Source organism: Topomyia yanbarensis, chromosome 2, assembly GCF_030247195.1.
Source record: "Topomyia yanbarensis strain Yona2022 chromosome 2, ASM3024719v1, whole genome shotgun sequence".
Classification (NCBI taxonomy): domain Eukaryota; kingdom Metazoa; phylum Arthropoda; class Insecta; order Diptera; family Culicidae; genus Topomyia; species Topomyia yanbarensis.
In genome coordinates, this window is record NC_080671.1 from 94,804,700 (window position 1) to 94,876,788 (window position 72,089).

Below are 72,089 nucleotides of genomic sequence, written 5' to 3' on the forward strand. Positions count from 1 at the left end.
TATAAAAAAATTATAAAATATATTATAAAAGAGGAAATGACAAGATATTGGTAGTTGTTTCAGTAGACTGTAGCACTGTAGACAAACAATTGTCCTTTATACTAAGGATCGGATGCGAACTTTGTCGAAATAGAAAATTGAGTATTGTAGTGTTGAAATGTTGCACATATGTAGCAGCAGTAGGGTGTGGTGATTGCTCTTTCATAGCATCTCTTTCTTCTACTCACGAGTTTTTTGCAGTTAACTCGGAGCATCACTTGATCCATGAAATTGCTCGACCTTTAAGCAATTTAACTCTTCTTATGCTTCGTCATTATTGCTATACATGAGACCGTTTAGATCTTCTGCATACTTGAACCGTTTGGCTCCGAAATCTATACAGGTTTTTTCTGGCAATAAATTTCCGTAAGCCATTTAATTCCCAGCGTGGTCACAATCTACTCGGACAGTCCCCGCTGGTGAATCCGTCCTACTCCGACTGAGAGTTCCCAAGCGGCAGAATTTCTCCCGATAGCGTGAAGCATTCAATGTTAACTTTGGAGGTTTACTTTTGGAGGTTTTCTCAAACATTTTAACAAAGTACAGCGCATCTGTTGATAAAATCATTTTGGTGATTTATTCCTCTAGAAGTTATTTTGTAGTAGTAGGAACTTCGTGGCTTCAGTTAAGTTGTTAGGAATTATATTAGAAACAGCTTTGAAGAAGACATGAGAGCTCTATCCTTCTTCACCTCGTCGCCAGCTGTGAAGTTCTTCGGTATGGTGAACCGAATGAGTGGATCCGACCATTGCAATGTAGACTCAGGAACTACTGCTCAAAAAACCGTTACCTCTATGTACCGGAATGAAAAATTTTGACATAGGACTACGTCTTTGTTTTGGAACTGAGGAAGCAAATTACAAATGCAACAAAAATAGAATATAACGAAAAGTGGGTAGGTGCTTATAATTCAGACATTTCACGATACGTTTTCGAAATTGTTGAACATATATTTTTTTCGAGAATTGTCTTACTAGAGCTGTAGAGCTCTAGTCACAATCACATACTGCAATTTGCAGACGAGACAGGCAATGTCGCCCACTAAAACACTGCTTTAGGCCAATTGTAGCGGGCCGTGATTCTGAATGTGATATTCATTGTACGGTTCAGGTATGTGCGGGCGTAGAGACTCGCGATCGCGTGTATCATCGCGAAGAGCTCGAGTATTTGTACGTTAAAGTGTTCGATCGCGTGTGCAATTGTATGTCGCGTGAGCTAACATGTATGTAACTTCGCGTGAATAAATCATATTTTATAACCGTGTGCCTTTCGCATATTCGCGTGTTCTTGGATAATCGCGCGCGGGCAGTGAATCTAATATTTTATTTTTGGTGTACGGCTCAGATGCTAGAAGAGAGTGAGATCTTCCATATCACTAGAGTTCCCGGTGATGTCGCCATGGAACGTGTTGTCTAGTGGATATGAGGTTTATTTCTTGATTGGTCCTACTGAATGTATGGACCTAAGTTATTAGGACAGAGAATAACGGTTTCCTGACATGACCGATTCATGAGCACGCGAAAACGGACGTCTGTAGGTTCGCGTTTGAGACTGCGTTTGAAACTTCGTAAGTGCTAAAACGTTCTCCTTATTATCGGGTGTTATTAAGTTTGCGCGATCGCGAACGTAGGTGTGCGTTGTTAATCGCGAAGGGCTTAAGCGTTCGTATGTTAACGTGTTTGTCACGTGTGCTCGCGTTCATGTGACTTCGCGTGTACAAGACTGGATTTTGTAACCGTGTGGCCATTCATATATACGCGTGCGTTCTTGGATCTGATAGTTAGTTTTCGGTGTACAATTCACATTCTGACAGGGAGTAAGTTACCCCATATCACTAGAGTCCTCGGTCATGTCGCCGTGTAACGTGGTGTCCAGTGGATATGAGAGCATTCTTTTTTAAATTGATCCAATTGAAGGCATGGACCTAGTCTGCTGATATCAAGGATAGAAACATCCGGAAGTTACCGATTCATGATCGTGCGACCGCGGGAGTTTTTAGGTTCACGCTTGAGACCGCGTTTGAAAATTTATAGGATCTGAGACATTCATTTTATCACCGGGATGTTATCATGTTTACGAGATCGCGGGTGTAGGTGCCGAGGATGGTCGCGAAGGGCTCAAGCATTTGTATATTAACGTGTTTGTTACGTGTATGTTACTTTGCGTGTATAATTTTGATTTTATAATCATGTTGCGTGTATTTTTTAATTATCGCGCGCAGACCGTTAATCTAATGGTTAATTTTTAGTGTGTGGTACAGATGGTAGAAGAGAATCAGTTTCCCCATATCACTAGCGTTCCAGGTCATGTCGCCATGGAACGTGTTGTCTAGTGAACATGAGCGTCATTTTTGGTTGGTTCAACTGGAGGCATTAGTCTAGGCTGCTGCGACCGCGGTTGGACTTCCGGACGTGGCCATTTCAAGATCGCGCGAGTGGTGGGTCAATATTTGAGACCGCGTTTGTAAGTTTATAGGTGTTACGTTTACTTAACTACCGGGGTGTTCTTATTGTTGGCAAAATCGCGGCCGTATGTGTAGAGATTGCAATTGTATGGTCGCGTTTGTGACCAGGTTTGTGTTATCGCGAAGGACACGAGCGTTTGTACGGTTGTTCCTATATGAATATATAGAGTATAGTATAGTATAGAGTATACTAACAAAAGGTATCATAACATGCCGAATAAAGAAAAAAAATATGCTAAGAGTATAAATAAGAAAACGAAAGGTTTTGACAAATAAAGAAGATGAACCGATGCTAATTCAAATTGACGACATAATGACGAGGTTTTTGATAAAAATAGTAAAATTACATACGCGAACGTTTTGTCGGGTGCTATTGGGACGAATAAAATTCAAACTAGAAGTCAAACGAAACGTAAGGCTAGCCCGATCATTGTAATTAAACCGGTTGAGTCGTTACAATCGAGTGACGATACAAGAAAGGAATTGAAGAATAAATTGGATCCAAAGACGCACAAAATTAGAAACTTTAAAAACGGTAAAGATGGCTGGATTATTGTGGAGTGTGCAGCTGGGGATAACATTGAATCGGTGAATGAAAACATTGTAAGCAATTTGGGTGAAAAGTCTAATGCTGTTATACCGAAACTCGTTAAACCGAAATTGAAAATAATGGGGATGAGTGATCGATACTCTGAGGAAGTCTTCATTGACTTATTAAAGAATCAGAATGAGGGCATTTCGGTCGATTATGCAATGCCTGGCATAGGTACAACACTAGAAACGCGTCGGATGCAAGAACACCTAACTTTTTATTTAGTAGATCACAGAACTCCTTGTTGTACAAAGGAATAAGTTTTTTCAATTCGATGCCTAGACATATTAAACATGCAGCAACATTGGCGGAGCTCAAAACACTATGTATTTCATACGTAAAATCTGCTTTGTAGACAGATTTTTTGGATTTTTATATTTTGGAGTTATTTGAATAACTATGTAATACCACGAAGATTGTATTTTTTTTCACTTCTAATATTTGCATTTAGTCACACTAAGTTATTATATTCGCTATGATGATGATGGATTTTTGTTACTTGTTTATTAAAGTTATTAAAAAAATAATGAGATGTCTACAAAAATCTGAGCCACGCGCGCCCTAAGCAGATAGAGACTAACTTGAAATCGAACATGGTGACCAGCACTAAAAGCTTATCGGGTTGAATCGAAGCTTTTAGACTTTTGTTGTGATCAGGGTCTGATTTGATGATGGAGTTGTGTTGACTTTGCTGGACAATAGAGTTAATCTCGGTTATTGCTGCGATAGTGGTAATAACGGAGTTAGCTCGTTGAGTATGGGGCTTGATGACTCCTTCTTATAACTAACTAGATATCGGGTTCAATTCCTGATCAATCAAGGATGTTCTCGGATAGGAAGATCCCTTGATTGCCTTGGGTTAATGGCAGGAAACTTTCAATAAAGAGGTCTGATGTGGATGATATAACTCGACCGGAATCTGCACTGCCACTAGGCTCGTCACTGCTCACCTTAGCAGGTGGTAGTACCGATGTCTTGGTCAGGCGGGAGGAGTCTTACAGAGAATTATCGGAAATGGAAGCTATTGGGTTCAATTCCCGATACTATCAAGTATCTTCCCGGAATGGAAATTTTCTTGATGGACCCTGGTTGTTGATGGAATATGCGAAATATATCTGGTTACGTTCTTTTGAAGGATAGGCTATGTCTGCAAATCGAACAAGTCCGTTAACTTAAGTTAAGTTTTGTTAACTGGTTTTGTTATGGATCAAAATATTAATTATCTTTTGAATAAATCGTTCAGCTCACACCTTTGTGGGGGTATGAGGTGGGACCATCATTATCAACGGTTGTACCTACGGTATAACGTTCATTTTTTTTTTCAATTTGTTTATTTGATAAGGCTAACGTTCATTTGGTTGTATTGTGCGATCGCTGTTTTGGCTCGCTTCCAATGACTGTGCGATCGATCATGCTGTTCGGATTACATACCTTATTCATAGGGTGGTTCATTATTTTAGCTCGGGGTTAGTGAAGGTTGATTTTCACTGGCTTTAGGTTCATAGGATTAATGAGTTAACAAGCGTTTTTACTGGAAAGGCACGAAAGTGAGTCGTGAGTCCCACACAGTGCAGGCCAGGATTTAAACCTTACTATAAAACACATACATATACATATACATATACAGACATTTTCCGATCTCGCCCTCCGCGCTGTGCCTAAAAAATTCCTAGCGATTGCACAACCTTTCTATATGATAAATGCAAAAAAACAAATGGTAAGGGTTTTTAAATTTTCTATTCAACTTGTTCTACAAATACACCGTGGAAAAATGACAATTTAAGTTAAATTCTGCATGTATACCTTCAAACCGCGCTATTCATGCAAGTTTTATATTATTTAGTGTTTTTCTTGTCAACATTAATATTTGAAGCATATTATAATATGTCGCAAATATTAAAACAGCCAGGCCTACTGTGCAGAGTTTGGTTTGAAGATGTTTTAATATTATATGGCAATTGAATTATTCATTTAATGAACAATTCTCGACAAACATATGTTTGCGGCTTAAAAGCCAACTGTCAAAATTCTCTTTGAAAGGAAATTCCGGATAAACCGCTACTGTTCGAACACAGTTCACAGCAGTTAATGAAAGAGAAAACTTTTCTCTTTTGTATACTACCAACATCTGTGATTGGCGAGTAACGGTTTGTTCGGAATTTCCATTCAAAGAGAATTTTGACAGTTGGCTTTTAAGCCGCAAACATATGTTTGTCGATAATTTAACCAACGAATCGTTTTGAACCTTGAAGCTTAGTATGCACCTCTTGCGAAATGAGGTCGCGAAATATTTTTCCTTCTTCCGTGCGGAATTTTGACATTTGCTCACGAAAACTAGTCTATGCCTTTGCCGTTAGATGTCGCTTTAGACAGCTGAAAAGCGCTATCAGCTGTTGTTTGTTTATTTCTTCTCCATGTTTTTGCTATCATTTCCGAATGTTTTGAATGAATCTTTTGGCGAGATGGGCCATCCCTGGCCTTAGCCTGTCACGTTACAGTGACGAAAGTAAAAGAAAAAAATGAATCTTTTTTCTTCATTTGTCGCTGATGACCAAGTTAATTACCCCCGTGTAACTGTTGGTAACTCGTAAAAACTCAGGAATATCTATACCTATAAGCTTTGAAGATCACTAGAAGAGTAATGACGTGTTTACGAATTTTATTAACGTGTGACATTAGAAGGAGGATCCGATAGATAGTCAACCAAATACAGAAGCATTGCCGGAGCTCTTGCATATTTCACTGATGTTGCGATGTCGGACTTTGCAAATATGACTGCAGAAGATGAATCTTTTTGTCATGCAGAATGCGCAACCGAATGCTCCCAAATAATTCGGTTGCAATGCTTCAGTTTTATTCAGATTCCATATACACTCAGACACAAGCAGACGCTTATCTGTGGTGCAAAATACCAATATCAAATAGGTTTCTTTTTGCTCATTACCCTTATTTTATTCCGGCATAGCAGACGGGATGAAACATAAAATAATTTAATTCTATTTGAATATCGTTTAAGTATTCAGGAATCTACTTTATGAATTTTATCTCGCTTTTTGATTAACTACAACAATCTACAAGTGCTACAACACTAATTGCATTGCTCAATCGACTTTATCTCTAGAATTAACTTGTCGGCTCGTTTAACATTTGTAATACCTCACGTAGCTGTTAAAAATAGCCCTATGTTGAAATGAATTGATACACTGTTCCAACATGGTACAAAGAATGTGAAATATTGAATATTAAATATTAACTATAAAATATACACGAATTATTGATTTCGCGTATTTGTTTCAAATTCTGTTTTTGCTGAACATCCAAGTTCACTATTTCGATTTTCAACTGCAACCAGAATATATTATATTACATATTCGCATCAAGGAAACAAAATGAATAGCATTGTTAGTTACGACATAATGAAAAATTTTCCCAGAAATAAAAAAAATAATGAAGGAACAAATAAATTGTTATTGTTATTTATTATTTATCAGGATGCGATTGCACAGGCTGTCTCAACAACCAGTTTCTGCAACCTATGTGCATTAACTGCGTACACCTACCGTTGCACTTGACAGTGTGTGCAGTGCTTTATGGTTACACCTATGACCGCGCACCCGGTGTCCCATGAGCCTTTTGGCGGCTCAGAGGCTGTCCTTCCATGTTGCTCAGGGATACATTGCTCCTATACACATCCATACATACAAACTTAGATTCATACAGACACAAGTTGAAAGCGGTTAACGTCGCGTCATCTAGTCTCTGTAATCCTATGGAAAATCATCTCACCATCGCCTTGGGGTCTACGTCATATTGGCAAATTTCACATTGAATCCGATTCTGTCTCTTCCTAATCTCCTTTTTGTCTCCTAGGTCCGAAGCGGATCAATCGACTATTATTTGAATCGGTAAATATACTAGCAGTATTAGTCCTTATTCGCGAATACTTTTTCCTACAACTGTGCTATTTCATCTCTATCTTATAACAGAATTCGATTATCCCTGTTCTAGTCAATATACGTATACGTATTCATTACATTATGGACCAGGCAAATCCTCAATTTTTTCTATTATCATTATGCTGAGTAGCTAGACGAGATAAGGTATTTTAGGGTTTCACAAAAAGAATCTCTGCCCATAAAGGACAAGAAATATTTGTCCACTAGTCCCAATAAAGTATGCTCGAACCGAATATCCACCTGGTTCGACTCGAACAGACCACACCGACCCGAAAGGGCTGCTTATCATTTCTGAGAGCCGGTGTGCTTGATCGAGTTAAATAATCATAAGAACAAGTCCTGAATAATTAAGTATCCCTTAGGTGCCATTCATGCACTCCTTCCCTGAACAAGCCTCATACCCAAGGTCAAAAGAATCGACAACCAATGAGAATGGACCATACCAGTCGAAGGTCACAGGCCCAGCATCTCGTGCAATTCATGAAATTAGATGTTTGTTAGTGCTACTAACAGATTTCATTTCAATGGTGGTAATTAAGTGTCTCATTCCCATCTTGAATAACTAGTTTACCGCTGCTCATCTCTTGCGGCATTTCGACACCGTCGGACGACTGTCTCATAGAAGAGATCTATTTCATCCTCAATTTCCGTCGGAGCTCATATATGGTACGCCCAAATGGTTCTACAAGCTCGAATATCAACTATCTGAAGCAAAAAAAAGACGTTAAACATAAATTTATAAATATACCCTAATCCTATAATCAACTAAGGCTATCTGTCGATTCTAAGGCAGGAACGCTAATGATGTGACCATCAAGAATACGTCAGATAAGCTTAATTGACCCCCTTCGACACCAGTTTCGCTTTACCAAGCCGTTACGCGGGTGGCGGCGTGAAAACTGCCGTATAGGAGTTGAGAACGGCTTGAAAAACATCTGATGTTGCTCCAAATGTGTGTGATATCCAGGACTGGCAAGGTTCCATCAAGCCTAGTTTGCATTCCTTACATAACTAGACTCACTGTTCTCCATTCACCCACAACAATGAAAGAACAAATGTAAAAATATACAAATTAGTAAATGAATAACTAAATAAATAGCAAATGGGCACATAACCATGCGCCTGAGGGGTAAGTCGTTTTAAATTTACACGTGAGAAAAATAATTAGGGTTGAATTTTTTCACGCAGGACGACTGCGAAAATAAAACCATCATTGAAGGTTAGATGTTGGACGCAAAAACAAGCCGAACAGATTGCTTACAAACTGATTCCGGGCAAGCGGGGTCAGCTGTTTGTCGTGCACAGTTGCTACCGGTACCCATCGGATCGGTTGATCAGCGAGGGCGAATTGCATGGAAGTGCACCAAGTGTAAAGTGTTTGTTGTCATCGCCGGTCGTTTCGATACACTCGAGGATCGTGGAAAGGAGCATGAGCAGGAACAGGATAAGAGTGATTCGTTCTTGGGCTATCAAAAGGAGATGACACAGGACGATCTATCGCAATTGGTGGAACTCGATGTTAAGAAGGAACAACTTACTGAGGATGACGACGACGGAAACGGCGCCAACGATGAAAATCGCTTCGAAGCATATATAATTTCTTTTAGATTTTTTTGCTGTTTTATAGCTGTCTGTTCTATCTTCTTGAAATATTTATTTACATGGTATTGAACAAAATATTTTTCATCTTCTTCTTCAAGGTGTTTTGGAAAAATTCTTGCCACTTTACTCTACTGGCCGTCCAACGACAAAATAAAAAAACAAAGTCGTTTTCTTCAAGAGTTTACCCACAGATAACAGACGTTTAGGCTAGAACAAAATTTCTTCAAAAACCTGTGTAAACTTTCAAATTGATAAACGTTGGAAATCCGTGTTTCACTATTGCCATCTGCGCAACTGTTTGCTACACGTGTTTAACAGCTGCACTCTAACTGCATTGTATTGATCACTGCGTCATCTGCAAACGTTTGCCAAACGTGTTTCAGACGTCTAATTTATTCGGAATTTCAGTAGCGGGCTTTTATACACGATTCAAATCGAGCTTAAACGTCTGTTATCTGTGGTTCACTTAACTCCAAGTTATAACAATTAAACATGCACTTCACAATCCTCGCGTTACCGATCCTTGAATTAAATCCTAAGGAAATCAACTGATAGAGCTAAATAAAGTTATAGATTCACAATCGGAACAATAATGAACCAAAAAAGCTCCAGCGCCTTTCACCAGTAGCTGGTCGAAAACACTACGATCCGATCTTTTCAATAACGTCCGAATTCTCCGCGTCTAGCAGCTGAATCTTTTTCTGGAAGTGTTTTTCGAATGATCTGCAAATCATCATGCTTCGATCACTGCCCACCAGGTTGATGGCGATGCCTGTTAAAGAAGAGGGAAGAAATACAATCTATAGAATCACAAGAATGAGTCGCACTTACAGAATTTACCGGTGCGTCCAATTCGATGCAGATACGTTTCGCAATCGGCTCGTCTCTACTGATCCATCGACAGGATGAAGTTTACAATGGTCACCTGTTCGACATCGATACCTAGAGCGAAAAAATCTCTCCGTAACCTGGTGCTGCAGACAGAATCAAGTGATGGAACTTACCCCAAGACAAAACGTTCGTTGTAATCAATACCTTCTTTAGTCCGGCTCGGAATCGATTCAGACCGGCAAACCATTGCTCCACCGTTAAATCACCGGACAGTACCGCTACCGAATGACCATCCTATCGGCCGTTTTGCGTGTCTGTTTCCATCGATTAACAATGCCAATCACAACTGTCCTATACTCACACGACAGAAAATGATCGCATATCCGATGGTAATCACGCCAAAGATGATCGAAATTGCTTGATATTTCTCGTCCTGGTTGCGGTACTTATTGTAGTGCTGTTTGATGTTATCTAGTGATTCTTGCTCCCGCGCTAGCTGAATCACGATCGGATCGGGTAAGATGTACTCGGCGAACTCCATTACCTCCCGCTCGTACGTGGCCAAGAACAGCGATCATAACGCCCGCTTCGTTTAGTACACAAACGGCAATTTCTCAAGGTCGAACGCCTGAATTTTATATTCCAGTCCATCAGCTTACCGGGTGTTTCGATGATGATATGATTAATCAGCTTCGCCCCTTTGACAATCTCCTCGCCGCGGATGAGGTAACTAAATTTGATTTCCGGACATAACTTTGTAATTTTGGCAGCTGCTACCCCCTTCTGATTTGCCAGTTCATACGTAAGGGAAAGGCAAATCACCTGCGGATAGTTTTTTTAACGGATCGACTCGACTGAGCATTGTCAGCGCGAAAGCAGCGGTTTTTCTTGTTTCTGACTGACTGGGCGATCATGTGCTGGGCGGATCGGCCAACAGAGTAGGTAGAGCCGTTTCCTGAATCTTGGAAGGGGCGTTGGAATCCATAGCATAGACTCCCTGAAGCAGTTCCGGCTTCATGTGCAAAGCTTCGAAAGTTTTTTTGCATCCTCCGGGCTAAAAGATGAATCATGGATATTTTAAAGCTGATACTAGATATTTCTGGAGAAAATTTAGGATAGGATGTAAGCTACAATGAGATTTTCTTTGGGGTCTTTTTCTGTTAATTACTCGGTCGTTTTAGTATTTAGTACTCAACTCTTTGCATAATATTCTAGTAAAAAGCATCGGCTTTCGATATGTACTGGAAAATTTGTACAATGTTATAGTGACGTCGTAATTAACGAAAGAGAAAGTAAACAAAGATAATCTCTCAATGTTAATTATGTCCTAATAAAAAATTTCTCGATTTCGACTTACTTGAATGCATCTGCATCTTCCGTGTAGGAAGCTGTTTTTCTATTTCCACTAGCAGCTTGTCTTTCTTCAGGAGCAGCCAGTCAGAATTTCCATAATTAACGAACTCAAAACTGCAGGTTCAGCCGTTTCTACGGGAGCAACCGTCGCTGGTTCTACTGCCGATGGACTAGGTTTTTCCGCATCCTCTTTTTCCGGACTGCCAACCGCCGGCTCCGGTTTCTTATCCTTGGTGATACTCGGATCGCTACCTTTTGTATTGAAAAGAAAAATACAAATCCTATGAAACAATGATCGCTCCAAAAACAGGTTAGGCACTTACGAGAGCATAAATTTCCTGATCCTCTGCCTTTTTGACTCAGTTATCAGCAGCACTTGCCATCGTTTCGACCGATTGCATCGCAAAAGCAAATTCTATACATGTTGACAGCTTGTGATGAAAAAATACAAAAAATTCACAAATCTTGTTTTTTTTTGTATTTTTTTATCGCATTCTGTCAAAATTTCGCAAGCCTCCGAGCGGAATAATACCACTGATCATTATTTCGCAAGGAAAAAGCTTGCCGTAGTGACAGCGCATAGAAAGCAGCGCAATCTCGCGGAAGTAATATGAAACTTATCGTTTGTCGAACCGTGTCTCGGCTAATTGGAAATTTCGGTATCGTTTTCGCGAGAGCTGCGTACCGCTTACGAAATGGAAATGAAAAATTTTTTCGCGAGCATTTCGCGACGTTTTTTATGCATAGGTTTTGTATAGGAAATTTCATTTCGCAAGAGGTGCATACTTAGCTTTAGGGAGAAACGAGAAAAACAAACCAATCCTCGTGTCAGCGGTTGTTCATAAATTCTTAAGAGTTATTAACATGCAAAGACGTAATGATGCTGTCTTGGTTAGTCTTCTGCTTTGGGTCAAAATAAATTGAGGGAGAATTCCATTTCCGAATGGTACTTTCGAAGTAACTTATTTGCACTACAGTTACTATATTACATGCAAGTAAAAGATTCGAGCTTCTGTTGACAATTTTATAACTCCTTAGTATAGCTCATGCCTTTCATAAGAGCAATTATTTTAAAGAGGTGTAAATATAGACATTACAAAACCTGAATACGTGCAATAATCTACGATAAAACTTTCTTATAACTTAATTTCTTGTTGTATGTTAGTTTTATTCCAGTTTTAACAAAGTATATAGAACCGTTTCACAATCACTATATAAACTTGTAACCTAAAGCTTTATCGTGGAAGTCATAACATAGTTTTATAGTGAAATTCAAGAACAAATGAAATAACAGCTGCATAAAACCATAATAAAATCACCGGTTTCAAGGATTCCTTCATAAAACCAGAATACAACAATGATAAATCCCCGAGGCATTTTGTTACTTGGGTAATGTCAATTTTATTATTTAATTTTTGGATCATATGAAACTGGATTGACAATATTTTTCGTATTTGTATTATACAACATAATTTTCCTCGTTTTGCATAATTTAAACTATTTTGCGAAACGAGGAACATACTAATTCGAAAAATAAATTGTTGTAGCATTACAAGAAAGCCTCTAGGTACATCAAATGTATTTTTTTTAAATACTGTACGATACTGCTTATTTTAAATATTTATTTTTGAGATTAGTTTTATTTGATCAGTATCTGAAAAAATCCTGAAGTTCACGAACTTCAACCACTCTGTGTTACCCCAACGAGAAAACAAATGGGTTGGCAATTTACATTGAAATTTATTTTCATTCCTGTTTTTTAATTTTCATCCCATGCAAAATTTCAATAAGAAAAACAAAACAAACAACACTGTTACATGCATCCCGCACAGCAAGCGTTGTAGCCACAGACAGCCGGAGCGCAAGGGGATGTGTAACATGCATTGGCCATTTGACAATTGTATCCCATCGACATAGGTTGGCAGCAGTATGGAGCCGGCGTGGGCGTACAGTATCTACTCGTATCACAAATCGGTTCCGGTCGGCATGGTCTGCAAATATTAGAATATTTCCATTGTTACATTTGATTCGAGCACACGATGAAACTGACTGGTCTATTTAAAATATAAGAAATGTAAAAAAGTTCTAGCATATCAGCGTTATGGAACAAATCAGGCATGTATTCTGCTATAAAGGACATTATGTAACAAAATATAAATAAAAAAATATTCACTTGAGTGCGGCTCCTACTGCTGCAACTGGTATTCCTGCGAATTTTCCGATTGCTCCGCCAGTTCCTTTAACGGAAGTTTTACCGCCATTTGCTTTCTTGTCACCCTTCGCGTCGCCCTTGTCTAATCCTCGGCCAAGATTAACCCTTCCATCAGCTGCTTTCGAGTCATGCAGATCTGCTCGACCGACTGGTGTACTCACTTTTCCGACTGCCTTCGTGTTACGTGGATCTGCTCGACCGACTGGATTACTCACTTTCCCGGCTACCTTCGTTTCACGCGGATCTACTCGACCGACTGATTTACCCATCTTTCCGGCCACCTTCATGTCACGCGGATCTACTCGACCGACTGATTTACCCATCTTTCCGGCGACCCTCATGTCACGTGGATCTATTCGACCTGGTTTACTTTTAAGCTTATCCGCTGGAGTCTGTACTTTATAATCCGCTTCGTAGTACTGCGTTTCCGTACATACCACATCTGGTTTTCGGACACCCGAGTTCAGCATGGCAGATGGAGGTGTAAATTCGAGATCCAACTCGGACTCACTTTCAACTGGCACTTCTTTTATTTCCGTGTTGCGTGGAAGTCCCAACCGTTTCGATTGCCTACGAAGTTCTTGTGTAATGAGTTTTTTCTCCTTATCGCTTCTATGGGTACAGGAACCTAGCTCGGCACAGCCACACAATGTGAATCCCTTGACTTTAAGAGCATTTCGCAGTTGATACAATTTACCCATATTTGGTTCTTTTGCCAGCTTGAACCGTATTGGTGGACAGGATAGATATGGGTCTTGGGCCGATTTAAGTGTTTTCGAATCTTTCAGTGGCTTCATGACGATGACATATTCTCCATTTCGTTTTTCTATCTGCAAGGTTGGCTCTTGCTTAGCAGGATCTGCATCGTTCTCGGGCACATTCAGCTTCCGGGTTCCCTTCCTGCTTACCGGTATATTGTCCAGCGGATAACTAACCAAAAAGTGTCGCATTAATTCCTTGATGGGTTTTCGTACTGCACCTGGGCGCCAACCTTTCCGGATGCGTCCGATTCCCGGTGTACTCACGTTCCATTGCCAACCCATATGGGGAGGAACAGGATTCCCTCGATGCACGCATTCACGGTGGCCCACTACAATGCCAGGGTAGCGGTTTCCGTAGAGATAAGAGTATTTTCCTTGATTTTGCTTTCTGATGCGACGTAGTAAAACGCGTTGATTTTTGCGAATCTGGGTTGCGCTGATAACCGAACAACCTTTGTCCAAAGTATCGCTCGTAGAATTCTTCGATTTCGATCCAACTTTGCGCAGTTCTACACTCTGAACACCATCGGAAACAACATTTCTCTTGTGGGCATCAGCTTTCTTCAATATTTCCTCAACGTTCAGTGAAACTACGGAGCTACGCGTTGATCTACGACTAGATTTACCCCGTTTAGGGGCTGTTTCCTCCCCGTACACTTTCTTAAGATCAGCCATTCGTGCTGATTTAGTAATCTTCGTCGGCATCCCGCTGAATCGATCCCTGAGTGATTGTCTGGTTTTGGGTCTATCGTACGCTTTTCGGTTAAGAATTTCCGAGTCGGAAGTAGACGATTGAGTGGTGGAATTTTGGGCTATGTTGTCTTGTTGAGACATCGATTTACGTCTCTCACAGTCAGGACACCGGCCGCCGCGAAGTCGGCAAAGCGGACAAGGTCTCTCCTCGAGTGATACCGACCGGCCGGTAGCCACCATCGAGGAATGTCTTCGTTGAATTTCGCCAAACTCGAAACTTCCTAGCCATGAGTTCATTGCACTGGGTGTGAGTTCGTCCGCCGTGGGTCGCGGGCTTACCGGACGTTCCGGTTGACATTTGAAGCCACACTTCGGACAGTGAGCATGCAATGGCAACCAGTCCAGGTTGAGTCCGCAACGTTGGCAGTGGCTGAAAGCGGGTGAGTATGGTTTAATGTTGAGAATAAACAAGGTGAAACGTTTAATAAATATTTACCGAATGCCTACAGATGTTGGGCACATTTTGTTTTCCTGCTTCTGTATGGTGTTGAAATTGTAGTTATCCGCTCCTGTTGGATTATTTCTGGAAGGAAGATAAACTGGTATAAGTCAGAGCTAAAAAAGTTGTTTCAATGAGGAACGCTTGTTGGCCTCGTTCGAGAAATTTCTCGCATTTTTTGCCAAAGTGCAAGTCATCGCCATTCAGTAGCCTGCTAACCCGAGCAAACGGAAAGCCCATAATATCCCCATGTTCATGGGGTTTGACATGTGTGTTTGAAATGGGTTCAACCCATGAAAACACCATCACCATGGTCCGGAAGATCCCATATAAAATACCATATGTTGGTATATTTATGGGTTATTGAAACCATTTTATGGTGTCTTGATGGTTGTGTATTTTGGCACGGACCATGTTTAAGGTCTTTTCAAGGGGCTATGTGGTGTTTGAACCCATGAGTATTTGCTCGGGAAGCCAAGTTCTTACGCCAATGTCAAAGTTATCTTTGATGCAAGACTTTTTATTAGAGAAAACTAAATTTATCAAAAGACGGATTCGAATCAGCGGCTATGGTAAACTCAGATAGGATTCTGTATGAGGTAAAGCTTCGCATCGGGATTTCCATAGTACGCAGATTGTTTACAATATTGACACGTGAGAGACTGATTGTTATAAGTAGACAGCGTGGTCTAAGAGTAGGAAGATCAAGGTTACGAAGTTACGAAAGAAGGATCAGGCAGTGATGACAGATTTATCTAGAAAGGTATAGAGAGCAGCATAAAATAATTAAAAATTGAAAACTTATTAAATAGCCAGCAAATAGGGGAGACTGAGGAGACTTGATCCCCGGGGAGACTTGATCTCATCATCGTAATTCAAAGGCGGATATCCAATTTTTCAATATTACACTTGTCCTAAATAGAAATCACAGGGAAACGTTCGGGAGAAATAATTAAAACGGTCTCACTTCGTTGATGGTAGGTATAAGAATGTTGCTTCGACAGCAACCGTTATATTTTTCACTTTCTGTCTCTAATGCATTTGATACTTTTAGTTGGTATTTCTATTAATTGACAACCGTGTTCTACTGTGGTTGTTTACAGTAGAGGTTTATATACATCAGTTCTTCCCTTTTTAGGAAGTTTTTGAATCAAATATATACAAAGACTATTTACATTTAATCTAGTTCTAATTCATATTATTATTCGAAACAAAAAACAGCTTATTATTAAATCTAAACAATTCAAATTATTCGACAGAATATACATCTCAAAACTAAAAATCTTTCAATGAATTAAATTTTTACTGATATCGAAATTATCAGTGATAGATAAACACTGGGTCTTCCACCCATTTTCGAAGACGTTTTGAACGTCTCGGATTGCCCCCCGGCAAGTTCGCCGTTGAAGCTTTTCTTTTCGATTTTTCTCTGACCTTTGCCAGATCGTGTTCCGGGAATCCCCGAAACATCTCCTCCTCCGAGCCGCTTCCAGCTCCCATCAAAAGTTCTTCTCCTTCCAAATCGCCTGCGCTTCCCCCGCCTGTATCCGACATCATAACAATATTCGGCCGTGTCTCCGGGTCTCGCTCGTAGTAACGCCTAATCTGATTTCGATGCGCCATTATTGCCACGTTTCCAAGCAACACCTGGAAGGTATTTAATGAAAATTGTTTAAGAAAAGTTGTCTTTACCCATCTATTTGGTTGATGATGATGGTGATTCTTATACCAAACAGTATCCCCTTCCATCAGATCACTCAAATTGTCATTTGACTTCTTGGTGATTGATTTTCGAATCTCTACTCTAATTTCATCATCTGGGGTCTGTGGTACTGATAAATTATTTTTATAATGCTTCTTTGGATTTAAAAGATCAAGCATTGTTTTTGGTTTGTAAAGAAATACTTTTTCTGAAGGTAATTGCCCGTCATTTGTCACAATATTATTCCTATAATTCATTAGGAATAGGTTAATTTGATCCTCCAGATCAACGTCTATCAATTCTGGTTCTAATAAAAACTTTTTTAAAACTTCTTTTGTCGTCCTCACCAGCCTTTCGGCTTGGCCGTTGCTTGAAGGGTTATAAGGAGGACTTTTCATCACCTTAATTCCTTGCTTTTCAAGGAAGGCAACAAAGGAGAACGAATTGAAAGGAGGACCACCGTCTGATACCAGAACATCTGGTAACCCAAATCTCGCAAAATAAGCTACCAATTTCTTCACCACTTTCGCACAATCCGTGCCTTTTTTCATCCATTCTACCTCCAACCACTTTGAGAATGAATCAACAATCAATAAAAAAGTGTGGTGAGAAAAATGAAAAAAATCGATATGAATTCGACTAAAAGGTCTTGTAGTAGGTGTCCAATGAGACAAAACCTTTGTCTTTGGCACTACTAGCATGCTACCGCACACTTCACATGTCGTAACATAATTTTCAATATCTTTGTTAATCCCAAACCAGTAAACTTGTTTTCTTGCCAATTGTTTCATTTTAACCATTCCCGCGTGATTGGCGTGCAAAAGCTTAAGTATTCCGCTTTGCATTCGTTGTGGAATTACCACCCTGTTTTGATACAATACGCATCCATCGATTATTTCCAAATCATTTTGATTGGCAAAAACGTCCAAAAAGCGTTTATCTAATTTTTGTGGCCAACCATCACGCAGAAATGTCATAATTTGTTTTAAAAATTTGTCGTCCTTTGACGCATTGGCAATCATAACAAAATCAATTGGGAATTCTCTACTAAAGTTTATACTCCTTACAAACTCTTGATCAATTTCAATGGGAACCGACTGTTCCAAGGGGAATCGCGAACAGAAATCCGCATTGCCCATTTTAGCAGAAGGTCTGTACTGGATTTCGAAATCATAAATGGATAATTCAAGTATATATCTTTGGAGTCTTGTTACAAATATTGAATTTTTGCCTTCTTTGCCGAATATTCCTATCAATGGCTTGTGGTCAGTGTAAGCCATGAACCTTTGCCCATATAAATATTTATGAAATTTTTTAATTGTGCAAACTAAGGCCAAAGCTTCTAAATGAAGAATCGGGTATCTTTTTTGTGCGTCATTTAACGTAAAAGAAGTAAAACAAATTGGCTTTTCAATGCCATCAATTACATGTGCAATCACACCACCCAGACCATAGCCTGAAGCATCTGTTACAACTATAACTTCCTTTCTCGGATCATAAAACTCTAAAATGTTAGCCGAAATCAATGCGTGCTTACTATCTTGGAAGGCCTTGTCACAATTTTTATTCCAAATAAATTTTACATCCTTTCTCAACAAATTGTACAAGTAATACAACTTGGAAGACATATGGGGTACAAACTTATTATAATAATTTATTAACCCCAAATAAGATTTCAATTCATTAACATTTTTCGGAACTTTTGCTCTCTGAATTGTCGATATTTTATCTGGGTTAGGCAATAACCCGTTTTCCCCTATAATGTGTCCTAAATAATCTAATTCTGAAACAAAGAATTGACATTTTTCTAGGTTTACTTTTATATTTGCATTTGCAAGTCTTGTTAGAACTAAATTTAGTTTATTATGACAGTCGTTCAGGTCTTTACCTGCAATCAGGACGTCGTCAAGATAACAAAACACTCCATCAATTCCGTCTAATATTTGATCCATAATCTGTTGAAATATCGATGCACTAGAAGATGCACCTTGAGGTAAGCGATTGTACACAAATAGACCTTTAATCGTATTGATGACCATAAATTTCTTAGACCGTTCTGTTAAAGCAAGTTGTGTATAAGCGCCTTGCAGGTCTAAGGAACAAAAAACTTTACAGTTTGCCAATTTAGCGAATAAATCACCTGCCGAAGGCAAAGGGTAAGTATTTGGTATTAAAACTTTGTTTATCGAAACCTTACAATCAATAACAAGCCTAATTTGATCATCTTTTTTCATAACTACTATCACAGGTGATGCCCACTCGCTGGTCTTTACCGGAGTTATCACATTTTCTTTTTCTAAATTATTTAAATAAATTAAAACTTTGTCCCTTAATCTGAAGGGAACGTCATATGCTTTTTTAAAAATAGGAACCTCACTTTTCAAAATTAAATCTGCCTCAAATCATTTGATGGGCGTCGAAAAATCTTTTTTAAATACATCTGAAAATTTATTTTTAATTTCTGCTATCATATTATCACCATTTGGCGTAATCATTTTGTTTACTTGTTCGTTATTAACCCTTTCATTTGAAAAGAATTGCCTCCATTGAGGAAAGAAAACATCCAACCAGTTTCTACCAATCAATGGAAAGAATTTAAAATCAGTATCTAATATCAAAATTTTTAAATGACTTTCAAACCCATTTAGTTGAACCAAAACATTTGTTTCGCCTTTAATTTTCAGCTTAGAGCCGTTTACAACTAATAGTTGCTTGTCGCATTTGCTTAATGGTTTGTCAAAAAGGTTTGTATACTGGTTTTTACCCATAACTGTTACTGTTGACCCACAGTCAACCTCCATTCTTATCAATCTATTCTCAATTGAGACATTTATCATGCAAGGCTCACTTATATTGTTTAAGGACTCCACACACATGCATTGTAAATCACCTGGGTTCCAATCTCTAAATTCTTCCTCGCTATCAGTGTCGCCCTGGTGTGTTGTCGTCATCCTACCCATTAAAGTTGTCAGCTGTTTCTCTGCACTGGTCCCTGGCTTAGCTGCATCTATAAATTTTACTGCATCCCTTTTCAAATTCTTTAATTTAAAACATTTTCTTTTCAAATGTCCCTTAACCCCGCAATGATCGCATATCATCTCAGCATAATTTGGCTTGAACCTCACATTTCCGCGATAATTACTGTTATGACTAACATCCCTATTTCTGTTATCGTTATAGTAATTATTTCTATGGTATCTAACTGTTCGCTCTGTATGTTGCTTGTTTTGTAAATAATAATTTTTGTTGGGTCTATCGTTATTATCCTGTGCTCGTGAATCATCTCTATGTTTATACTTATGACCAAGCCTTTCGTGTACTGGACGCCTTATATAGTTCACGTGTCCAGGTGGGCCGTATGGGCTATGAGAGGGATATTGGTCAAGACCGGACGCAGAAAAAAAATGGTTTGATTTCAATGTACGCGCATTGTCCTTTGCCATGCACCATGTGGTGATGAACTTATCCATGGACTCTACCGTCAGTTTTTCTTCATTTAGAAGTAGTTGTTTTAAATGTTCATCCCTAAGCCCCGCTAAAACCCTGTCCTGGATTGCCAAATCCTTGAACTCGCCAAAACCGCAGAATTCCGCCTGCAGTTTAACTGCCTGCACGAAATCCTCGGCTGACTCGTCGGGTTGTTGGACCCTATGGCTAAAACGAAAACGCTGAACCAAATCCGGCTCCGTTTTATCGAACTTTTGTTTCAATTTAGATATTATTTCGTTATAGCACACTGCATCCAATGCGTCTTTCTTATAGATCAATTTAAGCTGAGCGTAAACAAAGGGACCACAAAGGTTCATGAAATGAGATTTACGTTTAGCTGCTGGGACCTCGTTAGCTTCGAAAGTGTACGCTAAACGATCTGCCCAATCCCCAAAGGAAGTTCCCTTGCGATATGGCTCAATCGTAGATGCCATTCCCACTAGACTCATTTTTAATAAATTTCCACTTTTGTTAGGGGCAAATATTTTTTTAAAAAAGATCAAAAAATAAAAAGAAAAAAAAAACACCAAAAAAAACACACAATTATTTTCTTTCTCCAGGGACAAAAAAAAGAATAAAATGACTCACCAGAAAGTATGTCCGGCCCTTGCCAGCAGAAAATATAATCGCAGGTAACTTAACCTCTTTATTTTTCCTTCGTATGATTTCCCGGCTTTTCCTTACCGTCGACACAATCTCGGAACGGTGCTTGATTTGCCTAGATAAAATATTGAAAGAGACACTCTTATTATATTGTTAAAATAAATCGTTTGTACTCATTATGCACTTGAACAAAAGCTGTTGTCTATCCAACAATGGTTTTCTATAGCCTTGAAAAGAATAAAATTTATCCGCACAATGCGAAAACAAAAAAAATTTCACTCAATCACCAATCTTGCAACACAATTTTTTTTTATTAAAACCTCCAACTTTTGTCTTACCGAAACTCCGTCGATGATTGTCCGGTGCCTATTCAGGTGGAAAGAAAGGATTTGCCGAATTCCCTTAGCCGTCCGCTACTCGTATTGTATGATGAAAATGGCGGTCTCGCACCAACCACGTTTTATATCGCCTCGTGCCGGGAGAATTCGGCCTTTGTCCGTAACTGTATCACCTTCTTTTTCGGCAAAAACACAAACCAGCAATCCTCAGCTACCGTGCACTAAATTTCGTGTTAAAAAAGAAATCTGCTGCACACAATTTTTTCGCTCGTCGCCACTTTTCAATATTACACTTGTCCGAAATAGAAATCACAGGGAAACGTTCGGGAGAAATAATTAAAACGGTCTCACTTCGTTGATGGTAGGTATAAGAATGTTGCTTCGACAGCAACCGTTATATTTTTCACTTTCTGTCTCTAATGCATTTGATACTTTTAGTTGGTATTTCTATTAATTGACAACCGTGTTCTACTGTGGTTGTTTACAGTAGAGGTTTATATACATCACCAATAATCGACTATACTAGAAAGTTGCGTAGTTTTATCTGAAAATAAATTTCTTTAATGCCAAAAAAATGGGCATGTGTAACCGTATTTTAACCGATTTAAAACAAAAAGTCTCAGAATAACTGAAGTAGATTTATTTTCTAAATTTTCAAACTTTTATACAATTGATAAAATCACCCACTACATACTATACTTTTGTATACAAAATTACAGGAGAATGTCAATTATATGAATACTTTATAATTGAGCTGATTTTTGTTGTTCAACTATATTTTTATTAAAGTTTGCTGAAATAGATGTTAAGGGTTTACTTGATCCCTTCAAATTCGTGGAAATTTGATCCCCTTCGCCATGCTTCATACACACCGCATAACCAAACCAAATTCAAACCAGAAGAATTGAAGTCATTGTTGCCAGACAATAACAAAAATAATTTGTTAAAAATGAACGCTTCATCATACAGAAACTTAACTGCAATTGTTTACTACAGTTATCGTAGCAACTATGCATCCCACATTTGACGTTCCTCGACCATAACAAAGACAGCTTTCAAATAATTGCGCGGAGATTTTGGGAATTCGTACAAACATTCAGGTGAGAGATGCGTAATATACAGTAACAAAAATAACAATATCTAATCACAACAATCAATAACGCAATCCATTTATAACATTGAATAGGGTAAGTTACCTATTTTTACCCTTTTAGGGAGGGTACCACATTATTTCATTATTTATTAATTTTATTATTTCAGCTTTTTTGCTTTGTTATCAAGAGCCAATATAATAACAAAAATATCTTGAGAATGGTGAAATTCTTCTGTCTAAGCGCAGCAAAAACTCTAATCGAGTACCCCAATTGTCACAATACCATTTTAGCCAATGCTTTGAGCAAATATAAAAGTCGCTGCTCTAACCAAAGGCTTCACATGGTTAGGGTGGTAATAGAAACATGGCAAAAACGGCTTTTTACCCTACATACTCTTTTAAACACGCTTTCAAAGAGGAATCAAGTGTCCCCAAATTAGGGATCGAGTCTCCACTAATCTAAGAATTTTCCATTTTTTGTTGTTTTCCAGAAATGCTCATAGCTCAGGTCCAGTGTAATATTTCCATGCATTTTTTTAGAATTAGCAGTCATCCCTAGAAGCAATATAAAACGACAAAAAACTTAGTTTTTTTTAATCATCTCAAGGAGTTGGATTGAAAAATAAAAACCTTTTTTAATCCACCTAGAGGTGCAATTGTACCTTTCTCATTTCTACAAACTATGATTTAATAGCTGATTCGTACAATATAACATTATGGAAATGTCTTTCATTCTTATTACACTTGGTAAGTATATATAAGAGCACCTTTTTGCATTCATCGCGGTATCGGTTTCAATCGGAGTTTTCTATGTGATCGCACTCCACCCGTAACTCCGGAGCCATAACAGTTTTAGCCTTCGCCTTGAAAGGTTGTGTTTGCTGATTGGTTGTAGCAACCAAAGCTGTGCAAGCCGTGAATAGGCTAGAAGTTTGTGTACCGTGGTACCACGCGATAAGCGAGTGTTAGAAGTCTCAGGTAAGCGGCGCCCCACCTTGGTGGTAGTAGTGGTTGCGCTGCATACAGTCGGCGCTGAGTGAGACAGAGCTGCATCTTGTTGGTGAAGCGTCTCGCTTCATCATAACTTACTCATCTGTGCTAGTGTAGATACGGGCTTTTGTGTATTTGTGTACCTAGCCACGCTGCGTAGTAAGGAAATACCCCTGGACCTACAGGTAAACAGCGGCTCCATCTTGGTAGTGGTGGGTGCGCTGTGTTCAACACGGGCGTGTGACAGAGGGAGACAGCGTGAATCTGCAACTATTCGAAGGACAGGTAGATTTAAATATAATTTTGCTAGTGTTAGTATTTAATTAACGTACTGTGTATGGTAGGTGAGATGGAGGATAGTGAGATGGAATCCTCCATTTCACAAGAGCAAAATTCTTCTGATCTCCCTCCCTCAACTCCCTCTAGAATAAAATTGTACCCCCAAGGGTCTGCTGGACCTTGGCAAGTTTTCTTCAGGCCGAAAGGAAAGCCTTGTCCAAATTGCACGGGATCTGACTTCACGATTTTCTGCTGTAACAGAGATCGTGAAAGTAAATAAAGACAAACTTCGAGTTAGCATTGATAACATTAGACAAGCTAACGAGATAGTAGCCTGTGAACTCTTCACGCGTGAATATAAAGTTTATATACTTTCGCGCGATATAGAATGCGATGGAGTCATCTCCGAACCAAGCCTCACTGCCGAGGATATACTTAAGCATGGTGTTGGTTGTTTCAAGAACACCCTGCTTAATAAAGTAAAGATACTCGATTGTAAGCAATTGTACTCAGTATCACTTGAAGAAGAGAAAAAAGTTTACCGACTATCATATTCATTTCGTGTAACTTTCGCTGGGTCTGCTTTACATAGCCATGTTCTTATTAATAAAATTCGGCTCCCCGTTCGCCTTTTCATCCCTTGTGTGATGAATTGCCTCAATTGTAAATAGCTTGGCCACACAGCTACTTACTGTTCCAATAAGGTACGGTGTGGCAAATGTGGGGGGCCTCATCAAGAGGATACATGCAATAAAAACTTAGAAAAATGTTTACATTGTGGAGAAACTTCACACGAGCTCCTTGCATGTCCCAAATATAAATTGCGGGAGGAGAAAATTAAACGATCCTTGAAGGAGAGGTCTAAGCGCTCTTATGCAGAAATACTGAAAAATGCTACTCCTGAACCCACGGTCCCAGAAAACAGATACGCTGTTCTATTGCCGAAAGAGTCTGACTCTGACGAAGCGTCCGAAGGTACATCATTTGTTTTACCTAGAGGATCCAGGAAAAGAAAACAATCCTCTTTTCCCAAACTGCCAAGCCAGGGCCTTAAAATTTCTCCTCCAACAAATAAATTGCAGGCAAAGCTAAAGAATTCCGATGCAATACCGAAGCCAGTCCCTCCCGGTTTTGGTAATGTACAATCCAAACAGAACACCATTACTGGAAATAATAAAACTTCAACTTCCTCTGAGCCTCAACCGGGGATAGGGTTATTGAAATTTTCTGAAATTGTTGATTGGATTTTCACAGCATTCAATATTTCTGAACCACTAAAAAGTATACTTTCAGCGTTCCTCCCAACAATTAGAACATTTTTAGAGCAGCTGATTGTTCAATGGCCCATCCTTGCAGCGATTGTATCTTTCAATGGATAATTCACCTCCTCCAATGAAAGATTCCAACACTGTTTTACAGTGGAATTGCAGAAGTATCATACCTAAAATTGACTCCTTAAAAATTTTGCTGCATAATTTGAAATGCGATGCTTTTGCTTTATGTGAAACATGGCTTACCTCAAACATTAATTTCAACTTGAATGATTTCAACATTATTCACCTAGACCGAGACACCCCGTATGGAGGAGTGCTTCTAGGAATTAAAAAGTGCTATTCTTTCTATAGAATTAACATCCCCTTGTTCGCGGGCATTGAGGCTGTAGCTGTTCAAATGAACATTAAAGGCAAAGACATGTCTATCGCTTCTATATATATATATATATATATATATATATATATATATATATATTTATATATATATATATATATATATATATATATATATATATATATATATATATATATATATATATATATATATATATATATATATATATATATATATATATATATATATATATATATATATATATATATATATATATATATATATATATATATATATATATATATATATATATATATATATATATATATATATATATATATATATATATATATATATATATATATATATATATATATATATATATATATATATATATATATATATATATATATATATATATATATATATATATATATACCTTCCAAAGCTCAAATTGGACAACGTCAGATTTTTGAGGTAGTGGAATCCATGGCTGCTCCGCGGCTGATACTGGGAGACTTCAACTCGCACGGAGTATTGTGGGGTTCCCTCTTCAATGATAATCCATTAAATACAGGCGAAGCAACACGCATTCCCAGACCACCCGTACGACCAAGTGCATTAGATCTATCTCTATGCTCGACATCACTTCGGTTAGATTGCCCGTGGAAGGTTGTACCTGATCCTCACGGTAGCGATCATTTGCCAGTCGTTATTTCAATTAACAGTGAATTAGGCCTCACGAATTCAATCAATGTCCCTTATGACTTGACACGAAAAATTGATTGGAAAAAATACCAATCTTTAATTTCCACTTCTCTTGTTTCGACGGAAGAGCTACCACCTACCGAAGAATATGAATTTCTAGCGGGTTAGATTATTGAAGCAGCAGAACAAACCCAAACGAAATGCAATCCTGGCATGACAATGAATAGCCGGCCTCCTAATCCCTGGTGGGACAAAGAGCGCTCGGATGCATATGAAGCTAAACAAGTTGCTTACAAAGAAATTATGAAACGGAAAGGGTGTACACGTGCAAACTTTGAAAATTATTCGATTTTACAAAACAAATTTGACAGTCTCCGTCGTGCCAAAAAGTCTAGTTATTGGAGACGTTTCGTTGATGACTTCTCAAGAGAAACATCAATCAGTACTCTTTGGAACACAGCCAGCAGAATGAGGAATCGAAACGTAACTAATGAAAGCGAAGATTTTTCGAATCGCTGGATATTTAATTTTGCCAAGAAAGTTTGTCCAGATTCTGCTCCTGCGCAGAAAATCATTCGCGATGCTCCCACAAGTAACGATTCCATAGATTCGCCTTTGACAATGATGGAATTTTCAATTGCACTCCTCTCATGCAACAATAATGCTCCGGGTACAGACAGAATTAAATTCAACTTGGTGAAGAATCTGCCTGACCTAGCACAAAGACGCTTGTTGAATTTATTCAATAAGCTTCTTGAGCAGAACATTGTCCCGCACGACTGGAGACAAGTGAGAGTTATCGCCATTCCAAAACCGGGAAAACCAGCCACCGACCATAACTCGTATCGACCGATTGCAATGCTATCCTGCATCAGGAAATTGTTGGAAAAAATTATCCTACGACGTCTCGACAATTGGGTTGAGGCGAACGGCTTGCTATCAGATACCCAGTTTGGTTTTCGGAGGGGAAAGGGAACGAATGATTGTCTGGCGCTGCTTTCGTCAGAAATCCAACTAGCTTACGCAAAAAAGAACAAATGGCGTCTGTGTTCTTAGACATAAAAGGAGCATTCGACTCTGTTTCCATTGATGTTCTCTCAGAGAAACTACATCAATGTGGTCTTTCACCAATGTTAAATAATTATTTATACAACTTATTGTCAGAAAAGCACATGCATGTTTCATATGGCGATTTGGCAACATTCAGAATAAGTTACATGGGCCTCCCACAAGGTTCTTGTTTAAGCCCCCTTCTCTACAATTTTTACGTGAATGACATTGATAATTGTATTGTCAGCCCATGCACTCTAAGGCAACTTGCAGATGATGGCGTGGTTTCTGTTACAGGACCAAAAGCCATAAATTTACAACAACCACTGCAAGATAGTTTGGATAATTTATCAAGTTGGGCATTGAAGCTAGGCATCGATTTCGGAGAAAACAGAGTTGGTTGTTTTTTCAAGGAAGCGTGATCCAGCTCAGCTTCAGTTTCAGTTGGTTGGTAGAACGATAGCCCAAGTCATGACCTTTAAATATCTCGGAATTTGGTTCGATTCTAAAGGTACATGGGGAGGCCACATTAGGTATCTGATAAAGAAGTGCCAACAAAGACTAAATTTTCTCCGAACAATAACCGGATCTTGGTGGGGTGTTCATCCAAGTGACGTGATAAGATTGTATCAAACAACGATACTTTCAGTAATGGAATATGGGTGCTTCTGTTTCCGTTCAGCTGCAAACACTCACATTATTAAATTGGAACGAATGCAGTATCGTTGTTTACGAATCGCCTTAGGTTCCATGCAATCGGCACATACGATGAGTCTTGAAGTACTAGCGGGAGTTCTTCCCTTAAAAGATCGATTCTGGGATCTCTCCTCTCGTTTACTTATACGATGTGAGGTTATGAATCCACTGGTAATTGAAAATTTCGAAAGACTTGTCGAGCTTCAATCCCAAACCAGATTCATGACAGTGTACTTCAATCACATGTCACAAGAAATAACGCCTTCTAGTTATGTTCTGACATATGTTAATATACTAGATACTCCCGATTCCACTTTATTTTTCGACACGTCCATGCAAGAGGAAATTCGTGGAATCCCGGATCACCTGCGCTCTCTGGAGATCCCTAAAATATTCATAAGTAAATACCAACACATTGACTGCCATAAAATGTTCTACACTGATGGGTCACGAATCAATGAGGCCACTGGCTTCGGTATTTTCAACAATAACATCTCGATCTCTTTCAAGCTTGCAGAACCTGCCTCCGTTTATACAGCCGAACTAGCAGCAGTTCACTATAGTCTGGAAATCATTGATACTTTACTTCCGAGCCATTATTTCATCCTCACAGATAGCCTCAGTACAATTAAGGCATTACGCTCATTACCGCTTGATAATCACGCTCCGTTCTTTTTGAAAAAGATACGAGAATACTTAACTAAATTAACAAACAAATCTTATCAAATTACCTTAGTGTGGATTCCCGCTCATTGCTCCATACCGGGTAATGAGAGAGCGGATAATTTAGCCAAAATAGGGGCGCTGGACGGTGGCATCTATGAAAGACCTATTGCCTTCAATAAATTTTATAGCGCTTCTCGTCAGAGGACGCTTACTAGTTGGCAAACATTATGGGACAATGGACTGCCCATAAAAGCATAAGAGTCCCATCAGGAAAATCACGTACCGCTGAAAATGGCGAAATAAGGTTCCAATCTTCATCGCCTCGTTTCAGCGCGGTCGTTTCATTGTGACAACATACATTTGATGTATCATACGAACATGGTTTGCAAGATTGCATTGTATAAAAAAAATTATTGAATTACGTATAATTTGATTGATTTTAAAAGCAAACATAGTGGTGGGACTCTTTTGCCTTAATTTGTTCTATACATGCTGCAGAGCGAAGGTATAACAGTCCCACCGCCTGCTATGATGCTGTCATGTAAGCTCACTTACCGCGTTCGTTTTCGTGTGCAATCGTATTTAGAGTTGTTTGTTATTTCTTTGAAAATATGTCTGCTCTTGAACTGATTCAAATCTACGCGAGTGATGAAAGTTCCGGCGATGAACTTATTGTAATTAATGAAAGGATCCCACACAAAGAGCTACCGATACCTTCAAGCTGTATCATTCCGAAATCAATAGGCACCGATTATCCTGTTCCGGATCTGGAGCAGAAGTCTCCAAAACACTTAGTGGGACTGATGAGGTCCATTCCGATGATAGTTTTTTAAACTGAAGCCAAAGCGTCGCCCGAAAAAAGAGCTGCTGAAAAATAGTGTTGCAAAACGGCGTCGTCTTAAGTACGAAACCAAATTAGAGCATTGCGGATGTCGCAAGCAGTGTGGAAAATTCGTGTCGAAGGATGATAGAATACAAGTGAACAAGGCTTTTTGGGACCTCGATGCAGATGGTCAGGCAAACTTTATACGAGAATGTGTCATCCGCGTGGAGATAGGCAATCGTACTAGGCACCATTACGCCGGGAAAGACCAACACAAAAAGTATACGTATGTATACCGTAAACCGGGGTGACATTGATCACTTTTCGAAGTAATCATTGCATATTTTTTGACGCAACACATTTTTTTCAAGTTTAATATTTTTAAAACATGTACTGATATAAGGAGAACAAGATTGGATGGTTTTACCTAAAATTGTCCGCTTACAGCTATTTTTCCAAAAATGATTTCAAGTTGATGTCCGTTTTCGTATTCTGGGGTGACTTTGATAACCTGCATGTTTACCCACATTATGTTATTGATGTCAATATTTTTCATTCAAATGTTTGTTTAAACTAATTCTGGAAAGATACTCATTGTTAAATAGATGTTAATTGGTATTATACAAAGTATTCAATGTACTGTAAAATTCGAGTAACCAAAATTCGTATAATTTGTGTCCAACTAGAATAAAAGATTCTGAAAACCTTTAAAACTGCTAAAATTGTTTTATTTCAGTGCTTTATCAATGTACAAAACGTTTCATCCATTTTAACACGTTGGAATACTGAACAATAAAAAAAAGTTGCGAGTTTTAGCTTAAAAAAATTTGAAATAATTGCCAACTAGTTTCACAAAAAATTGTATTTAAAATAAACAAACTCTTAAAAGTAAATTTGGTCCATCCCACTCTAAAGGAAAATAAATTCTCGTTTGTAATTTATTACTCTTGCTCAAATCTGAGATTTATTTGTTTTATAAAAAAATAGACACTTTATGAAGCTTCATAAAAATAAGGTAAAGGCAAATTTCGGTTTTTTGTAGTTTTTGTACCCAAAAATCGAACAAAATACTCAAAAAGTATAACAAACCAGTATTTCATAAGTTTAGAGTAAAAATCATTTCAAACTAAAATGATTCGGTAGACTATTCTGGTTTAATAAGCGATCTACGAAAAAAGTTTCGAGTGATCAAAGTCACCCCGATGATCAAAGTCACCCCGGTTTACGGTACCATCTCCGGGTAGCGCAGGGTACCCAGACAACCGTCCGCCGGAAGTTTTTTTAAACACTGTTGGATACGGAGACCATTGCGGGTTTGTTATACAAATGCTACATTCTAAACAATTACAACCTAACTGTATTTATGCTTAGAAATATAGTTTATCGCTGCGTTGATGTCGATAATGATGGGAAACCCAAGCCATCGGAACGTGGAAAGTATACTCGAAACGCGATCTACTCGGAAACGCGATCAAATTCGGGCACACATTCTCACCTACATTCCAACAATTTCTCATTATTGCAGAGAACATGCTCCGAATCGTCTATACCTTCCATCAGATCTGACGGAAAAAGCAAAGCACGATAACTTTCAGCAGACTCATGAACTCAAGGTTAGCTATGGCATGTACTCTCAAATGGTAAGGAAACTGAACATTTCCTTTGTCAAACTTGGAAATGAGCAGTGTGAGACTTGTGTGTCAGCTATTCTACATCAAAAAGTTTCGGGTCATTCTTCGGCACCTGCGTCTGATGATGACCAATGCTTGACATGTACCCGCTACGCAGAGCACTTACATCATGCTGGATCATCTAGGACCGTCTACCGAGAGGACGGGGTGAATGTAAAGACTGGACATGTTGTACTGGCTGTTGATCTGCAGAAGGTTTATTATCTATTAAGATGAGTTTAAAATACCTCACGACGGTAATTTTACAGGTTATTCAGCTGCCACGCTTAGAAGGACTGAAGACTGTAATTTTCTCTCAACGACTTATAGCGTTCAATGAGACGTTTGCTCCTGTTGGGAACTATGCGAGATCGTATCCCGTGATTGCATGCGCTTGGCACGAATCTACCAGTGGGCGTTCGGCAAACGACTTGTTAAGCTGTTTCCACCAAGTTATTTCAAGCTTTAGTAGTTTGGAAACCGTTGTATTATGGCTCGACAATTGTGCTGCTCAGAACAAAAACTGGAATTTGTTCCTTCATTTAATTTTATTGATAAATTCTAAATTAATACAGGTGAAAAAACTGGTTTTAAAGTTTTTCGAGTCTGGGCACACATTTATGGCAGCTGATAGTTAGCATGCGGCAGTGGAGAAGGCTATGCGACTAAAACCACCGATAACCTTCAATGATTTCAAACAAACTTTGCAGAATGCAAAACGGAACGTGGAGGTTCTGAACATGGACACGGAGAAATTTGTGCATAGTGAGTTTAGTGTTTCACAATATACATTAAACCGCTTAAAACCCCGCCCGTATATTGACGGCATACGACAAATTGTAGTGCAAAAAGGAAGCTACGAGCTTCAATATAGCGACTCTTTAGCAGCAGGTGTTGTCTTTAAGCATTGCATGTTGTTTTCTAAAAAACAACAAAAAATTGTGACTTCACCGAATTTCTTTTTCGAAGCCACTCTTTAACATATGGATGTTCCTAGAGGCATAGACCAAGAGAGGAAAAAAATGCTACTTAACACAATTATTCCGCTTTTGGCAGAGGAAAAGAAAGATTTCTGGGAAAATTTACCGGAAAGACAGAACCTCTGAATATATTACTGAATAAAATATCATCAAGAATATATCACTTTAAAACCAATATATTCATGCATTAGTCGTTTGTGATTAACAAAATTATAATAAAAAATTGAAAATTTAAAATGTTTAATTGTTATATAACTAATCCGAACCAAGAATAATTTGGAATTGTTACGCCAGCCCTGTAATTTATTTTATGCTATGAATCGGCTACAAGGTAAGTCGAAATAGAAAGTGAAATTTCGCAACGGAATGTTTAGTATTAAAATTCCTTCGTGGTGTAACTTTGTGTAATATTAATTATTAAAAGAAATCAATCAAAAAATTTTAACCAATTGGAATATTGACAGAATTTTGTTATAATAAACCATTTTTTGGGCTTAATTAAATACCGTTTCATCTTAATTATTTCTTGGGACTCTTATGCCTTTATTTTTCGTATGGGACAAACCAAGTTTGCTATTTTTTCGTATTCTATAGTAACAAACTACCATTTTTTCATTGAATTATGAAAGTTTACGTATCAAAGAGATGCATGGAGCACTTATCTGAAAATGGTTGAAAAGTCATATGGGACTCTTATGCTTTTATGGGCAGTGGAGATCTGGGACGGTGGTTGCACTCAATTATCCCTAAAGTATCAACGAAGGCATGGTTCAAAGGGTTGGATGCAAGTCGAAACTTCATTCGTGTGATGTCTAGACTCATGTCCAACCATTATACGTTGAATGCGCATCTCCGCCGTATTGGGATCGCAGAAGATAATCAATGTGCTTGCGGAGAGGGTTATGAAGACATTGAACATATTGTTTGGTGTTGCACTGAATATCGTGAAGCCAGATCCCAATTAATAGACTCCTTACAAGCCAGAAGAAAACCACCCTATGTTCCTGTTCGTGATATCCTCGCTTTACGAGATCTCACATACATGGGCCATATTTATCATTTCCTGAAAACAATAAATATTCAAATATAATTATCCCCACAATGTTTCTAGTTTTTTCCCTTGCTACCCACAAACAATTTAGATTTCTTCGCAGTTAGTTAAGTTAGATAAAACGATATAAATAAAGAAAAAAAATAAACAAAGATTACAGAAAAACTATCAATAGGTTTACAATGAAATTCAAGAAAATATAGTATAAATAAAAATATTCAAAATGATGATTATCCTCTGTGTTAGCATTAGAAAGTGAACTTTTATTATAACGTGATAGACTTAAGAACTTTTGTAACATGTTATATAAAAAAAAAACCCCGGTGTAAAAAAGCTTTTGCAAACGCCGTGTCAAATAAACGCTTTATGAAAAAAAAACTCCGGAGCCGGAAGTCGGATGGAGATGGAATTTAATATCAGTTTCCGGGGACGCAACACCTTTCATTTGAGACTAAGTTGATCAAATCGTTCTAGCCATTTTCGAGAAACCAATATAACCGTTATTCTGAATTTGGATGCTTCCGGATCCGTCGATGGTGGCCAGTGTGGCCAAAGAGACTTTGAATGACTGTTGGTGACCTAGATCTACAAATTCAACAGTTGTGTTTACATTTTGGAAAAAATTCACCTTTTTACATTGATCGCAGAATTCGTTAGAATCGGGATTTGCTGCGTGATCGTACGTATCACCCTGTAATTCAGGAATCAGAACTTGGATCCACACAAAATTCAACAGCAGCTGATGGACCTTTCATATAAAATCAAGTTTGTCAAAATCGGTTCAGAAAATTCCGAGAAACCGATGTAGACAAATCAACAAATTTTGTTTTGTAACCATACTCTTCAACTCGTAATCCGGAACAAGATGTCGGTTGAAAATGAAATTTAGTAGCAAGTAGTAGGGAATATTATACCTTTCATTTGAATCTTAGTTTCTAAAAATCGGTTCAGCCATCTCCGAGAAACCGATGTGGACATTTTGTTAACAAATCCGCACATAAACACACATGCATACATACACACATACATACACACAGATATTTTGCGATCTCGGCGAACTGAGTCGAATGTTATATGAGACTCGGCTCTCCGGGCCTCGGTTAGAAAGTCGGTTTTTGGGCAATTGCATAACCTTTCTATATGAGAATGGCAAAAGAATAATATTTAATTAGCTTAATCAGCATGAGTTCAATGTTATCTTCATGTGATTATATTTTGAAATGTTGGTGGAATGGGTTTGAAAGTGGAGGGAATGGGGGGTTAGTAGAATGGGAGTGGAGGATGCGTCAGAAATCGTTCATCTTATTTCGGTATACGGGGTGGATGAAGGAAATGCGGGCGTGAGGGTGGTCCAAGGGGAGGGGAGTGATGAAGGAGGAAGGTGTAAGGGCAAGGCGGGGGGGGGGGAGGGGCGGCGACGCAATACTCAACTGCATATTTTGCCTTCCATTTGAGACTTGGTTTGAGAAAATCGGTTCAGTCATCACCGAAGAACCAATGTGACTTTAATTGTGGAATATGCCCGGAGTTCCGGACTTCCGGAATCGTCGATAGTGGACAATATATTCAAGGAATGTTTGATTGGCAATCAGTGATCTAGATCTGCGATTAGAAGTAATTTGGTGACCATTTCAATAGTTTTAGCCTCTGAGGTATTACGATTGTACCGATTTATATGGGAAATTCCAATGTATCCTTACTAACACCCCTGTAACTCCGGAAGCAAGGGTTAGAACCGAATGAAATTCAGCAGCAGTCAACGGTATTACTCTATCTTTCATTTGAAATCAAGTTTGTAAAAATCGGTAGAGAATTCGTTGGGGAATGAGTGTGATATTAGCTTAGGAACTTGGCGGGTTCCCCGGGGGCGTCATGAACCGTCATAGGCGGCCAATGTGGTCAAAGCGGCTTTAATTGATCATTAGTGATCCAGACCCGCAAACTAGAGTAATGTTACATCAATTTTAATATGTTTTACATCATTTTAACATCATGGTGGTACCAGTTTATATGGGAATTTGCTGTGTGACCGCACTCCACAACCCGTAACTCCGGAACCGGAAGTCGGATCAACTAAAAATTCAATAGCAGCTTATGGGAGCGTTATACCTTTCAGATGAAACTAAGTTTACGAAAATCGGTTCAGCCATCTCTGAGAAAATTGTGTGAGTTTAAATGACACACACATACACACACACACATACATACACACACAGACATTTGCCGATCTCGACGAACTGAATCGAATGGTGTATGACACTCGGTTAAAAAGTCGATTTTTCCAGTGATTGCATAGACTTTCTTTATATGAGAAAGGCAAAAAGGTGCGAAATCGGCTGTCCCAAAAAGTCGATTTTTATAAAAAAAAAATTTTTCGAGATAACATAAAATCTCGACGTTTCATGCATTTTAAAGATGTTTGGCATCAAAAATACGAATTCGATTTCTGAAATTTCATGGGGTCCCCCCTTTGAAAAAAAATTTGAGTTCCGGCTTATATTGGAATTTCATATGTGACCGGACGATTTCGTCTATATTTCCGGCCCCATATAAGCGATCCGTACGAAATTTTATAAACATCTCTGGGGATATTATAGCTATCATTTGGGACTAAGTTTGTGAAAATCGGCCCAACCATTTCCGGGAAACTGATGTGAGTTCGTAAATTTTGAAAGATGGCCGCTTTTCCCGGGCACTTCCGGAACCGTCTATGGTGGTCAATGTAGTGTACGAAAGTTTGGTTTGCCGTCGGTGACCTAGAACAGCAAATTTAAATTGTTTGAGAGACATTTTAGCGAAATTTTTACCTTTTTTGCTCTCATCGGAGTATCGGTTTGAATCACAATTTGCTATGTGATCGCACGCCACAACCTGTAACTCCGGAACCGGAAGTCGGATCGGGATGAAATTAAATAGCCATTTACGGGGACGCAATACTTTTCATTTGAGGCCAAGTTTAGTCGAATCGGTCTAGCTATCTCCGAGAAACCGATGTGACTGTTATTCTGAATTTAGATACTTCCGCCGAGGCTTCCGGAACCGATGGTGGTGGCCAATTTGGCCAAATAGACTTTGAATGGATGTTAGTGACCTAATACTACAAATCGAAGCAGTTGTGGTCATATTTAGGAAAAATTTTCACCTTTATACATTCATTGCAGAATTTATTAAAATCGACATTTTCTGCGTGTTCGTATTCATCACCCTGTAATTCCGGAACCGGAAGTCGGATCCATTAGAAATTCAATAGCAGCCTATGGGAACGTTGCACCTTTCATTTGAGACTAAGTTTGTCAAAATCGGTTCAGCCATCTCTGAGAAAAATGAGTGACATTTTTGGTCACATACACACACACATACGCGCATACACACACATACATACATACACACACAGACATTTGCCGAACTCGACGAACTGAATCGAATGGTATATGTCACTCGGCCCTCCGGGCCTCCGTTAAAAAGTCGGTTTTCAGAGCAATTGCAATACCTTTCTATTGAGAAAGGCAAAACGTTGCAATTTTTCGCATTCATCGAGTTGTAAAAAGGTTTCAACAGATGAGTTTTGGGCCAACATAGGGTTATAAACCTGTTATAATAACTATTTAGATTTTTTTCAAGTTAGCGAAACAATACTTATTTATATATATTTTATGTTATTGGAGTTTTTTGCTCGGGATTCTTTCCCGACCCTTTTCTTATTCAATATTATATTATATTTATTTCCTTTTCAGATTTTTCCGACCATTTTGCTATTAGTTGATGTATTTAGATCCTTCGTCGATTAATCAAATGTCATTATCCAGGCACGTAGCCAGAGGGGGGGCTAGGGGCTAAAGCCGCTCCCGAAATTTTTCAAAAATGAATTTTAAAAATCGGCGACTTTTAACAAAATTTGTTGCTCATTTGGCATGAACAAATTGAGGAAAAAATATTTCCTCGCCTCGTAAACAATGACATTTTCCACGTGCAATGTCTAAGCGCTTGCGCGAGATCTGCCGGCCAACCATTTAAACTTTGCTATATTTCACCCTAAGGAGGAAAATTTGGTAAAAACCCAAAATTTCTCACTAGGGTGAAAATTTGTTGGTAAAAACCAGTCTTTGTACAGGAGGGCACAAATCCTTATTTCATACTATGTTGCGTTTCGGCTTCGCCTCATCAGAAACCGACACTAACACATTATCGGAATAGATTAGCGCCGGCTTGACGCAAATCCCTTAAAACTAAAACACACTATGTGTTTCAATCAAACGACTGATCAAACGTGATGTCCCGTTCGAGCAGAAGTTCTGTTTTTGCCGATGAGACACAAGTGAAGCCAAAACTTGTCTTGGCTTAGCAGGCCTATGTTTGATTGAAACACATAGTGTGTTTTAGTTTTAAGGGATTTGCGTCAAGCCGGCGCTAATCTATTCCGACAATGTGTTAGTGTCGGTTTCTGATGAGGCGAAGCCGAAACGCAACATAGTATGAAATAAGGATTTGTGCCCTCCTGTACAAAGACTGGTTTTTACCAACAAATTTTCACCCTAGTGAGAAATTTTGGGTTTTTACCAAATTTGCCTCCTTAGGGTGAAATATAGCATAGTGCTTTCGCATAGGCCTGCTAAGCCAAGACAAGTTTCGGCTTCACTTGTGTCTCATCGGCATAAACAGAACTTCTGCTCGAACGGGACATCACGTTTGATCAGTCGTTTGATTGAAACACATAGTGTGTTTTAGTTTTAAGGGATTTGCGTCAAGCCGGCGCTAATCTATTCCGACAATGTGTTAGTGTCGGTTTCTGATGAGGCGAAGCCGAAACGCAACATAGCATTTAAACTTGTTATATTATTTCTATTGTTTACATAAGGAAATATATAAAAGACCCACGACCCCGTTTGTTATTTTTAAATGATAAGTTTTTGAATTGCACAAATTTTGAATTTCTGTATTAGGTACTGTGCTACACAAAAAATACTTCAATTTGTCTGAGAACTATTCATCCGAGAAGGCAGTTTTTGTTTCGCGTCATTTTAACGCAATAGGGGTGGCCGGAGCTGGTTGGCCGAAGGGGCAGGTTGACCGAGTGCCTTTTATGAAAAAGCTACTATGTGCAGTAGCGACATCTATAGTCATTTTTGTGGGGTATTAGGTCACCAATGTACCGACGTAATTTCAAGTGTTTTGGTGCTGTCGTTTGTACAGGAGCACGCTTATTCTTTTTTCGGCGCTGGTGAGTAAATTTCTGTTTCTGAAAAATAATATGTGTAACGCGAATCAATTTACATCCGATTTCCAATAACTTTGTACTGCTGGAAAGGGTATTCAAAATCCAACAAAATGGTATAACGGTTACCAGTGTGACCTTATATTTGTTTGTGTAAATCGTGATTGTTCTCAAAAATATACATTGGGGTAGGTTGGCCGAGTTCTGTGCGGGGCCGGTTGGCCAAGTTGTAAATTTAGTGTAGAGTAATGTGCACTTTGATATTTGTGAAATGCCAATTTTTTTCAAAGCAAAATTTGATATTACATATGCTAATATTGATGATCATAAGGAAAAATATACACGAGAAATAAGTTAACAATAATAATTTAACATGATTACCAAATAGAAATAAGAGATTAGAATCACTAAAAGTCGGAAATTGTTTATAAAAAAGTTGATTCCGATATTTTATGAATTAAATGCCAAGCTGCTTTCAAAGCTGGCGTGGGGCCCTACAATCCTGAAATTTTTCCTCCTGAGGAGTTTCTGACAGGATTTGTCACAGATCGACCCAACTTCGAGCAAAACTCATCCATTAGCATATAATCTGCTGCAGATGCAAGCCTCTCTAAAGACGTCAGACCTCTTCCCAAGGCGAGTGCACGATCTGATTCGAAGAAGTGGCAAGGTCGTAAACGCCGATTGACTTAAATTTTAACCGATTCCCCAATAAAAGCTGTATTGGAGGAGCAGAAAAATGATATCAAACGTAACCGTACGCTGGAGGAGAAAAAAATCAGCGACAGCTGGTAAAAATTTCACTAAAGCTGCCAAAACTACGATCAAAAAGGTTAAAAAGACTAAGAAGTAAAGAGTGGATTTTATTTATACGAAAAAACGATATTTTTTTGAATTAAAAGTTTTCCACTGATACATATGACGTGTTTAACTTATTTTACCAAACTCGGCCAACCTACCCCAGCCATGGGTCTGATGGGCCGATTTTTCTTTCCGCATTTGTTTGCTAATAAAATTTTCCCTGATTTTTTTCATGAATGTAAAAAATTACATATGTGCCCATTTTTATTGACGCTTCATTTCACTATTACGAGGAATTCGTTCCGTACTAATAAACTGTTATCCGTAAATCCGTGATATCTGCAACAAACGTGTGAAAGAAATTTCTTTTGAAAGTGAACAAGTCAAAAAGTGGTAAAACAATGCAATCACGAAGAGCGACTAAAATGTTGGGACTGATTGAATCTATAAGCCAATAAATTGGGATAAGTGTTTCGATTTCATGTCTTCAGTATGTGACAGTCTTGCGTTCTGTTTTTGCTCGTCATGGAATAAAATGAGAGAGATAATCTTGAATAAGAGAGAAAAGAGAGGGAAAAAAATCAACCAATCGAAATTGATTACTCTTCGATCTTTTCTATTCACTCAACACGAGTGCTTTCGGAATTGCGCTCTGATCTTCTCATTTCGCCTTCGTTATCCGTACAACTTTGATGAGTTAGGTGCAACAATTTTAATTGAAACTTTTTCCCAAATAGTGGTAAAACAAGCCTGTAATCAGACAAACCTTACAGTTTTCTTCAAGAAGTCATACATCTCTTCCAATCTTTATGTTGATTGTAAAAAAATCAAGAGCTAATTATTTTTATTCAAAAACAAACCAATTATTGAGCAAATTAGTGTCCACATATTTATTTAACGAATTGACAAAAAGTTTTGCAATAGTTTCACAGGAAACGGATAATTTGCTGTAATTTAAAAACAGATAACTCTAAAACAAAGCAAATTCGGTAAGTGCGATGTGTTCTCTTCCATGTGTCGGAAGCAAGTGATGCTGAAATTATTAAGCTCACCTAGGTTTATAGTTTCTAGTTATTTTGGTCGTGTCATCAATGTTATATTTACCATATTTTACGTAAATTAGAAGCATTCACTTATCAGTGCTAAGCAATTTTCTTTCGATAAGTGAACAAGTTCTGAGCAGTTTCGCTCAGTAGATTAAATTCTGGGTAGTTTCCATTAGTAGATTAAATCATTGAAATATATATTTTACATTGTCCAAAAACCCATAAATTCCGAAATAAAACCTTCAATTGTTCAAATATAATATTTACTTAATCTAGGTAGGCTTCTCAAGTTCCAACGGTTTTGCAAGATTGCTGAAAGTCAATAGAGCTAAGGTTCTTATTCTTGCTTTGTAGTGAATTCAGTAGTTTTTTGCACTCACTTTACATTTTGGCTTTTACTATAGTTTCAGGGATCTAGGAAAATCAGTCTACAATATTTTTAATTCGTAAGTCCAATTATATAAAAAGTACCTAAAAAGAATCTACTTAAATAGATAAATAGATAGTTATTCTCAGTTGCCTGATAATATTGCCGAAGATAGTCTTTAACCCATTCCCCACGAGAGTCAAATGAAACAACATGTGTTTTTCTCAGGATTGTTATGATTACGACATTGAAAATTTCATAAAGTTGAGTTAACGCAAACTTCGGATGAAGTCACAGGACTAGTAATAGTAGCAAGATGCCTGATCAAGAAAATAGGAGTTGAACCTATTTTCCGCACCTACAAATCCCCTGCCTTATCAGAAGATTTGAAGCAAATTTCGACATTCACTTTGTTCGGACATTCTTTGCAACGGTTAACTTGGATTTCACACTGATACATTCCTATTCATGGAGAGAACCTTGAGGTTGGTTTCCTTCTCCTGATTAGCAAATGCGTGTAAAGTTTCGTGAGGCGGGCTTTTGGATATTTTTCTACTCATTCCAATTTAGCATCTTCTACATCTTGTAAACGTGTAGTCCAGAATGCGTAGTATTTTCAAGCAGCCCTAAATACTTTGAACTCTTGAATGTTCATTTTTGTAACTAGAGAAATTTCCAACTTGGAATTGTTTTCGCTAAGAACTTTTCATAATTACGTTCAGATTCCAGTAAATATCTCAAGTCATCAGAATTAATACATTTATGCAATAATTTTTAAGCCCCTCCCGAAACAAAATCCTAGCTACGGGCCTGTCATTATCAATTATTTGATAGAGTACACTTTAAAATTTCAACTTTCCCATGTTTCCCATAATAGAATTGCTACTTTGAACAAATTCGCAATCCCTAAAAATAGATAACACCCTACTACTTGCAAACATTTTTTCGCTGACTACAAAACCAAACATGAAATGATTTTACGGAAAATATAATTTTCTATAAAAATGTGGACCACTGATCTTATGTGTTTCTAAAGGGAGAGTCTCTCGATCGTGTTTAAACTCATAATTTTCAACGAAACTAGAAACGAAAACAAACCTAATTGAGATAAAATTGTTCAAAGTATCCATAGAAGTGATAAAATTTTGAATGAATAATAAGTTACATAGGAACCCCGAGCAAAAATATATTTCGAAGAAAAATAAATTGAAAGTTTGTTTTGCGAATTTCAAGATACCTAATTACCAACGCGAAACTGACTAAATGGAGTCTCAAGATGTTAAAAAAATAAATGTTCTTGCACCCCCGTCGGAGTAAGTCATCTTATTTTAGAGATATTATACAAGAATCCGAAAAATAACATCGATTTCAAAATAAAATGAATCCTAGCAATTACCTTGCCCCAGTGAAATCCAGTTCCGAAATATGTGTTGCAGCGATCGGCATCTTAGAAGGTGTAAACTCCTCAAAGCTGTGGACATAAAAAAATGAACAATTAATCCCACATACGCAATCACTCCATTGTCGGTTACCGTTTGCCACTCCCTCTCGGATATACCTGAACCGGCTCCAACTGACTGAGCAACGGATTGCAGGTCACACCGGTCACCGTGTACCCGCCGCAGGTGTTACAAAAACGGTCCCCTTCCGGATCCTTCAACAGTTCCTGCTGCTTTCCAGCGGGATACAACTTTGCCTCTCGTTCGATCTGTTCAATTTTGCGTTTTATCATTTCCAAATCAACATCACGTTTGGGTGTCTCGCAGTTCGCAAGGATCCCATCTATCAGTTCGTATCGGCAGCTGATATCGCTTGGGCTTCTCAGGGCGTTGCATTTCATGCAGGTCAACATTTGGCGCATGGTTTCTTCCTGGTGTTCACTGCTTCTTCGCTTCGAGGAGTCGTTGACAATGAAAAGGACCGTGTCGTTCTCGATTTTGGACGAGTTCAGTTCCACGGATGATCGTTCCAGATCGGTTTTCAAGATTAGGTGAATTGTACCAACTTCGGATGTACCGTGCTGCAAAGTGAATATTTTAGAAACAACCGTAGGTTCAAACTCTGGTGGTTCAAATGCAGTCAGGTTGACTTCCGCCAGCTGGACAATGGTTCTTCCTAGCTCCATACCCTCATGACTGATGACAATGTCCAGATCGTGCTGCGTTAGATACTGCTTAAGCTCTTCGGCGTTGGCACATGGAATTCTTCGGAAAGATACTTGTTCAAATAATTACAAATTATGCAAAGTCAATCAACAACACTCACCTCACTGCATTTCCACGACGTTGTTGGTTGATTTCATTCTCGGTTCCTTCGATATTGACCTCGGATTCTCCCAGCACCATGACGATACGGAGCATGCGCTGAACATCTTCGCGAAAATCGTTCAGACTGAGAGATTTGACTACAACGATCAAATTGTACCCTTCCGAAGAGACGGGGTTGGCAATCGGAGACTCAGCCCTTTCCGGATTGTGATGGATGTCTGCACTTTCGACGGAGATGGTTACGGAACTTTCGACCATGATGATTTCGTGCCTTCGAACTGCAGCAACAACGGTCACGCCAAAAATGATCGCAAAAATGTCGGGCTAAAATGCAATGGCTGCTACGATGTGAGATAGCGGGTATATAGTGGAAAGAGTACAAAATACAAAGCCACATTTTTGCTGGTCGAAATTGTAGAAACCTTATCTAGAAAAATTTTTTCATCAGAAGAATAAATTCGTAATAATGCTTAGTCGATCTAGGAAAATAAAACACTTAGTCCTTCTTGTAAAAAAGAAATCATGACTAATTTACAGACTGTCGTCAGTCATACTAATTGACATACAAAACTGTAATTTTATTACAGAATGTGATTCTAAAGATCATTTTAAATCAAAATGCATTTAACAAAAATGATCCCAAGTTTTTGCGGCGCGGTTGCGGTAATTACCCTAGTGAAATATAACGATCCATTCTGTTCAAAGGTTGGAAGACGTATGAATTGTTTTTATTTTGATACATATTAACTCAAATTCGTAGTTATGAATCACACAACCTTTTTTCCTCGATTTTGGCTGAAATACTAGGATATTCCTAGTATTTCAGCCAAAATCGAGGAAAAAAGGTTGTGTGATTCATAACTACGAATTTGAGTTAATATGTATCAAAATAAAAACAATTCATACGTCTTCCAACCTTTGAACAGAATGGATCGTTATATTTCACTAGGGTAATTACCGCAACCGCGCCGCAAAAACTGTGGTGCGGTGAGACACTTTAGCTCGCGGATGCGGTGCGGGAAATGAGCTTTTACCGCGTGGTATTACCGCAACCGCACTTAAAAAATAATTGATAAAGTCTGCAGTCTGCCTTAAAAAGTGAATTAAAACTTTGAATTTTACCATTGAAGAACGACGCAACTTATTACTTTACAATAGGGAAAAATAGAAACATTTAACTGCTAATTTCCATGGACATGATAATGATTTGAAAAGAAATCCGAATATAACCTGTATTCGACCTATCGCTACTTGATTTTTTAATTTTTTTATTCTAATATGATAAAACAATCGGTTACTAATAAATAAAATCTATAAGCTGTGTCCAGCATAATTTGGCATCATTATTTTTACGACATATTTTGAACACTTTGAAAAATTTATAAGTGAACCTTTTCAAATATATAAAATGCACAATCCAATCATTGAAAAACAATTGAATTGTACTGTCAAATCCAATTTAAAAATGCGTCATTTCTCCCTCTTGGCAATCGTGGAATTATGAATCGTTTACGATGACATTTTCTCAACTGTGAATTTTGATTAATTTGGAAATTTCAAAGATGAACTTAATAAAGTCTTAAGACTTAAAAACAATCCAAAGAATGTAATTATCATCACCAAACCAAACGAATTTGGAGGAATCAGCAGTAAGGGAGACAAATGCTTGAAAAGCGTCCAAAATAAGGAGGGGTCCGAATTAGACTGATAACCTTATCATTCGTTCTTCAACATCGTATTTCTATCTCTTTTGGTTTCTGTGTAAATTCGCAATGAATTTTTCTGCAGTCCGTTTTTAAGACTCCTTCTACATAACTTTTTTTTGTCGTATACGTCCATTGTTCGTCCAACTGGGAATATCTTGTACCAAATTAACAATCAAAATATTTTTCAGTTAGGAGTATTTTGTAACTTTTTGAAATTAAAGATTTCGAAGTTAGTGTAGGGTATTTAGATTTTGTGTGCTTCTCAAAGCCTCCCTTCATATTGTGACAAGTGTCAAAGTTAGTTCAGATGCCAAGTTTTGCACAGTTTGGCCAATTTTTAACCCCTAAGAACTTGAATTGAAGTTTTTGTAATTGGAGTTATGGAAAAATATTAGAAAAATACATAAAAAGGTAGAACTTTCCAACTAGCTATTAGAAAATTACAACTCATGCAATTTTGAGGGAGCAATCTTAGTATTTGAATAAGAATACATCCATTTCTTGAAAAATACGAAGTAAGTGTTCTGAGGTATTTCGTTCCTAAAATCCCCGATTTGTAGTAACATTTCTGTTGTATGCTGTAAATCATACATCTTTTGCAGTTTTTCGAATGTCCTTCAACAATTCTGTACCAGTTGAGATGGGATGCATTCCTGTTATGTTATGTGTAAAACGATCTCTGATAATTAGATTAAAAGTTTTCCTATTAATTGCTGCGGAAGAACGTTTTTGTATGTACAATGATGAAATACAGCTACATTTCATAGGACTTCAGTGCTATGCCAATATTTACCTTATTTCGAAAGTATTTATATCAAAATGTACGACATTTTATTAATAAAACTTGCAAAGTTGACATTTTTTTTTTAATAAATGTTACATTCTGAGGAGTCCGTCAAAGTTAATGTTCGTGTAAATAAAAATAATATTTTATTATATATGGTTGTACAAAAAAATGAATAATTTTTAACACACTTTTCAAAAATACAGAATTTTACCGCATTTACCGCATTACCGCGCGGTGCGGTGCGGTAAATGCAGTGCGGTTGCGGTAAGCGGTGCGGTTTTATTATTTTTCTGCGGTTGCGGTGCGGACTATCCATTTACCGCCCACATCCGCACCGCGACGAACCCTATATTTCACAGTGGTGTTCGGTGTGTAAATTTCAGTGAGTGAAGGTCATCCTTTGTTCGTTCGTTAGCTGCCGTTCTGCTGGTGCCGGCAGTAAATCCAGTACATTGTTTTCGCTGGTGCGGAACAATCGACGTTGTTTGCAGATAAGTTTTGCTTTATTTTTTTCCTCGTTTGCTTTCTTTCCTTTTCCCTACTTTTACTCTACCTTGTAATCAAATAATAAGACACATTCCCGTTTATATAACGCTCTGCCCTCGTGCTTAAATGGCCGAGGGCGAAATACCATCTGATGTAATCATGGAAGTCCCTGATCCCCCTAATACTCGCATTGCTCCCCGTATAAAGCAGTACCCAGAAGGTTCCTTTTGGGCCATGGGTGGTATATTTTCGGACCGAAGAGAAACCGGTTAATATATTAAAACTTTCTCGAGATCTGACTGCTAATTACCCGGTCGTAACTCAGATAACACGTGTTCGGGCAAACAAGATACTTGTTCTAGTGAATGATCTCGGCCAGGCAAACGCGATTGCTTGCTGTGAGCGCTTTACGCGGGAATTTAAAGCGTGCGTGCCTTGTGTGGCCGTAGAAATCGATGGGGTAGTGTCCGAACCGGGCCTGAAATGCGAATAACTGTTGGAGCACGGGGTTGGCTGCTTTAAAGACCCCTCACTTGAACAGATTAAGATCTTGGAATGCAAACAATTGTATACCGCAAACACCGAGGGAGGTAAGACTACCTACTCTCTATCAGGCTCGCTTCGGGTGACATTCGCCGGGTCCTCTCTTCCCAACTACATCCTCCTTGACAAGGTTCGCCTACCAGTTCGCCTGTTTGTACCGCGGGTCATGAGCTGCAGCAATTGCAAGCAGTTGGGCCACACAGCCACATATTGTGGAAATAAGAAACGATGCGGCAAATGCGAAGGAGAGCATGAGGATGACTCTTGCGACAAAGAAACTGAAAAGTGTATTTGCTGCGGGGGCCCTTCACATGCTCATAAATCATGCCCTGCGTACAAGCAGCGGGGGATAAAATTAAGCGCTCCCTTGAGGAACGCTCGAGGCGTTCTTATGCAGAAATGCTAAAGAATGCTTCGCCATCTGTCCTGTCCGAAAATCCCTATGCTGGTTTGGCTAACGTTGAGCAAGAATCTGACGACCCACGAGAGGGAACATCTTTGGTTAACCCAAGGGAATCCAGGAAGAGGAGAAATCTAGCCTGCCCTAAATTGCCTCGTAAGGGTGCCAAGGTGTCGTCCCCTCAGAGTGCGCCAACTACAATCAATAAATCCAACGGAAGTGATGCACTAGTGCCGAAGCAATTTGCTCCAGGGCTTGGAAATATTAATTCTAATAAGGAGTATCCACCACTTCCAGGGACACCAAAAACCCCAAGTGTCCCCTTTTTTGCAACAGACACTCATTCCAGTAACGGACTAATGAAATTTTCTGACATAGTGGACTTAATTTTCACAGCTTTCAATGTTACTGATCCTCTTAAAAGCATTCTGATAAATTTTCTCCCTATGGTGCAACCATTTTTGAAACAGTTGACTGCTAAATGGCCCCTCCTGGCAGCGATCGTATCCTTCGATAGCTATGTCATCAAACGAGGTCACTGATTCGTTCACTGTCCTACAGTGAAATTTCAAAAGTATCCGAAAATCGATTCTTTCAAATTTTTACTAAACAGTTTAAATTGTGATGTTTTCGCATTACGTGAAACTTGGCTAACTTCCGATATAAATATCAACTTCCACGACTTTAACATGTAACCCGTCAGGGTAACAATTGAGCACTGGGTGGAAATATACCCTTTCGTGCGTACTCTCTCCGTAGAGTGTATTGTTTACGAAAATTTATGCTCACCGCTGTTTTGTACCGTTCACACTAAAGTTGTAAATTTTTGTTCATTTTCTCGTTTGTGGACGGTTTTGTTTGTGCAGATAGGTGTAGTAATTTTTGTTGAACATAGGAACATAGGTCTCCGCTCTCCTCTCGCTGTAAAAGTGATTGCTAACTATGCTGTACCATGGCAATGACAGCTATGCGGCGGTGTGTTTTTTGGTGGTTGTTTGGTGGAGTGAAAAAGGCGGCCATCGAGAGAAGGCAGTTAGTTTCGGACCACGTTGCAGTTCGGTTTGTTTTCGGTAGTGACCGATTTGTTGTTGGAAAGTCTAACCCGCCAAATAACGCATGTGTGCGGAAGTAAATTCCCGCAAAAGTACCGGCTCGTGGTTCGAGAACTCTGGTCTGGTGTCGGGTCGCCGATTAGGGAAGCTAAGCGTTAAGGAGCCACTCGCTTCCCCGGCTAACCATAAAGGACCCAGAAGACGCCTTTCCGCTCTCGCTGTGAAGGATCAGCCGAACGAGCCTAGCTCTCCTTCACAGCTAAACGTCAAGGAGAGCGAAGCAGGGTGGCCAAAGGTGCTCCCTGAGAAGTACACTGCGGTGACTTCTGGGATCTCTCGCGGGGAGCGAGTAGATCCGGCGATAATTCGCCATCGTCGCTAGGGAGGTTCCACCAAAGGAGTTAAGCTCACCTCCCTAGCTAATTGTCAAGGACCGCTGCCGGAGCAGTCAACTCAAATCGGGAGAACTCGGCCGTTGCTGTCCCGGCCGATCGGACGAGACCACCCGCCTTTCCGCCCAGCAGTAGCAGATTAGCAGCAGCAGCAGTGGAGAGAGTTGGAGGAAATAAACACGGTAAAATTAAATTTATTTTTTTTTTTTTTTTTTCCATACGTTTATTTGACACGGCATTTGCAAAAGCTTTTTACGCCAGTTTCTTTTTCATTCCGAAAATTAAATTTATTTGTTTTGTTTACCTTTTTTTTGTTGTGACGAAATCCGAAATTCTGTAGAGGCACCTAGGCCGCCCTGAAAGGAAGGGTTCGCCGGGCAAACAAGAACCCGAGTAGTGGGCAAACCCCTACTTACAAACATAATTCGTCTGGATCAAGAAAAGCCTTACGGAGGAGTACTTTTGGGGATTAAAAAGTGCTATTCTTTCAACCGAATTAACCTCTCTTAGCCACCAGGCATTGAAATTGTCGCTTGTCAAGTTCTAGTCAAAGGCAAAGACCTTTGCATTGCTTCCATCTACATTTCTCCTAGAGCGTCGATAGGGCACCGAACGATACTTTAACTCGGTACGGTATGGGGCTGTCTTCATGATGATAATAGATCAACATTGATCCAAGATCTTTGCGATAATTTCAACATGACCATCTTAAACACGAGAGAAATGACGCGGATTTCCACACCACCAGCACGCGCAAGCGCGTTGGATTTGTCGCTTTGCTCGACATCGCTACAGTTAGATTGCATGTGGAAGGTGATCCCTGATCCCCACGGTAGCGATCATTTGCCTATCGTGATTTCAATTGCTAACGGTTCAAGACCATCGGAAACAATCAATGTCTCGTATGACCTCACACGGAACATTGATTGGAAGAGTTACGCGACCGCGATATCCGTTAAAATCGAATCCACTCAAGAACTTCCTCCGGAGGAAGAGTACAGGTTTTTGATTGGCTTGATTCTCGACAGTGCGAATCGAGCTCAGACTAAACCAGTACCCAGCGCGAATACCCATGGACGGTCTCCCACCCTGTGGTGGGATAGAGAGTGCTTAGAGCTGGACGCGGAAAAGTCCACCGCGTATAAGGCCTTCCGGGAAGACGGGTTACCCGCTAGCTATCAACAGTACGCGTCGTTAGAAAGGCGAATGAAGAGTCTAATGAAAGTCAAAAAACGCAGTTATTGGCGCCGGTTCGTCGACGGGTTAACGAGAGAAACAACGATGAGCACTCTTTGAGGTACGGCTCGACGTATGCGTAACCGAAACAGTACCAACGAGAACGTGGAATTTTCAAACCGCTGGATATTCGCTTTCGCCAAGAAGATCTGTCCGGACTCTGTCCCGGTACAGAAAACGTGCCGTGCCGCGTCTCCTTACGATACCGCGAACGAAACACCTTTTTAGATAGTGGAGTTCTCACTTGCTCTCTTATCATGCAACAATAACGCCCCAGGGTTAGACAGAATCAAATTCAACTTGCTGAAGAATCTGCCTGACACTGCAAAAAGGCGCTTGTTGAATTTATTTAACAAGTTTCTTGAGGGTAATATTGTCCTTCATGACTGGAGGCAAGTGAAGGTCATCACCATCCAAAAACCAGGAAAACCAGCCTCCGACCACAACTCGTATCGGCCGATTGCAATGCTGTCCTGTATTCGGAAGTTGTTCGAGAAAATGATCTTGTTTCGCCTCGACAATTGGGTTGAAGCAAATGGCTTACTGTCAGATACACAATTTGGCTTCCGCAAAGGCAAAGGGACGAACGATTGCCTTGCGTTGCTTTCTACAGAAATCCAAATGGCCTATGCTAACAAAGAGCAGATGGCATCAGTCTTCTTGGATATTAAGGGGGCTTTTGACTCAGTTTCTATCAACATTCTGTCAGAGACAGTGGCGTAGCCAGAAATTTGGTTTGGGGGGGGTTTTTGATGAAAATCGCAATTTTTTTGAAAAAATGCTAAAATTTAATATGAGATTGATAAATTATTGAAAACTCAAAAACATAAGTAGTCTAACAGATGTCATTCCAGTCTACAAACAAGAAGGATCAACATGGAACAGTTTTCAAACCTCTATAGATTATTTTCTTGTATAATATGTCAATGAAGTCAAAAATTGCGATCTTTTAAAGTGGGATAAATGATCTAAAAAATTTTCAACGTTCAAGATCACCTAATATAATAATCCTTGACTTTGAAGGTTTGACAACTTCGGGAAGTTATCAACATAAAACAGTGCCTGCTTTGATATAGGAATTTTAGTGATTAATTCTCATAGAGGTAGGGGAACATGGGAAGACTTGACCAGGTTTTCAGCTAAAATTGCATAAATCTCTAAAAAAGCCTTCAATCCCCCAAAAATCATCCAGATATAATGCGCAAAGTTATTGCGCGTCTTCATGATTTTTTGCAGAATTTTTAATTTAATTTTTGAAAAGTTACAAAAGTTTTTCTGTGATCGTTTTTTCTGGTCAAGTCTCCCCATTGCGGGGAGACTTGACCAAGGCGTGGGGAGACTTGACCAAGAGAATTTCGAAAAATCATAACAAAAATAATGACATAAAACATACTGTAATTATTTTTTTCTCTATTGTCGAGATCCTTAGGTAGCAGTAAAAAATATAAAAGAGTTGCATTTGATAAATTTTGATTTTTTTAAATGCATTTCTTTTTAAGGATTAACTGTACTGCTTGCATTGCATGTTCACACGTCACGAAATCAGTCCTACTATTGCTAACTTTGCTTACAAATTTTAAAATATAAAGACTTATGTTTGAGGTGGGATTTTTTTATGGCGTGATTAACATTAACAGTAGGTACCAAAGCATAATAAATATTAGGAATTTTGTATCTTTCTTCAGCTGATCGCCACTTGGTCAAGTCTCCCCAACTTTAGTTATTGCGTTCAATTTCATGCGAATTCTAGTAATAACTATTCCAATGTTCCAGTTTATGTAAAATCATTTCACTACTTCACAAGGATTAAGATGGTATATTAGTCCTTTAATAGTAATTAGTAGTCGAGTAGATATGTCCATACAAAGTTTGATAAAAAAATACATCATTTATTGCAAATTTATTAATCGCGTAATATTTTCTGCAAGGAAAGGATTTTTTACTCCAAACTTTCAAAATTACCTTAAGGGATCGAAACAAGTATAAAAATATTTTAAAAAAAAAATAAGAATCGAATAGAAGACGCCATAGCCGAAAATAGAATTTTGCGCTTGGTCAAGTCTCCCCATGTTCCCCTAATTATGGTGAATTAATTTTTCAAAAATATTAAGAGACATGGTGCCTTCAGTAAAGTTTTTGATAATGTCATTTCGAACAATTTTGTTGAAAATATAAAGGCTACATGAATTCCACATATAGGGATTTAAATGGACTGGGCCTGCTATATTTCTTCTTAGTGAAGAAAAATTTAGGTGAAAACTATTTTTTTCTGCGCTACGGATAAAATTGTTTGAAACAATCATTGCGAGTTGAGAACACAAAACCTATAACTAAATTATGGATGGATGGAACTGAAACTTGCGTTTCGACTTTATCTCATCAGAATCCGACACTAACTTGGTGGGCGGACTAAGCTAGCGCCGAATTGATGCTAGCTCCTGAAAATGGAATCACTCTTTGTGTTTTTGAGTCCTTTTAATATCTGGGAATTATTTGTTTTAAATCCAGTTCCCTTATTTTTTTGTAAGCTTCAAAGGCACCTTGAACGCAATGTGAATTTATTATTTAATTACCGCAGAAGAGATTTATCAAATACAGTAATTTCAGAATAGATTGTTGTAAAGGTTTTCTACTACTATATTTCGATACTCTGAATATGTAGGATATTTATGTCTTTGACAAAGTTTTTTGAAATAGCACTTTCGAAAACTTTGCTGGAGACATTAAGTTTCGACCCAAATTTGCTTGAAGAGTAATTCTTCTCTATAATTACTTCTAGGAGGATTAACCGTCAAAATTATTCTATCAGTAGATGAACAGTTTTCCGTTTTGAAATTCTTCAATGTTACTTAACATCGAAATTTGGCAGTTTCGAATGAATGTGATCGTAACCGTTAAAAATTTATCGAGCATTAATTTTACTTTTCTTCATTAGTCAACCTCACAACTTGCAGTACTAGTACGTAGCACACAAAATTTTAGTACGCCATTCATTGCATCCTGCTAAGAGGCTATTCATATAGTTGATAATACAACAAAAATCCCATGCTCATAAAACCGATCCTGACCCGCTAGAGACAAAATTACATCAGCTTTCAACTAGTTTCTGAAATGTTATTCTTGTTGTTAACCATATTGAATTGTTGTCCAAACTCTACAAATCTAAAAAAATACATTTTCAGCAAATGTTGAAATGTATGCAAGTTTGCGGTAAACAAGCTTATGTTTTATATGCAATCAACCTATTCAAATTTAGATTCCCATTCGAAAAATTGTCTCTAATCCATATTTTGAAGCATCTTTCCAAAAATGAGCTCATAATAATTCAGACAGTTATTTTATTTTACATTGAAGTAATTTGACAACAATAAGATTTTGGCTAAGAGATAAGTTACAAGATCCCCTTCCCACAATTTTCCAAAAGTTCTCATGACGCTTTAAACACAATTCTCAATGTAGTGATCAGAGAATATTTTTCCAAACATATTTTGTGGAATATTAAATTAAATTCGTCAGCATCAATTATTTTTTTTCAATCCAATTAATGTTGGTTTGGGGGGGGTTTTAACCCCCAAAACCCCCCCCCCCCCCCCTGGCTACGCCACTGGTCAGAGAAGCTGCACCAGCATTGTCTTTCGCCGATTTTAAATAACTTTTTGCTAAACCTGTTGTCTGAAAAGCACATGCACTTTTCGCATGGCGATTTAACAACATCGCGATTTAGCTACATGGGTCTTCCCCAGGGCTCATGTCTAAGTCCCCTGCTCTACAATTTTTACGTGAATCACATTAACGATTGTCTTGCCAATTCATGCACGCTAAGGCAACTTGCAGACGACGGGGTGGTCTCTGTTACAGGGCCCAAAGCAGCCGACTTGCAAGGACCATTACAAAATATCTTGGACAATTTGTCTGCTTGGGCTCTTCAGCTGGGTATCGGGATCTCCACGGAGAAAACTGAATTGGTTGTCTTTTCGAGGAAGCGTGAGCCGGTGCCACTCCAGCTTCTACTAATGGGTGTAACGATCAATCAGGTCTTCACATTTAAATATCTCGGGGTCTGGTTCGACTCTAAATGTACCTAAGGATGTAACATTAGGTATCTGAAACAGAAATGCCAATAAAGAATCAATTCTCCAATACCTGGAACGTGGTCGGGGGCCCACCCAGGACACCTTGGGTGGCATTGCGTATCTCGAAACGAAAGGTTTATTGTATGCAAGCTTGTATGAAAAAGTCGATTCGAAATGATTCCATAATGTCGCCCCTGATCAGGTTGTACCAAACAACGATATTGTCCGTGATGAAGTACGGGTGTTTCTGTTTCCGCTTCGCTGCTAATATACACATCATCAAACTGAAAAGAATCCAGTATCGCATTACGCATTGCCTTGGGTTGATGGCGGGCGTTCTTCCGCTAAAAAATAGATTTTGGGAACTGTCATATCGATTGCTCATTAGATGCGACATTTTGAACCCATTGGTGATTGAAAATTTCAAAAGGCTTGTTGAGCTCAATTCTTAAACCCCTGTATCAAAGATAAACTGAAGATAGAGCGGTCAAAGGTTTCCCATGTACCATCTAAATGCGACCCCTCGATGAACTCGGTTCACCTTCAGAGTGACAGCTCAATTGAATACTTTACGGTGACGTCACAAATGAACTAAGTGTTCATTTTTGACGTTTCGCTTGTACTGTTTACATGGACTCAGGAAAAAATCTTTACGATTTGCTTCGAGCGAATCTAGGCGTCCACAAATTTTTCTAAGTCCATGTAAACAGTACAAGTGAACTGTCAAGAAAAGTGAGGTTAACTGTGTCTGTAAAGAATCTAATACTAAAGTGAAGCGAAGCTTTGCGAAAAAGGACACACGTCGTATCCATGACAATCAGTTATTACGAAAATAACAATACATCTTTTAGCAGAAAAATAAACAAACTGAGCTTTCCATAGATCGGTTATTAGTTGATGTGTTTAATAGCGTTTCCGTTTTTTCTTGGTGCTACAGCGGTGTAGTGCAAAGAAAGAGATAGACTGATTACACCCAAGTTTAAATGAGTGTAGCATCTACTACAACGGTGTAGTGCACTGTCAAAAACGAAAATGCCATAAGTTAAGTTTCTGCTAGTGATAATTAATTAATAAACTAGTCTACTGACTGATATATTTTACGTCAAATTCATTGTAAAAAAACAAAAACACTATTTGTGTTTCTGAGCAAATCCCTAGTCCTGCATGGCGTCCCGCAACAGAAGAAATTCTGATTAAGCTGATGAGAATTAATGAAGAAACTTGATGTGGCTTAGTAAGCCAATGCAATATGCACTATGCCATATTCCTTGTTCCTATCACTAAGTTAGTGCCGAATTCTGATGAGACGAAGTCGAAACGCAAATTCCATAGCTAATTTAGTTATAGGATTTGTGCACTTCACGCGCAAGGATGGTTTTAAACAATTTTCTGCTTTATGGACTAAAAATAGTTTTAACTTAAAATTTTCCCTACGAAGGAGAAATATAGCACAATGCTTATTCTTGATTTGTGAAGTTATTCAAAATTCGATCCTCGATTTTTTTTTGACCAATTGTGCAGAAGGTTCCTGAGTTTTCATATTCTTTCTAATAGATTCTTTCGTGATTCGTTTAACGGATGGAACATGCTTCCGGAAATAACCCGATTCATTTTTACCAAGTCGAAAATTGGATGAGTTCTCGAATTCAAAACACCAAAAAGAATCAAAATCGGTTGGAAATTATCTTAGTTATTGGTATTTCAGTTTTGTGGGTACCCGGGCACCCACGTCGGCCTGTTACGTAGTAAAAAAAATTCAGGAGCCCCTCCTCACTCCCCCTTACTATATTAACAATATTATTAACCCAAAAGCTTGACTTGGTGAAGTTCTAAGATGTCACAAAGTTTCAATTTCCATCTATGAATAAAACATGGGAACTTCATTAACCCTTGTGAAGGCAAGCTAAAATCCTAACATTAAAGGGCAAGTCGGGCCTCTCAGGCCCGTCTAAATACAAGCTCCTTTTTGCCGTTCTCATATAGACAGGTTATGCAATCGGTCGAAATTTCGAAAATTCGAAATTTTAACCGAGACCCGCAGGGTCAAATCTCTTATACCATTCGACTCAGTTCGTCGAGATCGTAAAATGTCTGTGTGTGTTTGTATGTATGGATGTATGTATGTGGCAAACAATCTCACCGATTTTTCTCAGACGTGGCTGGACCGATTTATACAAATTTAGTCTCAAATGAAAGGTACAGCCTTCCCATCGGTCGCTATTGATTTTTTTATTGATCGGACTTTCGGTTCTGGAGTTACGTGTTGAAGAGTACAATCACACACACGGTGTTCCTAAAACCGTTATTAACTAAATAAAATGACCATAAATTTTGCATACGGCATTCGAAAGATACAGTATCCAAGCATCTTCTCGGTGAATTTCAAAATGATCCATCGAGGGATTCGAGAGATATGGCGATTTGAAGTTTTATGATACGTTTCATAATGCTACCAGCAAACACCCACGGGTTTGGCCCAATCTCTACAAACAAAAAAATATTTGTCTACTTATTTAATACATGGCATTCGAAAGATATAGTAATCAAGTATATTCCTTGCAAGTTTGAAAATATTTCATTGACGGAATCGAAAGTTATAACGGTTTGGATGTGGGTTTTCTACCAAACTTCAAGCGTGAATCCATGTTTGTCCATTGACTATTTAGATCGTTTATACGTGTTGCGATTTTTAAAGGAAACCCTTGCGATTTAATTACATAAATATAATGTACAAATGGTGTTATTTATATGGTGCACTGAAAAAATATGAAAATAGGGTTGTCTACCAAACGTTAAATATAATGTGCAAATTAAAAAAAATAGATGAAAGTTGGAATGTTTACTTCAAAAGGCCATATATCAATGGTATGTTGACTGATTCTAATTATTTTTTCATTATTGAACAGGTAGACGTTTCATCGTTAATTTTCATCAAGAAGAATATAAAATAGAGTTGCCTACATAAATAAATACACAATATAATTGGTCTCAACTAAATGTATTATTATCATTTAGTGATTTTTTTTTGTATTAAAAATAGCGGCCTATCAATTTTTATATACTAGTTGATAGCAATTGCTGTTTACTACAAATTATGGATATATGAAATGTTAAAACTAACACAGTCGTGATTCGCTGGTCGCTCAATTTTTAACAGGAGCCGCTTTTTAGTTGGACCTCCGCTAGTTGGTCCATTGTCGACATCTGAATGTCAAATTCTCATGTTAAGTTCAATTCGACAAAAAAAACTGACAATAGTTAGAGATATGAGCTAATAATAACTAATACTAATAACTAATAACATCCCCCAGTTTTAACATCTGTCAACCCAACCAGCGAATCACGATTGTACAAAATTTCCAACAAAAACCGTACCATAACATAAATTGATCTGAACCAGCAAATACCTTCATATTTTTGAATATATGTATTGAATTTATGGTTTTATTTTTCCATGATTTGTAGTTTGCGTTCGTTGCATTCAACTAATGTATAGAAATTGATAAGTCGTCGTTTTGAATATAAAGATATTTACTAAATAGTGATAATACATTTAGTTGAGAATAATTAAGTTGTCTATTGTTTGAAGTAGCCAACTCTATTTTATATTCTTCTTGATGAAAATTAACGATGAAACGTCTACCTGTTCAATAATGACAAAATAATTAGAATCAGTCAACATACCATTGAGATATGGCCTTTTAAAGTAAACATTCCAACTTTCATCTATTTTTTTTAAATTACGCATTATATTTAACGTTTGGTAGACAACCCTATTTTCATATTTTTTCAGTGCACCATATTAATAACACCATTTGTACATTATATTTATGCAATAAAATGGTAAGGGTTTCCTTTAAAAATCGCTACACGTATAAACGATCTAAATAGTCAATGGACACACATGGATTCACGCTTGAAGTCTGGTAGAAAACCCATCTATGACCGCATACCACATCCAAACCGTTATAACTTTCGATTCCGACAATGAAATATTTCCAAACTTGCAGAGGATATACTTGATTACTATATCTTTTGAATGCCATGTATAAAATAAGTAGACAAATATTTTTTGTTCATAGAGATTGGACCAAACTCGTGGGTGTTTGCTGGTAGCCTTATGAAACGTATCATAAAACTTCAAATCGCCATATCTCTCGAATCCCTCGATGGATCATTTTGAAATTCACTGAGAAGATGCTTGGATACTGTATCTGTCGAATGCCGTATGCCAAATTTATGGTCATTTTTTTTAGTTAATAACGGTTTTAGGAACACCGTGCACAGCAAATTTCCATAGAAACTGATCCCACCATGTTGTCCAAATGATGCAATATATATTAAAATATGTGCAATATTACTTGGTTTTGCATGTCTAGATCATTAATGATCCACCGAAGGCACTTCGACCACATTGGCCAGCTATGGCGGTTCTTGATGCCCGGCGGAACTTACCAAGTTCCTAAGATAATGTCATACCTATTTCTCAGCGAATTCTTTACCGATTTTTACAAACTTGATTTCAAATGAAAGGTACAGCATTCCCATTGGCTGTTGTTGAATTCCTAATTGATTAGACTTCCGGTTCCGGAATTACAGGATGATGAGTACGAATACGCAGCAAATCCCGATATCAGCATTTAAGGCGATGGATGTAAAAAGGTCAAAATTTTTTCCAAAAGGTGAGTACTCGGAAGATCACGTCGACTGTCGATTGGTTCAGAGCTCCATTTCGTTTGAACACGACCAATAAATGTTTCTGAGTTGCTATTAATTTCTTCTGATGCATAACTATTCAGATTTTTCTTCCGAGTCTACATCAGGTTCATCATCGGAAGCAATATCATTCACATCTTCTTCCTCGCTTTGCAAATCAGTTTTGAAATCGTCTGCTGTTGAATTTGCTCGAATTTCTTCCATTATTTCAGATGCTTTGAGACGATTGAAAACATGGGCATATCGTCTTAAAATTATTTAAATTTTTTGTTGCTTTTAGATCCTACAATTTGAATAACTACGACAACTATAATACAAATAATAGACAACAAAAATAGACAATAAGTACAGAGTTAGGTTATGTTGTATCCAAAAATTTATCAGATAGACCACAGTGGGTGAAATACAAGTATTTACCCAAAAAAAGACACACGTCATTATCGTATGCTATTTTTACATTTCTTATAAAAGAAATGTATAGGATTCGCTCAAACTTTCAAGATTTTTTCTTATAAGAAAAGATAAAAAGATAAAATCAATCAAAACATGAAAAAAATTCTTGTTAATATGAAGCTGAACTCTTCAAAATGTTTTTTTCAGATAAATATTAATGTATAAAACCCGTGGTATTCCTAGTAAATATTGCATGCACACCGGGCCTGCTAGGCCCGGCTTGCCTTTTTGTGCATGTAAAAAATTCAAACATAGCTGCGCATCACTCCATAGATGAAAATTTCACAATTCTTTACTTTTGTTATAGATTTCAAAGCTACTTATCAAAATTTCCATGCCCAAGCTTTTACTGCATACACATTTTTATGTAACTAAAAAATTTTAACGTACCGGGCCTCTGAGACCCGTTTGCCTTTTTGAGGGTTAATTGAAACCTAAAAAGGTACCCGGGTACCGCGTCGGATACATAACGGTTAACCGTATAATTCAACAAAAAACCCAATTTTTGAAATCTACCTACAGATTGCAAAGTTTCGAAATATTCGTAAAATACGTCGAAATCAATTTTTTGAGAGCCCGGAACTCAAAAATACTTAGAATTTTTCAAATAGTCGGTCAAAATCCATGAGATAATTATACTAAAGTGTGCAAGAGAAAATAAATTTCAGCCTTTTAATATACGATTTACAAAAAATGATCTTAAATATTTTTGCCTATAGAACGTTAAAATCGTTTTTGAGTTTTCAATGTTTTCATTTGATTGGTCTTTCATGCAGTAAAAACTTTATAATACAATTTACGATGACTTTATGATAGAAATTGGATCATATTTGGTATCTTTGACGACAGTTCAGTTTGGTATTATCAGTTGCGTCCATAAAACCACTTACGATGTCGTCATAATTTCAAAAATCGAAATGCTTTTTAAGAAAAATATTTTTATCTCATTTAAAAAATTCTTACGAGATCAAAAAATCTCACAATATTTCACTAAATCACCAACATTGCTTATACCATGAAATGTGTGATCTTCTAATTGGGAATAGCATATATTTGCAACATGCTGCAATTTAGAATTTAGGCAAGCTATCCTAATTAAATCATACCAATATTTAAACTCTAATTCCATTTTCAACGAATTTGTTATTAAAATATTATTTGTCAGAATCGTTCTATCTGTCCAAAGTTCAGGCCCCTACCATAACTCCGGGCCTGGGGGGAAACACCCCGTTCCCCTCCCTCTCGGCGGCCCTGAATACATGCATTAGTGATGTGCAATCAATTGCTTATCGTGAGAGCGAGCGCCAATTTCATACTCTGGTTTCCATGACAGCCAACGTCTTCCAGCCATAGCTGCAGATTGCCTGCCAGATCAACAAGTTGCCGGTAAACTTATCCGCAAAAATAAATTTATACTGGCAACCAGTGGCGGCGCGAGGTGTTTTGTCGCTCGGGGCCAAACATTAAATTTGCCGCCCCTTTTACAACGAATTTTCAAAAAAGTTCAACTATGTCCCACCTTTTCACATGAAACGAATATGATAAAGGTATTAGAAAGTGTCTACACAAAAATTAACTTTTTCACATTTTATTGTCAATATTTTGTCCTGGCGGCAGTGTTGCGCATAAATTTCCTCGCGAAAGGTGTGGCTACGACTCCGTTCACATGTTCGCTCCGCGCTCATGTTCTTTAATTATGGCAATAATTGGTGCCTAAAATTTCCTTGTTTGAGCAAAGAGAGGGCATTCTTCATTTGGTTTATAACTACTGGTATACCTTCTATAAAATAATACATATTAAAAAAACTGATCAAGGAATTGGACAAATCATTTTAAAATATTATTTTTGTGAGATACTGGCGATCAACCTTTTTTTTAAAATTCTCTAGCTAAACGTTTAGAGAAACATAACTTTCTTTTAACCCCTATCGAACCCATTTTATTTATAAACAATAACGTTTATCAATTTTTGGCTAAGGAAAGACTAGCTTACAAAACTAATTATTGAGACTATTAAATTTCATTTGAGCACTAGCACATATAAGTAATATTCATAGAACTGATGTAATAGCAATTTGTCTGGATAGATCCCGGTGAAACAGTGCTGCCAAGGACAGTGGGCATAACATAAACTTTTGATATCTTTATGATGGCTCGAATTATTATTGAAAACTGATAGACTCAATTAAGACCGTCTTTGACTACCTTTTCCATACTATTTGAATATAGTAATCATTGTAAGGGAATTGTATTGAGCATCGGATGTTAAATTTTGAGCAGCTTTTAGCACGGCGAAAGAAGAACCTATCTTAATTAAAACAGGTTTTTATGCTCCTTGATCGCGACAGTTTTGATGAAAAATTGTTTTGGAGCCCTATATGCACCAGGGAAAAAGTAGAACATGAATGGGCTAATGTATGTTTTTTAAATATTAACTTTTCATATTAAAGTATCGCAATGTTCACTTTTTAATGCCTTTGGAGTACTACAAATAACACGGTGCCATAGTGATTCTGTACTTTTCAAGTGACCTGGGTTATAAATTTCATCAAATGCAACATAAAATAATGTATGAGAAATGCTGTATACCCTCAAAATTTTGATTTATAGCCAAAAGTTTTCATATTTTTCGGGACCTTCGCCGCTGAAAGATTTTCGAAGCGGTCATTTTTTAACTGATTTTCAATTTCTGTGTTCTGCAAAGAAGACGAAAAGACCTCTCCAACGGTATGCTATGTTATGTTCTTTTGTTTAAAATACTCTGGGGGTTTAGGACAGCAACTCGTAAACAACCAATATTTTGCGATTTTTTCATGAAAATAAGGAAAATTACTCAACAATTTTATTAAGAATTTAGAGATTTAATTCTGCATCTAACGACCTGTTTATCTCCAAATTCGGCTACAATCTTCAAACTTTCACTTTAAAGTTTATACACTTGCTTCCAAATGTATACGCAATCGAGCAAAAAAATCGAATTTTTTTATGGGGACGGCCCCTTGAAAGATCATGCGAGCAAGTTTCTAATTTGGAAACGCTGTCATTTTTCAACCAATTGTGATTGAAAATACCGCATAGCACTTTTAACAAAAGAATATAACATAGCATACCGTTGATAGGGCCATTTCTTCCTCGTTACAGAATTCTAAAAAAAAAATAAATCCGGCTGGAAAATGATTGCGAAACTAATATTTTAGACCCGAAAAATAGTTTTTTTTGCCATAAATAAAGATTTTGAGGGTATATTAATTTGATCAAATAACCTAACCTTTACTAAATCACTTGAAAAGTACATTCTTTTTTATTTTGTAACCCCCTTGTAATTATTCATTATGGTACAAGAGTCGACAATTTTTTTATAGTATTTGTAGTATTTGTATACTCATAACAAGGTCGTCGAATTATGTATACTTCCATGTGCTCGCCAGCTTCTACCTCGTGCCTCAGCTTTGTAAGTAATTGTTTGTCACAATTTGAGTCCTATATATATGCTCCCAAACGACTCCAGATGAAAGGGCGGCCAAGAAGCTTCTACCATAATTCCAAATTTGCGTAAACAAATTAATAATCGTCATCACCGAATCCTAATTGAATGTATTTTAGAGTTCCAGGTTACTTGATCTTGAATCGCCAGTTTTCAACCTCCATGGACGCCCACAGCACGCGCATCTTCCTCAATGAACCGCCAGCGATAGCGGGGTATACCGCGCAGTCTACGACCTCTTCCAGGTTCTCTGCTGATCATAACTTTAGCTGGTTCTCTCTTGTCATACAAGCTCAGCTCATTGTAGTGTGCCGTGTTTTATCAGCCTTCCAACCATGCTGGCCATGGTTATATACTTGGCACCGTTAGGGGTTCATGCGACTGTGCTATTCTTAGGCTGTGGGGCTTTAGCTGACTACGTAAACCACATTCGCAGAAGCAACATGCATTGTTCCTTCGCGGCTAACATCGTTATCATATGACACTAGTGTTCTAACATATATGAATTTGTTTGTACCGTACCGTACCCTATCGATTTCCACCTCGAACCCAACGTCGCACAGTGGCGGGTCTTCAGACAAAACCTCAAATGTAACCTAATTTGGCTGAAAATCACAATTAAAGCTAATTTTGAGGTGCTGAGCTCATTTTTGATGCCAAAAGTCGTAAAATATTAAATGCATTTTTCCATACAGTGTCATTGAACCTTTCTTATAACTATGATCCCGTTTTCATGATAGATTTTCCGTTTCTGTTCACCTATGTCAGCAATATCATAAAAAATGAAGAACACTACTTTAAATCCATTGTATAACGTGTTGGTTTACTGTAGATTGTCTAACTATTTTACACAAAACACCATGTGCCTCCATATCAGCAACAAATCTTCAAAATCTCCTTAAACCTTTTTGCGCACCTAGGCGCAGAACGAGACCATGATATTCGAAAAATAGAGGTTATTTGCTATAGAATGTATACTATGTGACCGTTCCGAAATGATTCCGAAATTTGTACGGAATACATTAGTGAAAAAAGTATTTTTGATCTGATCACCACAAACATATTTAAACGAAAGAGTCATAGTTCCAAGCAAATTTACTAAATGTATTTTATTCACTAACCAAGTTCTTTCGTTCTTCTACACAATGAAACTAGTTGTGCTCAAATCGGACGAAAATCAGATGAGCAACATGCATTTGAAGTGAACAGAGCAATGGTGGTTTTGGAAATGAAAATCATTAAAAAGTCCGGACTTTGCTACGTTTAAACTCATGTTAAAAATCATGTTCTTATCCAATAATCATAAAATTTTGAATATACATCATTCAATACATGAGAAATTTAGGAAAAATATAAAATATCAATATTTCAAAAATAAATTTTTGAGGTTTTGGCCAGTCTCCAGCCACTGTGCGTCGTGCTCTCACGTTCTCTACCAGCTACCATGTACTTTGTCTTGTGAGAGTTTATAGTCAGTTCGATTCTTGCAGCTTTACTTATGAAAGGCAACAATGCCTCCTCCACTGCTCTGCGATCAACGCCAATGACGTCGATGTCATGTTCCTTCTGCACACCAGATCTTTGTATCGCTTGATTTTATCTTACCCAGCGTCATACGAATCAGCTTAATCAGTTTTGTCGGGAAACCATGCTCAATCAGATGGTGAGTCCGCAAGTTGTATTCCCGGAATATATTCAGAATTTGTCGCTGGGTAAACATATGGTCCGTCGTTGATCGTTGATCGACCGACAAAGCATTCAGCCAACAGGCGCAGGGTCCTCAATAAAACACGAGAGACTACCTTGTAGGCGGCATTGAGTTATGCCTAAGAAGATATTATGTTCGAGTTTGTAGCACTTCTTGAAGATAGGACATATGAGGCCATTCAACCAATCCAACGGCATTTTTTCTTCCACGCAGATCATCTCGATAACGGAGTGGATTGCTTCTCACAGGTCTCTTAGACTTTTAGAAATTCATCCGGAATTCCGCCCTTCCCAACGGCCTTATCGTTGTTAAGCTCTCGCACCTGACCAACGCACCTGATTTTTAACAGGAACGGAAACACCTTTCCAATGGAATTAAAAGATTGTAAATACAAAGTATACTTTTTGAGTTATAGACATTTAAAAACAAACAAGTTGTTTACAAAAAAAGTTCAATAGCTTTGTAGTTGAGTTTTGATAGTTTGTGTAGAACGATTTTTCCCCAAATACAACTCTCTATCACCGCTCGAAAGATTCTTAACCATGAACCAAACACTCTGTATATGTTCCGTGGTTTAATCCCAGCAAATTAGTCTGCATACTCCCACTACTTTAAGTACGTTCGTTCGGAAACTAATCTCAGTTGAATCTTTTGGGACTGAGCAATATGTATATAATTTTGTTCGATTGCATCCGTCGTCTTGATCCCCTACTTTTTAATAGTCAATCGCCTAAATAATATAAATTCAAGCGTTTCACCCACATTTGATTTTGATCGTGATTATTGAAACTTGATGAATTATTAAAAAAAATGGAATAGAAATTTTTTTAGTAGGAAATGCCGCCCCCTGATTTTGCCGCTCGGGGCGGTTGCCCCCTGATTTTGCCGCTCGGGGCGGTTGCCCCCTTCGCCCCCCCCCTTAGCGCCGCCACTGCTGGCAACATAAAACTTTTGTCTCGGAGGTTTTTTGAAATCCAGTGTGGCAGTTCGAGAAAATAAACAACCTTGTGAAATATTTTTGCACATTTTTTGTCTCGAAAATTGAATCGCGCCAAATCCGTGCGATGCGTCAAATCGAGAACAGTAAACGCACCAAATCCGCGAAATTCGCAAAAACCGTGCAATCAGCTCCTACCGTAACAACCCTGCGTTTTGATGAATTTGGAATCGATACGTGGGAATAATCCTACCGTATAAAATCCAGCCAATATCTTGCTTGGCTGGTTTTCTGTCTTTGACATTGGGAACGCTGCCCTCGCAGAAAAAAAACTCCTGCAAAAAGCAACAACAAAAACTCGGGTATATCGTCCCGTTTCCTAAGCGATACTACATCCCATCTTCATGCGACAAAGTCACATTTTGTTTCTCACGGGGTTCGATGGAGTTGGCACACTCGAGAAAATCTTGAGTACCGGAACAAAGCACCATCATCCTCCAGTTGGCAATTAAGTGTAAAAACAAACGACGGAGGCGGATCACTACGTATTACGACGATGAGTACACTCTCAAGATATAGGCTGGTCGTCGTCGTCGTCCTCCTACGTCACACGGCGATAGAGGAGACACGACTTGTATATGTATATTGTATGTGAGCATATAAACACTTACCTTTGATGACGGGGGAAATGTATGTTTTTTTCGCGGTCGTAAGCGAAAGATGTAACCCAATGGGCACCCTTGACGGTGGAAAAAGGACTTTTCTCTGTTGCATTTGGGGAATTCAAAGAAGACGGTTTGTTTGTTCTTCTCTTGTTTTTTTTCTTTCAGCGGGCTATGATTTTATTTAGCCTCACATTTTTTTCCGTTTTTTCATACAGTGGTTCTCTTGTTTTACTTTCATTTGTTTTTGATGGCTTTCGAGTTGCAGTGATTCCATGTTTTTGTTGTTGTTGGCGTTCGAAAGTTCTTCTCTGTTTTGTGTAATAATCATAACGCACCTTCTTCTCTAGGACCAGTACATTGGGTGCATATGATTTGTTTTTTCAGTAAGTTTGCCGTTCTTGTTCTTGGTTTTTCTTTTGTTGCTTGTTTTTTTCTTTTTATTATGTTTTTGCCGTTGCAGTTAACTTGCTTGTGATCAGATTCTTTAATCCATTGATACAATCAAGTGGTTATCATATATGCTTATCTATATTATGCTGGATAATGTGTCGCATTGCATAATTAAGTCCTTAAAACTATTATTCATACAGATAGTATATAGTGAAATCATGCTGCTGCTTACTTTATTTAAAGCATATCAATAGTTTAACTTGGTTAGTTATATGTTGTTTAAATTTTCAATCAATAACATTTTTGTTACTTATATCAACAAGACATGTCTTGCAATATGCAATTGCATATTGTTCATATTTTTTCAGTATATGAACCGTATTCTCTTTAATATTCATGCTGCTGCTTACTTATGGTAACATCTTAGATCTACAGTTTCATTTAATGTTTTTGAAATATTTTTACAATAAGTCATTCTTCGATTGTAAAAGATACAGCTGCATGCTATAAATGTATCTTTTACAGTTTCTCTTTATTCTATTAATCATACCTCAAAACTAATAATATTTCTTCCAAGCAGAATCCCCGGATTCCAATTAATCCGGGTATTGCCAACGTCGATCAGTTTTGCATGAGGTTATTCTTAAAGCTATATTTGATGATCTTTTTTCTTCTCTATCCATAGGTATGAAAGTTTTGATGAGTATAGTTATATGCTTCGAATGAATGATCATTTTCAGTTTCAATGTATTTACGATGTTGTAAACACACTTGTTTCTGTAACAATGTTTATTTTCTTTTTTTCTTTCTTTCTTACTTAATTTTATATAAGTGACATTAGCTTTCTTCTGCATTTCCAGATGTTGCTACCATTGGTTGTCGTTATTCTCCGGTTTTAAATCGAATTAGATCCAAAAAAGTGTAGACGTTTCGCGCGCCCCTGGCAAGTGGATATCCGTTGCGGGGGGCGCGTGTCGAAACGGTGTATTGTATGTTTCACTAAACAAATAAACAATAATAAGTGATTAATTTCATGCATTTTTTTTTGTTTATTTTGTGTGTTCATTGGCATTCCTGTTTTTTAAAGCGTGGCCCAACCGAGCTTCTAGAGAGCTGGCTGGTACCAAAACACTTTTTGTTCGCTATTAGTGTGTTTTTCTCAGCACAACCTTTTTTTGTTGGAATTTGGTACTGTTCAACAGCGAATGTAGAACATTTTAGTTGCCTCCGAACAAAGATTAAACATTTAAAACTGCTACTTATTTTTTAGTTTTTTGTTTCTTTTGGTAATCAGTGATGTAATTCGTAATTGTTTTTTTACCATGTCACAAATACATTATTGTTAAGAAACTTGAAACTTTTATTCCACTAACATACATGTATGATCATAAATTGCATATTAATATCGTGCACGTTCAATATATTGTTGTTTATAGTATGATTTTTCTTTAGGATTAGTAATCCAGCAAAGTTTTTTTCCAGCTGTTTTTAAATACAAACTGTAGAACATAAGCCATTTCTATGTAACTAATATTTGAAGCTAATTCCGGTTCTGCATTTTACCCTACTTTGCCAAACTACTGTGAACAGTTCATATCAATCTTTTAACCTTCCATTTACTCATTCCTATCCAATTTCCTTTTTTTTTAATTTCCTTTCGTAATGCTCGAAAATTGCAATTATAATAACGCATTAAGTATGGTAAATTTGTAGTGTTTATCTTCGATAACTGTAGTTTGAATAAACTAACACAAGCCAACAACTAATCTAAAGTGTAATATTTTGGTTCACGCAATAAGTGATAAATTTCTATTGAATGTTAAACGACCGGTCGTCGTCAACCATCGGCTTCCCACTTCTCTCCCCCTTTCGTTCCGGCCGGCCCGATCAATCCTCGCCTTGTGGGACCTGCGAGCTTAGGCTCGCTCTTAGCTGCTGATCGACCGGAAACGGTGCCCCGTGGCCGGGTATTATGACATCGGCCAGCATCGCTAGTTTCGCGCGATTGCGACGCTGTGCCGTGGGGTTCTCACTGCCGGCATCCAGCCACAGCCGTTCGTCGGCGATGTCCTGATGCCGCTCGAAGAGGTCCCCCACGATGACAACCAGTCCGGTTGGGGCTAGGTTGCTAGCCCGGACCAGCACCGAGACGCATGACAGCGTGTGACCGGGCGTTTCGATGATCTCGATGGTGTCCGTTAGGCGATAGGGAGCTGGAAAAGAGATGGGAAAGAACAGAACTATGTAGCGTTTGTGTTTTTGTCAAGATAAACTTTATATTTATATATGTATAACTTTTCCTTGTGATTTTTGAAATAAAATCAGAGCCGTAGCATGCGGTTGGCCAGGATGGTCCCCGCCAAGGGCGCTAACATTAGGGGGAAGGGCGGCAAAATCTTGATCTGCTTTTTAAAATAAGTGAGGTTAAGTCATGAAATTAGTCACGAAAATAGTATCATTCCCTGGTACACACAAAATTATTGTTTGAAAGTCGAACTGACAAAGAAAACCAAAACAGACAGAAAAAAGGGGCATAACTGAGACTCTACCAAAGGCGTCAAAAGACTACGCCACGGTCCTGTTAGTCCAGAATAAACAACAAACAAGACAAAGACTTCAAATTTCAACAAAAATTTTGCACACTTTTTCCGGTCGTTTTCTCAGTTTAATAAGAACAAGAGGAACACAAAGGTGGTTATGGTCAGTAAAGCAAGTCGCCTTTTCTAAAGCTGTAGCAAAGATCGTAGAGTAAGCTAGATTAACCTAGATCTAACCAATCCCGCACTAAGTTGAATCTCTGGTTGAAATGTCACATGGTTTTTGGTGTTCCTGGAAGCGTTGGAAACTGTTTGTTTCTTCTTAATTGACCAGATGCTGTTTGCTTCGGATTTGTGGCGGAGCATTTTCTTGCTGGTGTATTTAGCGGCCTTTCAAAAGAGAAAAAAATATGGATACGAAGACTCATTTTCTTGTAATTAGTGCAATACTGCATGCATGACGCGCGGCACAAACAACCGATCATGCAGACGATCCTTGTCGAAGAAGACACAAAGCAATCTCGACAAAAGGTCACCCGACACTAGTTTGAAGGTCCGGTGCGATTGTCACTCAAAGTCTTCGCTTACTGGAGCAAGGGGTGTTGAAAACAGACAATCCCGTCCGTCAGTAGATCCACGCATGCCAAATTCGAATCGATAATTACACCATCGATCTCAACTTTGTAAGCAGGCATGTAAACGCGTTAGTTCTTCATGAAAGTTTTGTCGCCAGTAACGTCATTTGTTTGCTTTAGACAAAATATCACAATCCTGTACTTATCTAGGCGAACTTTCGAGATATCTGGCATAGCTGAATATATCTGCGTCTTGCGGAATATTAGACGAACTATCTTTGATCCGAAAAAAAGATCGCATACGGTCGAACCCAGTTCATTATGTTTGATTTTATATGGAAGCTCGGATCTTTGGCAATGAATCTTGTTCCACATCCAATTTAGGAGCATTTGGGTCAATTGAGGAGTACACTTAATATACGGTAGAGTCTAGAGTGCCACTATTTATGGTCTTCCTGAAATTTCAAATCGGACACACCTCAAAAGCATTGGTACCTCGAAAAAAGTCCCATTGCAAAATTTGAGCGCAATCAAAAAACAATGTCATGAAGCGTCGAGATCTGGTATAATGTTGAAAAAATGGTACAAGGAATCTTTTTGAATTGAGATGGGACTTAAGTTTGGAAATACAGTTTTTATTTTTTTTTTGCATGCCAAATGTTTTAGAAATAGTGAGTCGCATCAGTCGCATGTGTTATTTTGCTTAATTGAGCTTAGATTCCGCTACCTCTACCCTTTATTGGCCACTGATACTCCTGTATCGAGTGACATTGACAGGCCAGACCAACCGAAGTGACGGTTGCCTTAATACCTGACAGTTAGTCCGCTGTTGCAGTCGTCAGATTTTGCGTCGTCTGGTCTCGTTCTGCAAGTTTGCAACAAGTTTGCATACAATGTCTAACCTACATTTTTTCTTACTACTTTGAGGCTACTTTATGAAAATGTATTGTGAAAACCTTAAAGTTTTATTCTTTTTTTGAGAAAACACAGTTGATCTCATGTAACGTGAAAGATGTTTTCTGCTATGTTTCAATTACGTTTGATTCAATTACGTCAAAAATGGTGACCTTCTTCGTTTCTGATGGAACTTTTTACGTTTCATTTATATGGAAGATTAAGTATGTCACTGTTAAACAAACAATTTTTATTCAAGAGTAATATTTAAAAAGGGCGTATAAGATATTGAATATACTACTTTGGAATATATTGTTCGAAAATCACCATTTATGCAGCAAAACTATATGATAGAGAGTTCTAGGAAATTAATTCTTCTGTGCGAATATTTTTTGGCGAAATGTTTCAAAAAGAAAAGACAGAAAAGTTGCAAAATACAATTACAAAACACAATGAACGCAAACTTAACAATAGCAGAAACAGTGATTGCATTATTAAGAAGTTATTAGTAAGAAAGCATTTTTAACACTGACTTAAAGTATGCTTCTAAATTTCCTAATATTTTCCAGTCATAAATATAATTTTCTTATACACTATTAATACTAAATATCACTTCGAAGCAAAATTCTCTTTAGAAAAATTTTCCAATACATGTTTTTTTTTCAAAAACAATATATGGTAGTGAAAATACGCCCTTTTAATAAGTTACTGACAAATACCAAACGCTAAAAACCATAACGCGTTTAAAATTTAAATAAATGAAAAGGATATAAAATATTATTGCATTGTGGAGAAAATACCAATAAGCGATTTCATAACAAAAACTTAAAACATATTTCAAAAATCTTATAATTTTTAATTTTAATTATTTTTTTTCTGTAAATAGTTTAGTTGTAGGAATGTTCAAAATGTTTTGCAATTTAAAATGCTCATGGAAAACTGTTCTTCAAAATGCAGATGTTTTTAAGTTCTTTTGGATCTTCTTTCGACATAATGTGTAACTTCGTGAAATTATGACCTTAGAATAAGTTATTCACGTTTGCTCAACAAAACCAATATGGTTTTCAAAATAAACATGAAATTTCCCGATAGTACTCCGTTCCCAGATCAAGGATGATTTGTGTACGATTGTCTCGATATCCTTGCTTCAATACAAATATAGAACTGTAACGTGACAGATTCTGGCTGTAACGTGACAGATTATTGAGAATACTCCATAAAATCGAAAAAAAAGTTTTTCTTCAGGAAAACTATATTTCAAACTCTTCTGTAATTTCCAAGTTTCAACTTAAAACGGTGTTCTCGCAAATTTAGGGGCCAACGGAACAGGCTGTTTCAATTTAGTTAGGCAACCTCCAAACTCACTTCGAAAATTCATGATCATCCAACCCTCCCGCAACTTGACGTTTAGCCTAAGTTGCTTGAAACCACCGTATTTCGAATGATGTCACCACCATAGAACGCCGTCCACTAATTGCGATACTGTAAATTTCTTTGCGAGAAAATAATTTCGTGACGTCTTTTACGAACTTAATTATTTACATTCGGAAGAGATAATCAAGATGATCATTTCAAAACAGCGTAATAATTTAAGATAAATACAAACAAGTTAAGGACTACAAATTGTGCCGAATGTAAAATATAAAATGCATGACTTGATTTGAGTGCGCTTCTAGTGTGAACTTTTTCCTCTCCCATTGCCCTTGAAATATCTTTCGCATATGACAATTCTCGAAAGTTTGTCGTTAATCTTTAAATACATTTAGCTTTGTGATTATCATTTTTCACTTCGCATTTAACAAAGGCAGGATTGACTTCGACTGTTTATTTCTGACAGTATAGCATCTAACTGATAGGTGCTGCGACATTTACGGTGCAAAGGTTTCCACGAAATTCAGAAGTGATGACAGTTCGTTTTTTATCGGAAAGGGAGCAAAACAGCCAATACAAATATTACTACCTAATTTATTAAGACTAAATAAAGGTGCTCACTAACTAATATAAGCGCCGCTTGTTTGTATGCTGATGATTCCAAAAAATCATGAATCATTTAAAAATAATGCATCGGAATAAAGATGTATTTTTATAACAAAACAACACCAAACGCCCAAAAAGTCTTCAAAAATGAATTATCGAAAGTAAAAAAAAATTGAGCAAGAAAATTTTCACTGTGAACAAGTTTACGCTTTTTTTTAGAAATTGTTCTTGAATAAAAATGATCCGCCATTTTAGACCCACAGACCCAAATAAAGTGGTTTCAACGATTTGTATAGGAGCTGTCAAGTTGTTCCCCCTCTGTGATCATCAGTTGGTATTTGACAAGCGACTTGAACGGACGCTAGTTAGTTGCTCTACACATCTACCTAAACACACTCAAAACAAAGCAATCGTCGTCGGTTGAAAAATTTAACTCGGTCGTAACAGTAAACACGGTCGCAAATTCGTTTCGTTCCCGCGAGAGTGACAACCGGCATAGACCGGGAAAGCGTCGTCGGGAGTGAGTATAATCGTCGTCGTCGGTTTCTCTCGTTTTCTCACGCGCGCGTCTGCTAACGTCATCGATAGTCGTTCCACGCGTCGAAAGGCCGAATGGCCTCTACGTTAAGCTACGGGC

General features: G+C 38.0%; 2 protein-coding genes and 1 long non-coding RNA gene across 6 annotated transcripts in view; all 3 read right to left on the reverse strand.

Annotated features, from left to right (window-relative positions):
• Positions 1-7,559: 7,559 nt before the first annotated feature.
• Positions 7,560-11,620, reverse strand: LOC131678870 (uncharacterized). 4 transcript variants are annotated; one of them, XR_009303749.1, is made up of 6 exons: positions 11,161-11,620; positions 10,842-11,089; positions 9,658-10,538; positions 9,485-9,595; positions 7,921-9,425; positions 7,560-7,756 (listed from the first exon to the last, which is right to left on the reverse strand). It is a non-coding gene; the product is annotated as an uncharacterized LOC131678870 (long non-coding RNA). The 4 variants fall into 4 exon arrangements; XR_009303751.1 differs by having other exon boundaries at positions 7,921-8,071; positions 8,313-9,425; positions 10,842-11,620; XR_009303750.1 differs by having other exon boundaries at positions 9,494-9,595; positions 10,842-11,620.
• A 975-nt stretch (positions 11,621-12,595) lies between these two features.
• On the reverse strand, positions 12,596-42,714 carry LOC131678869 (uncharacterized). The gene is made up of 6 exons (XM_058959285.1): positions 42,440-42,714; positions 41,707-42,378; positions 41,571-41,645; positions 15,000-15,086; positions 13,011-14,933; positions 12,596-12,828 (listed from the first exon to the last, which is right to left on the reverse strand). Exons 1-6 carry the CDS (start codon positions 42,697-42,699, stop codon positions 12,651-12,653), a joined length of 3,195 nt encoding a protein of 1,064 aa, XP_058815268.1. The 5' UTR covers positions 42,700-42,714; the 3' UTR covers positions 12,596-12,650.
• Positions 42,715-65,210: 22,496 nt separating this feature from the next.
• Positions 65,211-72,089, reverse strand: part of LOC131678871 (metallo-beta-lactamase domain-containing protein 1-like) — a 459,847-nt gene continuing 452,968 nt past the window's right edge. Inside the window, exon 3 of the mRNA XM_058959287.1 lies at positions 65,211-67,682. Within this exon, the coding sequence (XP_058815270.1) occupies positions 67,357-67,682 (326 nt within the window). The 3' untranslated portion in view covers positions 65,211-67,356. The remainder of the gene's footprint in view (positions 67,683-72,089) is intronic.

Bases quoted from the DNA above. Each gene is read 5' to 3' on its own strand.
- LOC131678869 (XM_058959285.1), bottom strand. From the start codon at position 42,699: ATGGTCGAAAGTTCCGTAACCATCTCCGTCGAAAGTGCAGACATCCAT. The intron at 41,646-41,706 runs GTAACCGACAAT...TTATGTCCACAG, and splicing joins CCGAGAGGGAGTGGCAAACG to CTTTGAGGAGTTTACACCTT. The intron at 12,829-13,010 runs GTGAATATTTTT...TAATATTTGCAG, and splicing joins GCAGTAGGAGCCGCACTCAA to ACCATGCCGACCGGAACCGA.